Here is a 72,089-nt window from a genome sequence, read left to right as displayed (position 1 = left end):
CCACATCAAACCTAGGGGGTCAGCGAGGATCTACTATGCCCCCTTATGGTCATTTGCCCCTTCGCTTTGGCCTCCTCTTGTCTCTCGATCCTACCGAGAGACAAGATGGCGGCCGCTACGTACTGTTTGGAATGTTTACAGACACCGGAGAGCCAATCAGCTTCGCTTCGCAAAGCTCCGTAACGCGAAAAGTACGCGAAGCGGTGCGCTGTTACAGATATATATCTTTTTTTGAACGTTAATTTCTCAAAATCCACTGAAGCACATATATTGAGACCTAGCAAAGGCACATCGGGCTACCAGTCCCTACAATTTTGCCAAGTTTCGTGCAAATCCATTCAGCCGTTCGATTATTATTATTATTTTTTTTTTTTGCCCCGCGGGGCCCTTTTAAAACCTCCACATCAAACCTAGGGGGTCAGCGAGGATCTACTATGCCCCCTTATAGTTATTTCCCCCTTTGTTTTGACCTCCTCTTGTCTCTCGATCCTACCGAGAGACAAGATGGCGGCCGCTACGGACTGTTTGGAATGTTGACAGACGCCGGAGAACCAATCAGCTTCGCTTCACAAAGCTCCGTTGCGCGAAAAGTACGCGTCCTGGGACGCTGCCCGGTCCGCTGTTACAGATATATATCTTTTTTTAAACGTTAATTTCTCAAAATCCACTGGAGCACATATATTGAGACCTACAAAAGGCACATCGGGCTACCAGTCCCTACAATTTTGCCAAGTTTCGTGCAAATCCATTCAGCCGTTCGGGCTAAAAGTGAGGCCAACCGCCCTATGGAAAACTCAATGTTAAAAACACGTTTTGGGACCCCCCTTTTTTCTCGGCCCCCACTGGACGAACCCCCCCCAAATTTTCAAGGGCTGCTCAGAAACAAAATGTGCCATTTTCCTGAAAATTTCAGCCGATTCCGTCCACAAACGCCAAAGTTATTAGACATAGAATTTTCAAAAAACCCATAGAGAAAAAATCCTAACTATATATACCTACTGGCGACCGCCAGTAGGTAATATACATATATATGTGATTATGAGCACTATGCTGTAATATTGATCATATTATATGTATTATTGACAAAAATCTGAACTTGACACCAAGATTTAGGAGCACTAAGCTTTTATTTATTTATTTTCTTGACAAGTATTGAAAATAAGTATTGGTGAAATTAGAACCAACATAATGAGATCTGATAACCTCTATCGTAAGATTGCACTGTTTTCTTTAAACTAATTGGAGAGATCAAATCATGTACTTTGTATTCTCACTATATATGCATGTTGATAGGTCCGGCGTGTCATGTGATCAAGACTGCCGTGCGGCAGTAGAAACGCGTCAGGCTGGGCACTTGCTGCAATATGAAATCGCACTTTGCACTGTAAAACTGCACTAAATAAAGAAATGGAAAATCTTTGCGTTTGTGGTCCGTACCTGTGGGGATGATCGAGATAGTGATCGTTTCAGGATCGTGGATTGCATATATATATATGAGTGATCAAGGATACTAAGGTATTCGAAATGCGTCTGACTATGGCTGAATAAATCAAGACCTGCTAAAAACCACGACAATTGGTGTTCGTTTCCCGTTTCTCAGTGCATCACCGGCCGGAGTGGGTAAGATTGTTGGAGGAAAATACTGTTTGGATATATATATATATATTTTACGCTCCCAAAGTTCACCGTCAAGGCAATCCTCGCACTCTTGTGGACTGGTGCAGCTGGTATCGCGGTGACCCATACATAAATCAAAGCTCCAGTTTCAGAAAAGAAACTCCGCACTCACAGGACCGAATCCGAAGTGCTTTTAATAACAAGGAACGTGTTTTCGGCTTGCTGCCTTCATCAGCTTGTTGAAAATATAACTGCACATACTGATATGATGTGGATTTGAACAGGCAAATCTGTCGTGATTGGATGTAGCAGTTTCAACAGTGAAAGAGGACTGCATCCTCGAGAATGATATTCAATCCCCATGATGCCTTCTGGGATTTATAGTACAGTAAAGCGCTTGAGGGAACAGTATCCCGCCTGTATGGCCCAATATTTCAGTTTTTTGTCCTCTGTATGGGCATGTCCCTCCCATGCGCATTTTAGGAATATTGTAATTCCTGCAGCTCTTTCCGCGGACGCGGCGCTGCTTCCAGCTGTGCGCAGCCTCGCAGTTGAGCAAAACCGCTGATTATTTCCAAACTTCCCCCTCTCGGGAAACAAACAGGTCGCACTTCGTTGTGCGACCTGTTTGTTTCCTGAGAGGGAGAAGTTTGGATATATATATAACAATTGCTCAAAACAAAGTCTGTGACCCAGAGCTTGGTAAAAATACAATTCCCAGCATGCAACATGAACTCAAACGCCAATCCTTAACCAATGGAATGCGTGCATGTTAACAACAAATTAAATGAAGTCTCTGTAATCACATTCTGAGCCGCCTATGATTAAGGGGCGAGTGACCCCGAAACGCGTCAGGCAAGCATCATGACACACCTGTGAGCCAGTGGGGAGATAATCCAGTGAGGCCGGATGGCAGGCGGAACACGAGTGCGTCCTGAAAAGCTCTAGGGCGTTTGTGAAAAATTATGCAGCGCGGGGTCCTTACCGCGTCAGGATGCACCGTCTCGAGTCACCGCGCAGCGGGGAACGGACTGGAGGAGCTGGGGAACGGAACTCTGCCGCTCCATACAGCGTGTAAAGCCGGATTGAACGCAACTCTCCTTGGTATCACGGTTTTCCACTCAGGAATGAACAATTGCTCAAAACAAAGTCTGTGACCCAGAGCTTGGTAAAAATACAATTCCCAGCATGCAACATGAACTCAAACGCCAATCCTTAACCAATGGAATGTGTGCATGTTAACAACAAATTAAATGAAGTCTCTGTAATCACATTCTGAGCCGCCTATGATTAAGGGGCGAGTGACCCCGAAACGCGTCAGGCAAGCATCATGACACACCTGTGAGCCAGTGGGGAGATAATCCAGTGAGGCCGGATGGCAGGCGGAACACGAGTGCGTCCTGAAAAGCTCTAGGGCGTTTGTGAAAAATTATGCAGCGCGGGGTCCTTACCGCGTCAGGATGCACCGTCTCGAGTCACCGCGCAGCGGGGAACGGACTGGAGGAGCTGGGGAACGGAACTCTGCCGCTCCATACAGCGTGTAAAGCCGGATTGAACGCAACTCTCCTTGGTATCACGGTTTTCCACTCAGGAATGAACAATTGCTCAAAACAAAGTCTGTGACCCAGAGCTTGGTAAAAATACAATTCCCAGCATGCAACATGAACTCAAACGCCAATCCTTAACCAATGGAATGCGTGCATGTTAACAACAAATTAAATGAAGTCTCTGTAATCACATTCTGAGCCGCCTATGATTAAGGGGCGAGTGACCCCGAAACGCGTCAGGCAAGCATCATGACACACCTGTGAGCCAGTGGGGAGATAATCCAGTGAGGCCGGATGGCAGGCGGAACACGAGTGCGTCCTGAAAAGCTCTAGGGCGTTTGTGAAAAATTATGCAGCGCGGGGTCCTTACCGCGTCAGGATGCACCGTCTCGAGTCACCGCGCAGCGGGGAACGGACTGGAGGAGCTGGGGAACGGAACTCTGCCGCTCCATACAGCGTGTAAAGCCGGATTGAACGCAACTCTCCTTGGTATCACGGTTTTCCACTCAGGAATGAACAATTGCTCAAAACAAAGTCTGTGACCCAGAGCTTGGTAAAAATACAATTCCCAGCATGCAACATGAACTCAAACGCCAATCCTTAACCAATGGAATGCGTGCATGTTAACAACAAATTGAATGAAGTCTCTGTAATCACATTCTGAGCCGCCTATGATTAAGGGGCGAGTGACCCCGAAACACGTCAGGCAAGCATCATGACACACCTGTGAGCCAGTGGGGAGATAATCCAGTGAGGCCGGATGGCAGGCGGAACACGAGTGCGTCCTGAAAAGCTCTAGGGCGTTTGTGAAAAATTATGCAGCGCGGGGTCCTTACCGCGTCAGGATGCACCGTCTCGAGTCACCGCGCAGCGGGGAACGGACTGGAGGAGCTGGGGAACGGAACTCTGCCGCTCCATACAGCGTGTAAAGCCGGATTGAACGCAACTCTCCTTGGTATCACGGTTTTCCACTCAGGAATGAACAATTGCTCAAAACAAAGTCTGTGACCCAGAGCTTGGTAAAAATACAATTCCCAGCATGCAACATGAACTCAAACGCCAATCCTTAACCAATGGAATGCGTGCATGTTAACAACAAATTAAATGAAGTCTCTGTAATCACATTCTGAGCCGCCTATGATTAAGGGGCGAGTGACCCCGAAACGCGTCAGGCAAGCATCATGACACACCTGTGAGCCAGTGGGGAGATAATCCAGTGAGGCCGGATGGCAGGCGGAACACGAGTGCGTCCTGAAAAGCTCTAGGGCGTTTGTGAGAAAAAAAATATATATATATATCCAACTTTTTGTTCGGCGTGAAGCATCAGTGGCCGCTTGCAGCGGCGGGCCAGGACGGGAGCGCCACTCCCAACGAATTCCACCACACTCGTTCCCTTTTCGTAAAGAACGACGTCCAGGCCAGCAAATAAGTTAAAAAAACTGGTGTTTTTATTTCACAGCCCACTCATGTAAAGGTGGATGTCCTGGTGCCCACCTAGGGCACTCACCATCCACTCAATGGGGACTGTGGCGGGAAGGTTCAGGGACCCTGCGGCACCAACCGGCACCCCATATGCTGCGGGTGCTAGCATTGCCCCTGTTTGCATAGAGCAGCTATTTCTGATGCTCCCTCTGGAGGGGAGCAATCTCTTTATCTGTATCGCTGCTATCATCACTGTAGACGGGGAAACAGATCAAAACTTTGCTTCCAGTGGGCGGGAGCATTTTCAAACATCCCGCCCGCTGAGAGCATACTTTGTACTTGTTCCTGCATGGTGGGAGATTAAAAAAAGCTCCCGCCAGGAGGGAGCAAGCACAGATTTCACTGCCCATACGGCTGCGGGCAGGGAAACCATTGTCTCCAGGGGTCGACTCCCTGGGACATAGCTAGTTAACCAGCCCTGGGGAATAGGGTCCCTAGCCGTAGAAGGCTCTGGAGTTAATTGTGTAGCCCCTGCCCCTTAACCCCTTCGCTGCTAGGCCTTGTCCCCCTCCTGTGCTAAGGCTTTTTTTGGTGTTTTGGGGTAGTGCGCGCTTAGGCCCTTGTAACTTTTTGACCACATAAGGGATCCGCGCCAAATTTGCGTCCTTTTCTTCCAACATCATGGGGATTCTAAAGGCGCCCAGGGTTTGTGGATTCCCTTGGAGGGGTCCCAGAAATTAACCAAAATATAGTGATTTTTTTGTTTTTTTCAGAAAAATGGGAAAAACGGGCTGCAAATGAAAGCCTCTGGCTTTTTCCCTGAAAATGGTATCAAAAAAGGGTTTGTGGGGCTGAATTCTCCATTTTCTCAGCTTTTAGGGAATGACAGTGTTTTGTCAGAGAACCGAAATTTTTCACTCAGTTTTGGCATTTTTCTGGGACATAGTCTATTTTTGCTATTTTTAGAGCTTTCCACCTCCTTCCAGTTAATGGTAGAAATGAGTTTGAAAGCAATAATGGATCCTGGAAAGCTTTACATTTTCGACAAATAGACAGAATTCTGAATTCAGAAAGGGGTCATTTGTCTACATCCATGAAGGTTTCGTTATAGAAACTAACAGTTAGATATTGGAATATTTGAAAATTTGTTGAAAACAACAGCCTTTTGTCTCAACGTTTTCACCTATAACTTTCTCTAATTTTGACAGCTCTTAGAAAGCAATATACCGTTACATCCGTTAGACCTTCCTGGTTGTGGGGATATATGGGACTTGTAGTTTCACCAAGAACCCGACGAACCCAGATCCAAAAACTGAGCAGCAACTTGCAATGGTATTTTTTCATTTACTGGGTATAGTGCACTTTGTCTTGGAAAATGTACACATGGAATAATCTGTATGAAAGACACCTATGTATGTATGAATTGGGTACAAAATATAGAGTTCAGAAACAGTATATAATTGCACATTTTCAAAGTTGGGAATACTCATACTAGCATGAGAATTATTGGTCATTTTTCATAAAGTTTTTTTTTCTACACAATATCTTTCATTCAAAGGGAGAAATGCAAGAAAGCTCAATTGGTAATAACAGTTGATTTACAAATCTGAATTACCCCAAGTGTCCCGATAAAAACGGTACCTCACTTGTGTGGGTCGGCCTTGTGCCTGCGACAGGAAACGGCACAAAATGCAACGTGGTCACACCTAAATTTTGCAGTTACAAATTGACCCTTTTTTGGCAAAGTGCCTACCTGTAGTTTTTGCACCCTAGTTCTTCCGGCACCTAGGGAAACCTATCAAACCTATACATTTTTGAAAAGTAGACACCCAGGGGAATTCAGGATGGGATGACTCGACTGCCTACCACCAGGTTTTGTTACCCAGAATCCCTTGCAAAGCTAAGACTTTGACAAAAAAACACATTTTCCTCACATTTCTGTGGTGGAAAGTTCTGGAATCTGCGTGGATCAACAAATTTCCACCCACCCAGCATGCCCCCAGGTCTCCCGAAAAAAATGGTACCTCACTTGTGTGGGTCGGCCTTGTGCCTACGACGGGAAACGGCACAAAATGCAACGTGGTCGCACCTCAATTTCCCAGTGAAATCTTAAGCTCTTTGGACAAAGAGACTACCTTTTGTTTTTGAGCCGTAACTCAACCAGCACCTAGGGAAACCTAGCAAACCTATACATTTTTGAAAAATAGACACCCAGGGCAATTCAGGATGGGGTGACTCGTCTGCCTAGCCCCAGGTTTTGTTACCCAGAATCCCTTTCAAACATAAAAATTTGACCAAAAAAACACATTTTCCTCACATTTCTGTGGTGGAAAGTTCTGGAATCTGCGTGGATCAACAAACTTCAACCCACCCAGCGTGCCCCCAGGTCTCCCAAAAAAAATGGTACCTCACTTGCGTGGGTAGGCATAGTGGCTGCGACATGAAACAGCGCAAAACGCAGCATGGTCGCACCTCAATTTCCCAGTGAAATTTAGCACGATTCGGACAAAAAGACTACCTTTTGTTTTTGCGCCGTAGCTCTGCCAGCACCTAGGGAAACCTAGCAAACCTATACATTTTTTAAAACTAGACACCCAGGGCAATTCAGGATGGGGTGATTCGTCTGCCTACCCCCAGGTTTTGTTACCCAGAATCCCTTGCAAACATAAAAAGTTTACCAAAAAACACATTTTCCTCACATTTCTGTGGTGGAAAGTTCTGGAATCTGCGTGGATCAACAAACTTCCACCCACCCAGCGTGCCCCCAGGTCTCCCGAAAAAAATGGTACCTCACTTGCGTGGGTTGACATAGTGGCTGCGACATGAAACAGCGCAAAACGCAGCATGGTCGCACCTCAATTTCCCAGTGAAATTTTGCACGATTCGGACAAAAAGACTACCTTTTGTTTTTGCGCCGTAGCTCTGCCAGCACCTAGGGAAACCTAGCAAACCTATACATTTTTGAAAACTAGACACCCAGGGCAATTCAGGATGGGGTGACTCGTCTGCCTACCCCCAGGTTTTGTTACCCTGAATCCCTTTCAAACATAAAAATTTGACCAAAAAAACACATTTTCCTCACATTTCTGTGGTGGAAAGTTCTGGAATCTGCGTGGATCAACAAACTTCCACCCACCCAGCGTGCCCCCAGGTCTCCCGAAAAAAATGGTACCTCACTTGCGTGGGTAGGCATAGTGGCTGCGACATGAAACAGCGCAAAACGCAGCATGGTCGCACCTCAATTTCCCAGTGAAATTTAGCACGATTCGGACAAAAAGACTACCTTTTGTTTTTACGCCGTAGCTCAGCCAGCACCTAGGGAAACCTAGCAAACCTATAAATTTTTGAAAACAAGACACCCAAGGCAATTCAGGATGGGGTGACTCATCTGCCTACCCCCAGGTTTTGTTACCCAGAATCCCTTTCAAACAAAAGAATTTGACCAAAAAAACACATTTTCCTCACATTTCTGTGGTGGAAAGTTCTGGAATCTGCGTGGATCAACAAACTTCCACCCACCCAGCGTGCCCCCAGGTCTCTAAAAAAAAATGGTACCTCACTTGCGTGGGTAGGCATAGTGGCTGCGACATGAAACAGCGCAAAATGCAGCATGGTCGCACCTCAATTTCCCAGTGAAATTTTGCACGATTCGGACAAAAAGACTACCTTTTGTTTTTGCGCCGTAGCTCTGCCAGCACCTAGGGAAACCTAGCAACCCTATACATTTCTGAAAGCTAGACACCCAGGGCAATTCAGGATGGGGTGACTCGTCTGCCTACCCCCAGGTTTTGTTACCCAGAATCCCTTTCAAACAAAATAATTTGACCAAAAAAACACATTTTCCTCACATTTCTGTGGTGGAAAGTTCTAGAATCTGCGTGGATCAACAAATTTCCACCCACCCAGCGTGCCCCCAGGTCTCCCGAAAAAAATGGTACCTCACTTGCGTGGATAGACATAGTGGCTGCAACAGGAAACGGTTCAAATCGTACGGTGGTGAATTTACAATACCTTATTGCAAAACTACCTTGATTTTGGGGGGGGGGGGGCATCTGAGTTTGTGGCCCGGGGCTCGGTGGTATTCTTTGCAAAGTAGCAAACCCAAACAGTTCTGAAAACTAGACACCTGGGAGAGTCCAGGGAGGTATGGCATGTGTGGGTCCCCCAATGTTTTCCTACCCAGAACTCTTTGCAAACCTTAAAAATAGGTAGAAATAGCACTTTTTCAAACATTTTGGTGTGGGATCGCCGTGTTGGCAAAAAAAGTCCTACCACCCTGCGTTCCCCTTGTTCTCCCGAGTAAAAGGATACCTCACTTGTGTGGGTGCCCCAAAGCAGAACACGCCAAAAACGAATTTTGAAAAAAGTAGTTTTTAGTCATATGTAAGTTTTACAAATTAAGCACCCCAGCCTGAGTCACATGCCTTTGGCCCACCCACACAAGTGAGGTATCATTTTACTCGGGAGAACAAGGGAAACGCTGGGTGGTAGGACATTTGTTCCGGCAGCGAGATCCCACCCAAAAAAGTATGGAAAAGTGGGTTTTTGGACCAAAATTTCAGGTTTGCAGGGGTTTCTGGGTAGGAAAACATTGGGGGACCCACGCATGCCATACCTCCCTGGACTCCCCCGGGTGTCTAGTTCTCAGAACTGTTTGGGTTTGGTAGTTTCCAAAGATGCCTGCCAAGCCCCGGGCCAAAAGCTCAGGTGACCCCCTCAAAAAATAAGATTATTTGGCTAAAGGTAATGTTTTGGTCTCCACAGTATGAATTGGGCCTTTTCCTAAAGCAGCCGCTATGCCTACCCACGCAAGTGAGGTACCATTTTTATCGGGAGACCTTGGGGAACGCTGGGTGGGAGGTAATTTGTGTGAGCCCAGTGATGCCACGCTTTCCCACACTAAAACGTGTGAAAAAACTGATTTTTTCCAAGCAAAAAATGAGGTTTGCAAGGGATTCTGGGTAAAGGAACATTGGAGGATCCACGCAAGCCATACCTCCTTGGAAGCCCCCGGGTGTCTACTTTTCAGAAATGTGTGGGTTTGGTAGGTTTCCCTAGATGGCTGTCTCGCACGGGGCCAAAAACCCAGGTAACCCCTCTTGCAAAAGCTGGTGGACATGAATTCTCCAGCTTTTGCAAGAGGGGTTACCTGGGTTTCTGGCCCCGTGCGAGACAGCCATCTAGGGAAACCTACCAAACCCACACATTTCTGAAAAGTAGACACCCGGGGGAGTCCAGGGAGGTATGGCATGCGTGGGTCCCCCAATGTTTTCCTACCCAGAACTCCTTGCAAACCTTAAAATTAGGTAAAAATAGCACTTTTCCAAAAATGTTGGCGTGGGATCGCCGTGCCGGCAAAAATGTCCTACCACCCAGCGTTCCCCTTGTTCTCCTGAGTAAAAGGGTACCTCACCTTAACAGAGTTACTCAAAAGTCAAACATTCAAGCACGGCTATCTATTCCTCAAAGACACACACATACAGGTTGGATTTGGCACGAGGGCGAGTGATGGTTCAGTATATAACATTTTATTAACAAGATATTTCAAAAAAATGAAATGCTCTGTCAATAAATAAATGCATAAAAGCCGAACCAGTGACTCGCAACTCATGAGCTGTAAAGCCACGACAAGGCACCAACCGTTTTACAGGCCATTCACGCACCTTTCATACCTGATACAAACAAGACCACTGACACCATCTGGAATAAAAGCAACACATTACAACAATCACAATAAGGGACAAGGTACACCCTAATGCAGAAAGAGAAAAAAAACAATTATTACTGCACACCCATCTAATCCGCAAGCACACACACATACTGGTTGGATTTGGCACGAGGGTGAGTGATGATTCAGTACATACAATTGTATACGCAAGTAATTTCACAAAAATGAAATACACTGTGTATAATTGCAAGTATGATAAACTGAACCACTGACTCACAGCTCGTGAGCTGTAAAGCCACGTCAAGGCACCAACCTCTTTACAGGCCATTCATACACCTTTCGTACGTGTGACACATTCAAAACATTCACACCGCCAGCCGCGGACCCATCACATTTCAACACTCACACCAGCAAACAGCGCCATTCAAGGGCCCATCACTTTCACACGCCCACATTTCTGACACTGGAACTACACAAATTGATGGACTGCGTGGAGTGTCACTCAACAAGCAGTGTGTGCAGTGACCAACAGAAAGTAACTACTCACACACCGCCAGCCGAGCGCCAGTCCACCCACTCCACCAGCCAAGCACCAGACCATGCACACCGCCAGCCAAACACTCAGCGCACACCACCAGCCAAGCGCCTCTCCACGCACACCGCCAGCCAAGCACCACTCCGTGCACAGACAGCTAAACACCGCTCCACGCACACCCTCCAGCCAAGTACCACTCCGCACAAACCGCCAGCCAAACACCACTCCACACACACCAACAGCCAAACACCACTCCATGCACAGACAGCCAAGTACCACTCCACAAACACCACCAGCCAAGCGCCACTCCACACACACTGCCAGCCAAGCACCATTCCACACACACCGCCAGCCAAGCACCACTCCACACACACCGCCAGCCAAGCACCACTCCACACACACCGCCAGCCAAGCACCACTCCACACACACCGCCAGCCAAGCACCACTCCACACACACCGCCAGCCAAGCACCACTCCACACACACCGCCAGCCAAGCACCACTCCACACACAGCATCAGCCAAACACCACTCCATGCACAGACAGCCAAGTACCACTCCACGAACACCACCAGCCAAGCGCCACTCCACACACACCGCCAGCAAAGCACCACTCCGTGCACAGACAGCCAAGTACCACTCCACGCACACCACCAGCCAAGCGCAACTCCACACACACCGCCAGCCAAGCACCAGCCGGCACACACCACAAACACATTTAGAATTCTTTTTTTGAAAATAACACTAAACAAATGGAAATACCTACAAATCAGGTAACACAAATTCTTAAAATAAAAACTTTGCACTAATGCCAATCCTTGAAACAAACTAAAAATGTTTTACAGAATGCAGACCAGGCAATTCACTTTACAGCTCATTCAAACTCCCAATAGTTCTTTTGCGTGTGGTACGATTTAAAACAAGCTGACAGACACAATGCAGGCTTAGAAGGACAGTCAGGACAGTATATACGAGACTCCTTCCGCACGCCTCTTCGCCAACAGACTCTGCATCTTCTAGTCGGAAAGTCTCTAGCAGTAGTGGAAGGAACAGATTCAGGAAAGTGGCGATCTTGCAATCTAGCCACTTCCTCCACCACTCCAAATCTAGGAACACTTGCCTGCTGCAAAAGTACAAGGCTGCCTATTATAGACTCCTGAAACTTAAGAAAAGGCATCTTCGTCTCAGGACAAGACTTCTGGTACACAACGAAAGCATTAAATGATGCCAAGTGGAACAGATGGATAGCCAACTTCTTGTACTAAACGTAAGCCTTTCGAAGAGCAGCATAAGGTTCCAACCTCTGATCTACTCTGTCAACACCACCCATGAACTTATTGTAAGCTAGAATGCACACAGGTTTGCGCACTTCAGCACCCTGACCCCAAACAGGCACAGGTTCAGTACTTTCATCGTGGATAGTAGTCAGCATGTACACATCTCTCTTGTCTGAATACTTCACAGGTAAAAGCTCCCCACATCGCAATGCCGTAGACTGTCCCCGCACAAGTCTTTTGCAAACAAGTTCCTTTGGGAAACCTTTACGGTTACTCCGCATTGTGCCACAAGCAACAGTGCCCACTTTGGCCAACTCCTTGAACAACTGCACACCAGTGTAGAAGTTATCTACATATAAATGATGGCCTTTGTTAAATAATCCTCTACCTAGTTCCCACACAATTTTCTCAGTTACTCCAAAAGTAGAAGGACAACCAGGAGGGTTAATGCGGGACTCCTTACCAGTGTACACCCTGAAATTGTAGACATATCCAGTCTCACTGTCACACAGCATATACAGTTTGATTCCATAGCGTGACCTCTTACTAGAAATGTATTGCCTAAAAACCAAGCGGCCCTTGAACAACACCAAAGACTCATCCACTGCAATTTCTTTACCAGGGACAAAAATCTCAGAAAAACGATCAACAAAGTGATCAAGGACAGGCCGAATTTTAAACAAACGGTCACAATCAGGGTGATCGCGTGACAACGCTAAACTATTATCAGCAAAATGCATCATCCGAAGAAGAAGCGTATACCGATCACGACTTATGACTGCTGGAAATATAGCTGTTGCCATCAAGGGACTAGTGGACCAATATGAAGTAATTGATGACTTCCTTATCAAGCCCATCAAAAAAGTTAATCCCAGAAACTTCTTCATCTCTTCAACATTTGTGGGAGTCCACCGGATTGCTCTAGAATAGGGCTTAAGGCTGGCACTGTTGGCCCTCAAATATTGTTCTGCATACAAATTGGTTTGCTCAACAATCTCTTGCAAAAACACATCGTCAAAAAACAACTGAAAAAAATTAATTGGCAGAAAATTCTCTGTATTCACTCTACACCCAGGAACACCAGTGAACTCTGGCAATGCCGGCTGCACCAAGCCAGGGGGAACCCAGAGGCCATCCCTATCAACGGGGGGAGCAGCCACCCCATCCTGCAGCACCGAAACATCTTGCTGCTGTTCTCCAACGGGAAGCCTAACAGCCACAGATACTTCTGGCTGCACAACACCAACAGAAGACATAGCATCCCCAGAGGGCTCTTCCTGCACTACACCAACGGGAAGCCCAGCAGCCTGAGATGCTTCTTGCTGCACTACACCACCGGGAAACCCAGCAGGCCCAGATGCCTCTTGCCGCTCTACACCAATGGGAAGCCTAACAGCCCCAGATGCCTCTTGCTGCACTACACCAGCAGGAAGACGAAAAGCACCAGATGCCCCTTTGCGCACCACAGCAATGTGAAGCCTTTTGGGTGCAGGCTCCAGCACACATGCCTCTTGCCGACGTAAAAAGAAAGGAAACCTTGCGGCCCTAGGCAGCAGCACAGGTGCCTCTTGGCCCACTACCGGCAACACAATGTCCTCATGTACCATAGGCCCTTCATCAGCACTAGAAGAAGAGTCATCATCCGATGATGATGATTCCATGCGAAGAGAAAACTCACTGCCTGAATCTTCTGCCGCTTCCTGGGAGTCTGAATCGGACTCAGACTCTGAACCATGGTCCGAGGAAGACTCAAAAAGCAAACCAAGAACCTGCTGAGCAGTAATCCTGCGACTAGCCATTATCCTTACAAAGCAAGAAGACTGCACACACAAGTGAACAACAACCTACACTGTGCAAAGTAAGAAGTAAACAAGGTAAGGCTTTCACTAAAAGATAAATACAATCCAAAACAATTTCACTCTTACAAAATATAGCTACACTCACCAGCACCTACTCTGTTGAGACACAGCGAAAAGAAATGAAATCCCACAAGAAAGAAAAAAAGAAATGACAGATTAGAAAACAAAGTGCACATCAAACACTAATGCTGAAAAAAAAACACAGAGCCACACAAACTGCTAGAAGTACAACCTTTTTCAAAAAGACAAACATCAAGGGGAAGTAGTACAAAATACATTCACTTACCAAGCACAAGCAACTACACAAGCTGCAAACAGACACGCAACCTACAACAATCCAAACAGCAAAAGCCTGGAACAAGACAAAAATAGAGAAGAAAAAAAAATTACTACCACATTTCACAAACAATATAACAATTAAAAAAACAACACACAAATTTGCCCCCCAAATTAAAATTCGGCCAGATGGGCCATCAATTAGGGCTTAGACCAAATGAGATTAGATGAGGTTTAACATCAAGACACTGGGTAATTTTTTGAATTTTTTTAAAGTGCCTGACCACTTTGGTGCCAGTCACTCTTTTGCTACTACCACTACCCATATCACACAGGGGCAGTAAGGACATTCATACACCTTTTGTACGTGTGACACATACAAAACATTCACACCGCCAGCCGCCCATCACTTTCACACGCCCACATATCTGACACAGCAACTACAGAAAATGATGGACTGCGTAGAGTGTCACTCAACTAGCAGTGTGTGTAGTGACCAACAGAAAGTAACTACTCACACACCGCCAGCAGAGTTCCAGTCCACCCACACCACCATCCAAGCACCAGACCATGCACACTGCCAGCCAAACCCCACTCAGCGCACACCGACAGCCAAGTACCACTCCACGCACACCATCCAGCCAAGTACCACTCCCCACACACCGCCAGCCAAACACCACTCCCCACACACCGCCAGCCAAACACCACTCCACACACACCACCAGCCAAACACCACTCCGTGCACAGACAACCAAGCAGCACTCCAGGCACACCACCAGCCAAGCGCCACTCCACACACACCGCCAGCCAAGCAGCACTCCGTGCACAGACAGCAAAGTAGCACTCCACGCACACCACCAGCCAAGCGCCACTCCACACACACCGCCAGCCAAGCAGCACTCCGTGCACAGACAGCAAAGTAGCACTCCACGCACACCACCAGCCAAGCGCAACTCCACACACACCGCCAGCCAAGCAGCACTCCGTGCACAGACAGCAAAGTAGCACTCCACGCACACTAACAGCCAAGCGCCACTCCACACACACCGCCAGCCAAGCACCACTCCGTGCACAGACAGCAAAGTAGCACTCCACGCACACCACCTGCCAAGCGCCACTCCACAAGCACCACCAGCCAAGCACCACTCACCGCCAGCCAAGCACCATCCAGCCAAGCGCCACTCCACACACACCGCCAGCCAAGCGCCACTCCACACACACCGCCAGCCAAGCAGCACTCCGTGCACAGACAGCAAAGTAGCACTCCACGCACACCACCAGCCAAGCGCCACTCCACACACACCGCCAGCCAAGCAGCACTCCGTGCACAGACAGCAAAGTAGCACTCCACGCACACCACCAGCCAAGCGCCACTCCACACACACCGCCAGCCAAGCAGCACTCCGTGCACAGACAGCAAAGTAGCACTCCACGCACACCACCAGCCAAGCGCCACTCCACACACACCGCCAGCCAAGCAGTACTCTGTGCACAGACAGCAAACTAGCACTCCACGCACACCACCAGCCAAGCGCCACTCCACACACACCGCCAGCCAAGCAGCACTCTGTGCACAGACAGCAAAGTAGCACTCCACGCACACCACCAGCCAAGCGCCACTCCACACACACCGCCAGCCAAGCAGCACTCCGTGCACAGACAGCAAAGTAGCACTCCACGCACACTAACAGCCAAGCGCCACTCCACACACACCGCCAGCCAAGCACCACTCCGTGCACAGACAGCAAAGTAGCACTCCACACACACCACCTGCCAAGCGCCACTCCACAAGCACCACCAGCCAAGCACCACTCACCGCCAGCCAAGCACCATCCAGCCAAGTACCACTCCCCACACACCGCCAGCCAAACACCACTCCACACACACCGCCAGCCAAGCAGCACTCCGTGCACAGACAGCAAAGTAGCACTCCACGCACACCACCAGCCAAGCGCCACTCCACACACACCGCCAGCCAAGCAGCACTCCGTGCACAGACAGCAAAGTAGCACTCCACGCACACCACCAGCCAAGCGCCACTCCACACACACCGCCAGCCAAGCAGCACTCCGTGCACAGACAGCAAAGTAGCACTCCACGCACACCACCAGCCAAGCGCCACTCCACACACACCGCCAGCCAAGCAGCACTCCGTGCACAGACAGCAAAGTAGCACTCCACGCACACCACAAGCCAAGCGCCACTCCACACACACCGCCAGCCAAGCAGCACTCCGTGCACAGACAGCAAAGTAGCACTCCACACACACCACCAGCCAAGTGCCACTCCACACACACCACCAGCCAAGCAGCACTCCGTGCACAGACAGCAAAGTAGCACTCCACGCACACCACCAGCCAAGCGCCACTCCACACACACCGCCAGCCAAGCACCACTCCGTGCACAGACAGCCAAGTACCACTCTACACACACCACCAGCCAAGCGCCACTCCACACACACCGCCAGCCAAGCACCACTCCGTGCATAGATAGCCAAGTACCCCTCCACGCACACCGCCAGCCAAACACCACTCAGCGCACACCGACAGCCAAGTACCACTCCAGTGACTCCACACACACCGCCAGCCAAGCACCGCTCCACGCACACCATCCAGCCAAGTACCACTCCCCACACACACCACCAGCAAACATGCCTAAGGGGTCGCTTCCTAAAAACTTTGTGTTAGTGGGCATTTTCCGCCCCCCCTGGGGGCAAAACGGCAAAAAAAACAGGTCGATTTGCCCCCAGGGTGGACAGAAAAACAAAAACACAATCATGTCCACCTGGAAGCGACCCTTACCCAAGGGGTCGCTTCCCAAAACAAACACATTGCCCCAACAAAACTCCCTGGTTCTAGTGGGTAATTTCTGCCCCCCCCTGGGGGCAAAACGGCCGAAAAACGGGCCGATTTCCCCCCAGGGGGGGCAGAAAAACGAAAACATACTCAGACCCCGCCTGGAAGCGACCCTTGCCCAAGGGGTCGCTTCCTAAAAACTAAAATTACATCCCTGGTGTCTAGTGGGCATTTTCTGTCCCCCCTGGGGGCAAATGGCAAAAAAAAACGGGCCGATTTGCCCCGAGGGGGGACAGAAAAACGTAAACAAAAGCAATGGCCGCCATCTTGGCTATAATCAATATCCCTGGTGCTAGTGGGGAATTTCTGCCCCCCCTGGGGGCAAAACGGCCGAAAAAACGGGCCGATTTCCCCCCAGGGGGGGCAGAAAAACGAAAACATATTGCCAGCCCGCCTGGAAGCGACCCTTGCCCAAGGGGTCACTTCCTAAAAACTAAAATTATATCCCTGGTGTCTAGTGGGGGCATTTCCGCCGCACAATCGCGACGCTGTGCGCGATCGTGAGGCAGAAATGCCCTGCAAAGAGACATCAGGGGAAAGGAAAATCTCTTTCCTCTCCCCTGATGCCTCTTCGATGCCCCAAACCCCCGCCAGCCACGAGAAACTCACCTTATCCCTCGGCGCGCAGGAAGCAAATGGCTTCCCGAGCGCTGGGAATCCCTGATGATGTCAGCGCGCGCTGTGCGCGCTGACGTCATCAGGGATTACCATGGGGGGGGGGGGCGGGGGCGGCAGCGGAAGCTCTTCCGCTGCCGCCCCCATTAAAGAAATGAAGATCAGAGAGCCTCGGGGGGAGCGCCAGCGCTTCCCCCGAGGGTGGGGCTGATGACGAGCTGGCCTTGTCATCCGCGCAGGACAGGTAAGCGCGATGACGAGCCCAGCTCGTCATTAGCCCCGAAGGGGTTAAAATGTAAATAGAACCCCAGGCCCTTTTAAAGGCTTGGGAGGCAGGCCATGCGGGCCCCTCCCCTTTTTGGAGCATTTTGTCCCCTAGGGTGGCTTCCCTAGGGCTTATAATGTGTTGTGGTGGAGCCCCGTAGCCACTCTCCCCATATTCATGAAATCAGCCAGGGGAAGGTTGTTCCGGGGCCTCTGGAGGCTTAAGGAGGGCCGCTGTGTGGCCCCCTCCCATTTTATGCAAATTTCAGCCTTGGGCATGGGCTTCCTGGGGCCTTTAATGGATCAGGAAGGGGGGTCACGTGCCCATCTCTCCTAACTGAATGCGACACCAAGGGGGGGGGGGTCGCCAGGACCTGTAATAGCTCTGGGTGGATGGGCTGTGCATCCCCTTCCTCTCAAATATACAATGTGGCCTAGGGGGTGGGCTCCCTGGTGCCTTTAATTGAAGATTAAGCCCCTGGCCGGCATTTTTTTTTATCATGCTTCTAGAAGGATCATGGGAAAAATTGCAGATTTGTTTTTTAATTTTGGCCCCAGCAGGGGTCCCCCCCATGCAGCCTATGGGGACAAAGTTTCACTACCCTGCCCCCTTATAATATTTAATTCAGGACGGGGGAGTAAGTCCCCGAGCCCTGTAATGGCAGCCAGTAAAATGTGTCTGATGTTGTTGGCACCCAATCAGAGTGTTCGCTCCCGTAGGAGTCTGGCTCCCCCCGGGAGAGAGATGGCCCAAGGCGAAAAAGACTTTGTGGCCAATCAGAACTCTCTAAACTGGCACTCCTGCAAGAGTCTCTTGAACCTCTTGCGGACCCAACTGTCCAGATATCTATATTTTTTTTACTTTAATTTCTCCAAGCCTACTGAACAGATTCACAACAAATCAAAAAAAGAACAATCTGCAAACCAAAATCTAGCTTCCTGTCAAATTTGGTGTAATTCCGTTTAGCAGTTTTTAATGTAGCTATGTCTAAAGAAGTCTTTGAAAAATGTATTTGTATTTTGAATTTTAGGACTTTCTTATTCTACGGTCTCCTCTTGACGGATCACCCTGAAACTTTCCACACAAACTAGTCAGAAAGTAGCACCTTTGTGAAAGATTTGTGGAGATTTATTAAATGGCACCAAAGTTATTAGCAATGCAAAAAACATGTTTACTATGGAACAGCTGGTCTAACTATGTATATATATATAAATATATTACCTACTGGCGGTCGCCAGTAGGTAGTTATAGCTAGGATTGATTTCCATAGGGAAATCGCAACATTCTATTGGGAATAATTTTGGCGCCGGTTGAGGAATCTGCCTGAATTTTTCAGCAACTTTGCCTCGCGGCGCTCCGCTCCTTCTCTGAAAGTTTGGGGGGGATTCGTCAAGTGGGGGCCGAGATAAAAGGGCGGTCCCAAAACATGTTTTCCCCATGTTAATTTCCATAGGGCGGTCGGTCGCACTTTTAGCTCGAACGGCTGAATGGATTTTCACCAAACTTGGCAAAATTGTAGGGACTGGTAGCCCGATGTGCCTTTGCTATGTCTCAAGATATGTGCTCCAGAGGATTTTGAGTAATTTAGGTTAAAAAAAATGTATATATCTATGGCAGCGCCCCGGAACGCGCACCGGGGAGCGCTCCGGGCGCGCCACGCGACTTGCGCACGGAAGGCTGATTGGCTCTCGGGTGTCTGTAAACATTCGAAACAGTCCGCAGCGGCCGCCATCTTGTGTCTCGGTAGGATCGAGACACAAGAGGTGGCAAAAAACAAAGGGGGAAATGACCAAAAGGGGGCAGGGTACACCCCCCCTGCTCCCCTAGGTTTGATGTGGGGGCCATAAAAGGGTCCCGCGGGACAAAACATTTTTTAAATTTTTTTGCGATTTTCGCGGGGGGAGCGCCCGGTACGCGCACCGGGGAGCGTACTTTGGTGAAAAATAGTGAAAATAATAGTGTAAAATAATCATTTTGAGTTATTACAGGTAGGGTAGCTCTGAAAAGAGCTTTTGGTTCGGTGGCTGTTTTAGGTACCTACAAGTACGTCCCACACACACCCACACGCACACAACCCCACACCCCCACACCCACACACTCCCCACACACACCTCACACACGCACACGCACACCTCCACCCACACCTAAACACCCCACACCCCCACACCGACACCTTACACATCCACACCCACACCCACACATCCCACACACATACACTCACACACACACCTCACCCCCCAACACACACACACACGCACACACAGATACCTCACAGACACACCTCACACATCCCACACACACACCTCCCCCCACACACACACCTCACAGACACACCCACACATCCCACACATACACACACATCCTATACACAGACCCCCCACACCCACCCACACCCCACACACACCTCACACACCCACACCCCCACCTACACCCAAACACCCCACACACCCACACCCACACCTTACACACCCACATCCCCACCCACACCCACATACCCCACACACCTACACATACCTATACACCTTACCCCCCCTCAGACACACACACACACCTCACAGACACACCCCACACATCCCCCACACACACTTCCCCGCCCCACACATGGGGAAAACTCAGTGAAACACTAAAATAATAATTTAAAGTGCTTAGAGGTAGGGTAGCTCTGAATAGAGTTGTTGTGTTGTTTGGGTGTTTTAAGTACCAACATGTAGGTACCAATGCTGAGTCTTAAATATAATGTACACCGTTTCCTCTGTAGATATCTTGCATGTTGTAGTTTATGTATTACATATAAAAATGAATAATGTCTGAAACAAGTTTAGAATTATTAAATATAAATTTATTTTTCAGATTCTTTTTCCAAATTTAACATAACTTTATTTATCTTACTCCTACACACACACCTCATCCCCCTCTCAACACATACACACACCTCTAACATACACCCCACACACACACCACGCACACACCTCATACACACAAAAAATCCCCCCACACACACTCTTCACATACACACACACATTCCATACACACACATACATCACACACATATACACCCCACACCCATACAGTCCTCACACATACTTCACACACCCTCAACTCCACCCACACCAAAACACCCCACAGAGCCACACCCACAGACACACCTTACACACCCACACCGGTAAACAAACGGTCACAATCAGGGTGATCGCGTGACAACGCTAAACTATTATCAGCAAAATGCATCATCCGAAGAAGAAGCGTATACCGATCACGACTTATGACTGCTGGAAATATAGCTGTTGCCATCAAGGGACTAGTGGACCAATATGAAGTAATTGATGACTTCCTTATCAAGCCCATCAAAAAAGTTAATCCCAGAAACTTCTTCATCTCTTCAACATTTGTGGGAGTCCACCGGATTGCTCTAGAATAGGGCTTAAGGCTGGCACTGTTGGCCCTCAAATATTGTTCTGCATACAAATTGGTTTGCTCAACAATCTCTTGCAAAAACACATCGTCAAAAAACAACTGAAAAAAATTAATTGGCAGAAAATTCTCTGTATTCACTCTACACCCAGGAACACCAGTGAACTCTGGCAATGCCGGCTGCACCAAGCCAGGGGGAACCCAGAGGCCATCCCTATCAACGGGGGGAGCAGCCACCCCATCCTGCAGCACCGAAACATCTTGCTGCTGTTCTCCAACGGGAAGCCTAACAGCCACAGATACTTCTGGCTGCACAACACCAACAGAAGACATAGCATCCCCAGAGGGCTCTTCCTGCACTACACCAACGGGAAGCCCAGCAGCCTGAGATGCTTCTTGCTGCACTACACCACCGGGAAACCCAGCAGGCCCAGATGCCTCTTGCCGCTCTACACCAATGGGAAGCCTAACAGCCCCAGATGCCTCTTGCTGCACTACACCAGCAGGAAGACGAAAAGCACCAGATGCCCCTTTGCGCACCACAGCAATGTGAAGCCTTTTGGGTGCAGGCTCCAGCACACATGCCTCTTGCCGACGTAAAAAGAAAGGAAACCTTGCGGCCCTAGGCAGCAGCACAGGTGCCTCTTGGCCCACTACCGGCAACACAATGTCCTCATGTACCATAGGCCCTTCATCAGCACTAGAAGAAGAGTCATCATCCGATGATGATGATTCCATGCGAAGAGAAAACTCACTGCCTGAATCTTCTGCCGCTTCCTGGGAGTCCGAATCGGACTCAGACTCTGAACCATGGTCCGAGGAAGACTCAAAAAGCAAACCAAGAACCTGCTGAGCAGTAATCCTGCGACTAGCCATTATCCTTACAAAGCAAGAAGACTGCACACACAAGTGAACAACAACCTACACTGTGCAAAGTAAGAAGTAAACAAGGTAAGGCTTTCACTAAAAGATAAATACAATCCAAAACAATTTCACTCTTACAAAATATAGCTACACTCACCAGCACCTACTCTGTTGAGACACAGCGAAAAGAAATGAAATCCCACTAGAAAGAAAAAAAGAAATGACAGATTAGAAAACAAAGTGCACATCAAACACTAATGCTGAAAAAAAAACACAGAGCCACACAAACTGCTAGAAGTACAACCTTTTTCAAAAAGACAAACATCAAGGGGAAGTAGTACAAAATACATTCACTTACCAAGCACAAGCAACTACACAAGCTGCAAACAGACACGCAACCTACAACAATCCAAACAGCAAAAGCCTGGAACAAGACAAAAATAGAGAAGAAAAAAAAATTACTACCACATTTCACAAACAATATAACAATTAAAAAAACAACACACAAATTTGCCCCCCAAATTAAAATTCGGCCAGATGGGCCATCAATTAGGGCTTAGACCAAATGAGATTAGATGAGGTTTAACATCAAGACACTGGGTAATTTTTTGAATTTTTTTAAAGTGCCTGACCACTTTGGTGCCAGTCAGTCTTTTGCTACTACCAGTACCCATATCACACAGGGGCAGTAAGGACATACACCTTTTGTAAGTGTGACACATACAAAACATTCACACCGCCAGCCGCCCATCACTTTCACACGCCCACATATCTGACACAGCAACTACAGAAAATGATGGACTGCGTAGAGTGTCACTCAACTAGCAGTGTGTGTAGTGACCAACAGAAAGTAACTACTCACACACCGCCAGCAGAGTTCCAGTCCACCCACACCACCATCCAAGCACCAGACCATGCACACTGCCAGCCAAACCCCACTCAGCGCACACCGACAGCCAAGTACCACTCCACGCACACCATCCAGCCAAGTACCACTCCCCACACACCGCCAGCCAAACACCACTCCCCACACACCGCCAGCCAAACACCACTCCACACACACCACCAGCCAAACACCACTCCGTGCACAGACAACCAAGCAGCACTCCAGGCACACCACCAGCCAAGCGCCACTCCACACACACCGCCAGCCAAGCAGCACTCCGTGCACAGACAGCAAAGTAGCACTCCACGCACACCACCAGCCAAGCGCCACTCCACACACACCGCCAGCCAAGCAGCACTCCGTGCACAGACAGCAAAGTAGCACTCCACGCACACCACCAGCCAAGCGCAACTCCACACACACCGCCAGCCAAGCAGCACTCCGTGCACAGACAGCAAAGTAGCACTCCACGCACACTAACAGCCAAGCGCCACTCCACACACACCGCCAGCCAAGCACCACTCCGTGCACAGACAGCAAAGTAGCACTCCACGCACACCACCTGCCAAGCGCCACTCCACAAGCACCACCAGCCAAGCACCACTCACCGCCAGCCAAGCACCATCCAGCCAAGCGCCACTCCACACACACCGCCAGCCAAGCGCCACTCCACACACACCGCCAGCCAAGCAGCACTCTGTGCACAGACAGCAAAGTAGCACTCCACGCACACCACCAGCCAAGCGCCACTCCACACACACCGCCAGCCAAGCAGCACTCCGTGCACAGACAGCAAAGTAGCACTCCACGCACACCACCAGCCAAGCGCCACTCCACACACACCGCCAGCCAAGCAGCACTCCGTGCACAGACAGCAAAGTAGCACTCCACGCACACCACCAGCCAAGCGCCACTCCACACACACCGCCAGCCAAGCAGTACTCTGTGCACAGACAGCAAACTAGCACTCCACGCACACCACCAGCCAAGCGCCACTCCACACACACCGCCAGCCAAGCAGCACTCCGTGCACAGACAGCAAAGTAGCACTCCACGCACACCACCAGCCAAGCGCCACTCCACACACACCGCCAGCCAAGCAGCACTCCGTGCACAGACAGCAAAGTAGCACTCCACGCACACTAACAGCCAAGCGCCACTCCACACACACCGCCAGCCAAGCACCACTCCGTGCACAGACAGCAAAGTAGCACTCCACACACACCACCTGCCAAGCGCCACTCCACAAGCACCACCAGCCAAGCACCACTCACCGCCAGCCAAGCACCATCCAGCCAAGTACCACTCCCCACACACCGCCAGCCAAACACCACTCCACACACACCGCCAGCCAAGCAGCACTCCGTGCACAGACAGCAAAGTAGCACTCCACGCACACCACCAGCCAAGCGCCACTCCACACACACCGCCAGCCAAGCAGCACTCCGTGCACAGACAGCAAAGTAGCACTCCACGCACACCACCAGCCAAGCGCCACTCCACACACACCGCCAGCCAAGCAGCACTCCGTGCACAGACAGCAAAGTAGCACTCCACGCACACCACCAGCCAAGCGCCACTCCACACACACCGCCAGCCAAGCAGCACTCCGTGCACAGACAGCAAAGTAGCACTCCACGCACACCACCAGCCAAGCGCCACTCCACACACACCGCCAGCCAAGCAGCACTCCGTGCACAGACAGCAAAGTAGCACTCCACGCACACCACAAGCCAAGCGCCACTCCACACACACCGCCAGCCAAGCAGCACTCCGTGCACAGACAGCAAAGTAGCACTCCACACACACCACCAGCCAAGTGCCACTCCACACACACCACCAGCCAAGCAGCACTCCGAGCACAGACAGCAAAGTAGCACTCCACGCACACCACCAGCCAAGCGCCACTCCACACACACCGCCAGCCAAGCACCACTCCGTGCACAGACAGCCAAGTACCACTCTACACACACCACCAGCCAAGCGCCACTCCACACACACCGCCAGCCAAGCACCACTCCGTGCATAGATAGCCAAGTACCCCTCCACGCACACCGCCAGCCAAACACCACTCAGCGCACACCGACAGCCAAGTACCACTCCAGTGACTCCACACACACCGCCAGCCAAGCACCGCTCCACGCACACCATCCAGCCAAGTACCACTCCCCACACACACCACCAGCAAACATGCCTAAGGGGTCGCTTCCTAAAAACTTTGTGTTAGTGGGCATTTTCCGCCCCCCCTGGGGGCAAAACGGCAAAAAAAACAGGTCGATTTGCCCCCAGGGTGGACAGAAAAACAAAAACACAATCATGTCCACCTGGAAGCGACCCTTACCCAAGGGGTCGCTTCCCAAAACAAACACATTGCCCCAACAAAACTCCCTGGTTCTAGTGGGTAATTTCTGCCCCCCCCTGGGGGCAAAACGGCCGAAAAACGGGCCGATTTCCCCCCAGGGGGGGCAGAAAAACGAAAACATACTCAGACCCCGCCTGGAAGCGACCCTTGCCCAAGGGGTCGCTTCCTAAAAACTAAAATTACATCCCTGGTGTCTAGTGGGCATTTTCTGTCCCCCCTGGGGGCAAATGGCAAAAAAAAACGGGCCGATTTGCCCCGAGGGGGGACAGAAAAACGTAAACAAAAGCAATGGCCGCCATCTTGGCTATGATCAATATCCCTGGTGCTAGTGGGGAATTTCTGCCCCCCCTGGGGGCAAAACGGCCGAAAAAACGGGCCAATTTCCCCCCAGGGGGGGCAGAAAAACGAAAACATATTGCCAGCCCGCCTTGAAGCGACCCTTGCCCAAGGGGTCACTTCCTAAAAACTAAAATTATATCCCTGGTGTCTAGTGGGGGCATTTCCGCCGCACAATCGCGACGCTGTGCGCGATCGTGAGGCAGAAATGCCCTGCAAAGAGACATCAGGGGAAAGGAAAATCTCTTTCCTCTCCCCTGATGCCTCTTCGCTGCCCCAAACCCCCGCCAGCCACGAGAAACTCACCTTATCCCTCGGCGCGCAGGAAGCAAATGGCTTCCCGAGCGCTGGGAATCCCTGATGATGTCAGCGCGCGCTGTGCGCGCTGACGTCATCAGGGATTACCATGGGGGGGGGGGGGGGCGGGGGCGGCAGCGGAAGCTCTTCCGCTGCCGCCCCCATTAAAGAAATGAAGATCAGAGAGCCTCGGGGGGAGCGCCAGCGCTTCCCCCGAGGGTGGGGCTGATGACGAGCTGGCCTTGTCATCCGCGCAGGACAGGTAAGCGCGATGACGAGCCCAGCTCGTCATTAGCCCCGAAGGGGTTAAAATGTAAATAGAACCCCAGGCCCTTTTAAAGGCTTGGGAGGCAGGCCATGCGGGCCCCTCCCCTTTTTGGAGCATTTTGTCCCCTAGGGTGGCTTCCCTAGGGCTTATAATGTGTTGTGGTGGAGCCCCGTAGCCACTCTCCCCATATTCATGAAATCAGCCAGGGGAAGGTTGTTCCGGGGCCTCTGGAGGCTTAAGGAGGGCCGCTGTGTGGCCCCCTCCCATTTTATGCAAATTTCAGCCTTGGGCATGGGCTTCCTGGGGCCTTTAATGGATCAGGAAGGGGGGTCACGTGCCCATCTCTCCTAACTGAATGCGACACCAAGGGGGGGGGTCGCCAGGACCTGTAATAGCTCTGGGTGGATGGGCTGTGCATCCCCTTCCTCTCAAATATACAATGTGGCCTAGGGGGTGGGCTCCCTGGTGCCTTTAATTGAAGATTAAGCCCCTGGCCGGCATTTTTTTTTATCATGCTTCTAGAAGGATCATGGGAAAAATTGCAGATTTGTTTTTTAATTTTGGCCCCAGCAGGGGTCCCCCCCATGCAGCCTATGGGGACAAAGTTTCACTACCCTGCCCCCTTATAATATTTAATTCAGGACGGGGGAGTAAGTCCCCGAGCCCTGTAATGGCAGCCAGTAAAATGTGTCTGATGTTGTTGGCACCCAATCAGAGTGTTCGCTCCCGTAGGAGTCTGGCTCCCCCCGGGAGAGAGATGGCCCAAGGCGAAAAAGACTTTGTGGCCAATCAGAACTCTCTAAACTGGCACTCCTGCAAGAGTCTCTTGAACCTCTTGCGGACCCAACTGTCCAGATATCTATATTTTTTTTTACTTTAATTTCTCCAAGCCTACTGAACAGATTCACAACAAATCAAAAAAAGAACAATCTGCAAACCAAAATCTAGCTTCCTGTCAAATTTGGTGTAATTCCGTTTAGCAGTTTTTAATGTAGCTATGTCTAAAGAAGTCTTTGAAAAATGTATTTGTATTTTGAATTTTAGGACTTTCTTATTCTACGGTCTCCTCTTGACGGATCACCCTGAAACTTTCCACACAAACTAGTCAGAAAGTAGCACCTTTGTGAAAGATTTGTGGAGATTTATTAAATGGCACCAAAGTTATTAGCAATGCAAAAAACATGTTTACTATGGAACAGCTGGTCTAACTATGTATATATATATAAATATATTACCTACTGGCGGTCGCCAGTAGGTAGTTATAGCTAGGATTGATTTCCATAGGGAAATCGCAACATTCTATTGGGAATAATTTTGGCGCCGGTTGAGGAATCTGCCTGAATTTTTCAGCAACTTTGCCTCGCGGCGCTCCGCTCCTTCTCTGAAAGTTTGGGGGGGATTCGTCAAGTGGGGGCCGAGATAAAAGGGCGGTCCCAAAACGTGTTTTCCCCATGTTAATTTCCATAGGGCGGTCGGTCGCACTTTTAGCTCGAACGGCTGAATGGATTTTCACCAAACTTGGCAAAATTGTAGGGACTGGTAGCCCGATGTGCCTTTGCTATGTCTCAAGATATGTGCTCCAGAGGATTTTGAGTAATTTAGGTTAAAAAAAATGTATATATCTATGGCAGCGCCCCGGAACGCGCACCGGGGAGCGCTCCGGGCGCGCCACGCGACTTGCGCACGAAGGCTGATTGGCTCTCGGGTGTCTGTAAACATTCGAAACAGTCCGCAGCGGCCGCCATCTTGTGTCTCGGTAGGATCGAGACACAAGAGGTGGCAAAAAACAAAGGGGGAAATGACCAAAAGGGGGCAGGGTACACCCCCCCTGCTCCCCTAGGTTTGATGTGGGGGCCATAAAAGGGTCCCGCGGGACAAAACATTTTTTAAATTTTTTTGCGATTTTCGCGGGGGGAGCGCCCGGTACGCGCACCGGGGAGCGTACTTTGGTGAAAAATAGTGAAAATAATAGTGTAAAATAATCATTTTGAGTTATTACAGGTAGGGTAGCTCTGAAAAGAGCTTTTGGTTCGGTGGCTGTTTTAGGTACCTACAAGTACGTCCCACACACACCCACACGCACACAACCCCACACCCCCACACCCACACACTCCCCACACACACCTCACACACGCACACCTCCACCCACACCTAAACACCCCACACCCCCACACCGACACCTTACACATCCACACCCACACCCACACATCCCACACACATACACTCACACACACACCTCACCCCCCAACACACACACACACGCACACACAGATACCTCACAGACACACCTCACACATCCCACACACACACCTCCCCCCACACACACACCTCACAGACACACCCACACATCCCACACATACACACACATCCTATACACAGACCCCCCACACCCACCCACACCCCACACACACCTCACACACCCACACCCCCACCTACACCCAAACACCCCACACACCCACACCCACACCCACACCTTACACACCCACATCCCCACCCACACCCACATACCCCACACACCTACACATACCTATACACCTCACCCCCCCTCAGACACACACACACACCTCACAGACACACCCCACACATCCCCCACACACACTTCCCCGCCCCACACATGGGGAAAACTCAGTGAAACACTAAAATAATAATTTAAAGTGCTTAGAGGTAGGGTAGCTCTGAATAGAGTTGTTGTGTTGTTTGGGTGTTTTAAGTACCAACATGTAGGTACCAATGCTGAGTCTTAAATATAATGTACACCGTTTCCTCTGTAGATATCTTGCATGTTGTAGTTTATGTATTACATATAAAAATGAATAATGTCTGAAACAAGTTTAGAATTATTAAATATAAATTTATTTTTCAGATTCTTTTTCCAAATTTAACATAACTTTATTTATCTTACTCCTACACACACACCTCATCCCCCTCTCAACACATACACACACCTCTAACATACACCCCACACACACACCACGCACACACCTCATACACACAAAAAATCCCCCCACACACACTCTTCACATACACACACACATTCCATACACACACATACATCACACACATATACACCCCACACCCATACAGTCCTCACACATACTTCACACACCCTCAACTCCACCCACACCAAAACACCCCACAGAGCCACACCCACAGACACACCTTACACACCCACACCCCGACCTACACCCACTGACTCCCTATAAGTCACACACACTGCATTACTTATCTTTCTTTGCTGTTTCACTCAAGCCCATTCAGGTACTGTTTCCTTTACTCTTTTTGTCCTTTCTCTTTCTCATTTCCCATGTCTTATCCTAATTCAATTTTTCCCCCTCTTTCGCCCCTCTTTACTTATACTACCTGGTCTTTTCTCACTTTCCCTCATCGTTCTTCATTTGTCCCGGTTCCGCCACTACCCTTCATTCTCAAATTTTTACTGTCCTTTCTTTTTCTTTCAACACCCACTCACCCACTCCCACTATCTCTACTTTAGTCTTCTTCCTCTCTCTTCCCTTCTTTCGCTCCTTTAGTCATTTTACTTTTCTCACTTTCACCCTATTACACCTTCTCTTTTTTTTACTATGTAATAAACAATCCCTCTGTGTTCATCCTGTAGCTCTCTTTCTCATAACATTACTCTCTTTGTGTTCTTCCCTCATGCTAACTCCTTCATGAAATTTTTTTTTCTATTTTTTTGGGGGGCGCGTCCCGGTACGCGTACCCTTAGAAAAAAAAATAGACAGAGATTCATTAAAAATATAGGTTTATTTTTTATAAATGAAAGGTAGTTCTAAAAAGAACTGTTTTTTTTTTCGTCTTTTTGTTGTTTTATATTTTTTTTAATGTTTTTTTGAACATTTTATACTTTTTTTGGCCTTTCAAAACAGTTTTATATTTTTTTTGTATTTTTTATGGGGAGAAACAAAAAACAGGGAATTGTAAATGGCTCAACAGGAGCAAAAAACAAAAAACTGAAAAAATTACTGTTTTTTGGGGCATTTGTGATTGTCACCAGCAAGGACGACGAGCTTCATGCTCTTTTCACCATAGGCGATGAGCTTGCCACATGCAATACAGGTGATTCTAAAATCACCAAATCGTTCCTGGATACAAGGCATCACCTCTGATGTTTCTGGTCCCGATTGAGTGGGTTGCTTTCTTTTGGAGCTGGTCCTTGAACACTGGGGGAGGTGACTGGCCAGTTCCCTGATCTCTGCACGAGAATAGTTAGCAGGATGCTTCCGGGTCATATGCCGAATCATGGTATTATTACCAAATGAATATTTTTATCTGGATTGCCCCTTGAGAGTTCTGCACCACAGATTTGACATGTTACCTTGGCCGCATTAACTTTTTTCTTGCCCTCTGGAAGTGAAAAAAACTCCTATACAATGTGTTCTTTTGGCTTGCATGGGGTATTTTGTTCAGGCAGCCATCTGCTCCCCTCCTCCTCTTCCTCTTCCTCCTCCTCCTCTTCTTCACCACCAATGTATTGTTGTGGTGGTCCTTTTGGTGGTTGTGGTGGTGGTGCAGATGCTCCAGCTGTTGCTGCTACAGTAGCCATTTCAAAGTACAAAAGAATTGTCTCTGTAGATGAAACAGGTCTTCCACAGTCAAAGGACAAAGTCAGAGTAAGGAAGAAAGGTGGGGTTTTTTATCATTTGGAAAAAAAAACTGTGCTGAACCAATCAGAAGTGTTATTTTCAGGTCACAAGACCAAGGCTTTACTCATTTGGAAACCAAAACTGTTCTGTACCAATAGAAAGTGTTATTTTCAGGTCACAAGACCCAGGCTGGTCACAAGACCCAGGCATTACTCATTTAGAAACCAAAACTGTTCTGCACCAATAGAAAGTGTTATTTTCAAGTCACATGACCCGACGCGCTTACGCTACGTGCCCCGGGGCGCGCCCGTAGTCGCACTCCGGGGCGCGCCCGCGGGTGCGTAGTGTAAGCACGTCAGGACGTTTCGCGATCGTATGCGATCGCGTGCTTTCGGTTGCGATTACGCTGGGCGTCATATGACGCATCACGCGTGTACGCGATACGTCACAATGTTGTTTTCGTTCGCGGCAATAGCGCTCCCGGGACGCTCCCCGGTCTGCACCCCGGGGTGCGCCGTAATATTGCGCTTACCCTTGCGTTCACCGGTACGCGCCCCGGGAGCGCCCCCGGGTTAAAAATATTTTTTTTTTACATATTTATACAATATAAAATTTGTTTTAAAATTTTTCACTTTCTATACCTATAAAGATTTGCTATTAAAAAACCATTGAAATTCACTGAAAAAACCATAGGTTTCACACCAGTTATAGTTAGGAATTAGCATTTAAAAAACCTATTAAATTCACTGAAAAAACCATAGGTTTTACACCAGTTATAGTTAGCTGGAAATTTTACTCGCATAAAACCATTGAAATTCCCACGTTATAGTTAGTTGGACTCACTATAACTTGCGCGTGCAATGCACTGCTGATGACGTCACATATTACATCACTCATGACATGGCTGTGTCCGGTCGCGAAAGGATCCCGCTGCCTGAAAGGCAGACCAGCTCTGCTCCAAGCTGGAAGTAGCGCGAAATGGATGCAAATATTCCTGGTCTTCGTCGGAAAGCAAAGTAAAGTGCTGAGTTGTGTGACCCCTTCCACCCACTTGGGAAAAAATTGTGAATTACCTGCTTATGTTCTTTTCACTCACGAGGAGGTTAATATTATCAAGCACTACAAGTCCCAAGATGCCAGGAGCCACGCCCAGAACGGCAGGACTTTTAAAAGTGCAATTGAAGCAAGAAACGAACACTAGCAGTCAGCACGGAACCATTGATAAAGAGAACAGGAGTTCTTGAAACGCGTCTGGAGTTGTGCAGAAAGACTTTTTGAAGTGGGAATCACGCTGTAATTTACAAGCAGGCGGAGTCCATTAAAAAGGAAGCAAGAAAATGTGCGTTGTGGATTCTTTCACAGGGGCAACCTTTTTGAATTTATATTTAGCGGCTGTGTCCGGTCGCGAAAGGATCCCGCTGCCTGAAAGGCAGACCAGCGCTGCTCCAAGCTGGAAGTAGCGCGAAATGGATGCAAATATTCCTGGTCTTCGTCGGAAAGCAAAGTAAAGTGCTGTTACATGCTGTTATCTCTTGTATTAATGTTTTCTATGTTTATTATTCTGGTATGGATCTGATGCCTGGAATGTATGATGCGTGCCTGCATCTTACATCCAGGGTTCCAGATTCCATACTTGACGGTTATGTTTTAGACCTGTTTGGATATCTGATGTGCTGTGCTTCGATTTTTTATCTCAACAATAAATCTACGGATTATCTTCAACAAACCATGCTTCCTGCATTTAATAAGTGCTGAGTTGTGTGACCCCTTCCACCCACTTGGGAAATAATTGTGAATTACCTGCTTATGTTCTTTTCACTCACGAGGAGGTTAATATTATCAAGCACTACAAGTCCCAAGATGCCAGGAGCCACGCCCAGAAGGGCAGGACTTTTAGAAGTGCAATTGAAGCAAGAAACGAACACTAGCAGTCAGCACGGAACCATTGATAAAGAGAACAGGAGTTCTTGAAACGCGTCTGGAGTTGTGCAGAAAGACTTTTTGAAGTGGGAATCACGCTGTAATTTACAAGCAGGCAGAGTCCATTAAAAAGGAAGCAAGAAAATTTGCGTTGTGGATTCTTTCACAGGGGCAACCTTTTTGAATTTATATTTAGCGGCTGTGTCCGGTCGCGAAAGGATCCCGCTGCCTGAAAGGCAGACCAGCACTGCTCCAAGCTGGAAGTAGCGCGAAATGGATGCAAATATTCCTGGTCTTCGTCGGAAAGTAAAGTGCTGAGTTGTGTGACCCCTTCCACCCACTTGGGAAATAATTGTGAATTACCTGCTTATGTTCTTTTCACTCACGAGGAGGTTAATATTATCAAACACTACAAGTCCCAAGATGCCAGGAGCCACGCCCAGAAGGGCAGGACTTTTAAAAGTGCAATTGAAGCAAGAAACGAACACTAGCAGTCAGCACGGAACCATTGATAAAGAGAACAGGAGTTCTTGAAACGCGTCTGGAGTTGTGCAGAAAGACTTTTTGAAGTGGGAATTACACTGTAATTTACAAGCAGGCGGAGTCCATTAAAAAGGAAGCAAGAAAATTTGCGTTGTGGATTCTTTCACAGGGGCAACCTTTTTGAATTTATATTTAGCGGCTGTGTCCGGTCGCGAAAGGATCCCGCTGCCTGAAAGGCAGACCAGCGCTGCTCCAAGCTGGAAGTAGCGCGAAATGGATGCAAATATTCCTGGTCTTCGTCGGAAAGCAAAGTAAAGTGCTGAGTTGTGTGACCCCTTCCACCCACTTGGGAAATAATTGTGAATTACCTGCTTATGTTCTTTTCACTCACGAGGAGGTTAATATTATAAAACACTACAAGTCCCAAGATGCCAGGAGCCACGCCCAGAAGGGCAGGACTTTTAAAAGTGCAATTGAAGCAAGAAACGAACACTAGCAGTCAGCACGGACCCATTGATAAAGAGAACAGGAGTTCTTGAAACGCGTCTGGAGTTGTGCAGAAAGACTTTTTGAAGTGGGAATCACGCTGTAATTTACAAGCAGGCGGAGTCCATTAAAAAGGAAGCAAGAAAATTTGCGTTGTGGATTCTTTCACAGGGGCAACCTTTTTGAATTTATATTTAGCGGCTGTGTCCGGTCGCGAAAGGATCCCGCTGCCTGAAAGGCAGACCAGCGCTGCTCCAAGCTGGAAGTAGCGCGAAATGGATGCAAATATTCCTGGTCTTCGTCGGAAAGCAAAGTAAAGTGCTGAGTTCTGTGACCCCTTCCACCCACTTGGGAAATAATTGTGAATTACCTGCTTATGTTCTTTTCACTCACGAGGAGGTTAATATTATCAAGCACTACAAGTCCCAAGATGCCAGGAGCCACGCCCAGAAGGGCAGGACTTTTAAAAGTGCAATTGAAGCAAGAAACGAACACTAGCAGTCAGCACGGAACCATTGTTAAAGAGAACAGGAGTTCTTGAAACGCGTCTGAAGTTGTGCAGAAAGACTTTTTGAAGTGGGAATCACGCTGTAATTTACAAGCAGGCGGAGTCCATTAAAAAGGAAGCAAGAAAATTTGCGTTGTGGATTCTTTCACAGGGGCAACCTTTTTGAATTTATATTTAGCGGCTGTGTCCGGTCGCGAAAGGATCCCGCTGCCTGAAAGGCAGACCAGCGCTGCTCCAAGCTGGAAGTAGCGCGAAATGGATGCAAATATTCCTGGTCTTCGTCGGAAAGCAAAGTAAAGTGCTGAGTTGTGTGACCCCTTCCACCCACTTGGGAAATAATTGTGAATTACCTGCTTATGTTCTTTTCACTCACGAGGAGGTTAATATTATCAAGCACTACAAGTCCCAAGATGCCAGGAGCCACGCCCAGAAGGGCAGGACTTTTAAAAGTGCAATTGAAGCAAGAAACAAACACTAGCAGTCAGCACGGAACCATTGATAAAGAGAACAGGAGTTCTTGAAACGCGTCTGGAGTTGTGCAGAAAGACTTTTTGAAGTGGGAATCACGCTGTAATTTACAAGCAGGCGGAGTCCATTAAAAAGGAAGCAAGAAAATTTGCGTTGTGGATTCTTTCACAGGGGCAACCTTTTTGAATTTATATATATATATATACATATATATATATATATATATATATATATATATATATATATATATATATATATATATATGTCTAGCTCCAAACACCAGCTAGCTGCACGCATGAGCGGGTGCACGCCAAAACGGGGGTGTACCCGTTATGTAAATCAAGGCTCCAAGCATCCACAAACGATGAGTCTGTATAGAAAGCAGCACACGCAGGGGGTGATTCCTCAAAAGATTTTAATGGGGAACCTCACAGCATACGACGCGTTTCGCCAGAGGGCTTCGTCAAGTAATGCAAAGAGCCAAGGCGCTCAACTCATTTTTAAATAAACAGGCTTGCATCCACATAGTCATGAAAAGCATAGAAGGACTACAATCGTGGCAACAAATGGGTCGGCCATCTTAAGATGGTAAACTCAAGCATGTGCGCATTTATGAACACATAAAGAAAGCAATCGTTTCTAAATATATATACATTATTTACATGGAACCCAACATAAATATGCTTGGAATAACATGAGATATCTAGCCCATAGATGGGCATGAACATTAGTCCCATAAGCCTTCAATGCTTCTTCTTTTCAGGTGGAATATCAAGTCATGCGCAACAATTTGCTGGAAGGCAGCAGGGGCAAACCCCCGGACAATCAAGGACCAAGAGGAAGACGAGGAGGGGCGGCTGCGGGAAGAAATCCACCAGGTTCACCACCAGTAACACGCAGCAAGAAGATTTATGCAAAGAAAAAGAATTAAGTTGGGACCCTGAAGATTCTAATATATCTGACAAACTAACCATCATCAATTTAACAAATAAAGTACTCACCACTGAAGAACATTCCATCCTTCAACTGGGTTTATCCTTTTGTCCCCAAAGAAATTTCGAATTCGCTCAGACTCGGATAGACCTTTTTAAGTTCACGCGAAAGCTAAAATTATATAAATTTTTCAAATTGAAGCCGCACATAGAGAGCACAGTGCGTAGTAGTGAAAACACTGGTGATAGTCTTGGATGTCGAGAGTTGAGGGGTCTGCAGGCCATGGAGAGCCTTGATCGAGAGATTAACTTGGATCAGGGAGTGGAAATTACAAACACCCAGATACTGGCGGCCTCTAATATTCGACAAGAAGGTGGATGCAGTGGTTTTAAACCTCCATCTACCTTTATGCCGATCATGAGCACCGATGCTATTGATATATTCTCAGATGCTGTTTTGAGAGACCTCACCAGACTACGTAAGGTGAAACAACACGCTTTGTCCAACGACAATTTCACCAACAAACAGAAGATTGCTCTAAATAATTTGTGCTCAGACTCAGGCTTGGTCTGTAAACCCTCAGACAAGGGGGGTAACATTGTGCTTTTGACCGCCGAACAATATGAGAAGGAGGCCAAACGACTTCTTGGTGACATTGATACCTACATCAAGGTGGGTGAGACTGATTACAACAGAAGTGTGGGTGAGTACCATGACATGATAACTAAATGGTACAACAACAATATGCTCAGCACAGATGAATATTTGTTTCTGCGTTGTCTTAGCCCTGTCATCCCCACCTTTTACTACCTTCCCAAGGTACACAAAGACTTATGTAATCCACCGGGAAGGCCCATAGTCGCCTCCAACGGCAGTCTTACTGAAAACCTCTCCATTTTTGTGGACACGTTCCTCTCCCCCTTGGTCATGTCATTGCCTTCGTATCTTAGAGATACCAAACATTTTTTGACTCTCATCAATACTATTGTTTGGAAAGAGACTTACTGCATGATGGTACTGGACATCGCCAGTTTATACACATGTATATCACATGAGGATGGCTTAAGATCTATGGCGAGCTTTCTAGATAAACGTCCTATTCGTTATTATGAACACAATAAGATGTTGCTTGATTTTATGAGTTTCAGCTTGAAAAATAACATCTTTCTTTTTAGCAACCAGCTCTACAGGCAGATCTCAGGAGTCGCCATGGGAGCTTGCTCGGCTCCCAGCTTTGCCAACCTGTTTGTAGGTAGATGGGAAGAACAGGCCACCTGGAAAGTAATCAATCCGGAGTGGGAAAACAGAATCATAGGATGGCATCGTTACATTGACGACTTATTTATTGTTCTTGATAGTCCTGTGGAATCTGCTAATATGTTCATAGACGTGTTAAACAATAATGATATGAATTTAAAATTCACAGGGCATATCAGTAGGAGCTCAGTCAATTATCTAGATCTGACAGTGTATATTGATGACAAGGGTATGGTGCAAACCAAATTATTCAGAAAAGAGACGGCAGGCAATTCCACTCTTTTTGCCACCAGTAGCCATCCACGCCAATTGGTCGAAAGTATACCGTATGGGGAACTTTTGAGGCTTAGGCGCAATAATTCAAATCCTGATGATTTTAAGAAGGCAGCGGCCGCTAGTCTTCAGAGATTCAGGGTAAGGGGTTACAGTGAAAAAGTGCTTACTAGTGCTTTTGACCGAGCCAACAAGATGCAGAGGAAATCACTGTTGGAGTCGAAAAAAACTGTCAAAACCAAAAATGGGGCATTTCGTCTCATTACCACTTTTTCCAGTAATGCTGGGCAAATTAAAAAGATACTTAAAAAGAATTGGAATATTCTTATGTCAGACAATACCATCAAAGCTGAGTTACCCAGTAATCCTCTTGTAACGTTCAGGAAGGCGAGATCTCTCAGAGACCAGCTGGTCTCAAGTCACTACATTGCTCCTGAGAAGAAATCGAAACTCCCTGTCCTGAATGGCTTCTATCCATGTGGCCGGTGCAAGGCCTGCAAATATAGCAAGCGGACGCTTGCTTATAATGTTCCAGGCCTTTCTACACCTAAAAAGATAACGAAGTTCCTGACGTGCTCCACTGCATATGTAATTTATTGTCTCACATGCCCTTGCGGCTTAAACTACATTGGGAGTACCACCAATGCTGTGAAACTAAGGATACTAGAGCACATGCGTGCAATAGCAAAAAAAGATGTCACATACCCCGTAGCGAGGCACTTCGAGAAAAAACATAAGAGTAACAGGGACCTGTTAACCTACATCTGTCTCGATAGTGTAGCAGCCAGTATCAGGGGTGGTGATCGTCTACAAAAACTTCGGAGATTGGAGTCCAGATATATTATTGATCTGCAGAGCAAGCACCCGAATGGCCTTAATATGCATGAAGAACTTTCAGTTCATTTGGGTTAATTTTGTTTGTTCTGCTTGTGATCCATTTGCATCTGGACATTTCTTCATATGTAAATAGTATTCTTATTAGGTCTCTTTTCATGTCAGTAATTCTGGTTTTCTCGACAATTGTAAAAAGATAATATTTGATTCGGTATTTGTGGGTGCATCCACTTGTCATTTCTTTCCATAGGAGCAGCAGTTGATACAAAGCCCATCATGGGCATCAATATTCACAAATTTGCCGGATGGCATGTTATTGCAGAATGAATGGATATCCATGGTTAGCTTCATAATTATTTTAATGTTGCAAGCATAAAATTGGGGTTATATCTATATCAGCAGAAGTGAATGTTGCCCCTTTATATTTTTAGGCACTCTGATCAATGGTACCCTTATCACTGCTTTCCTGTGTTTTTTAGGTATGCCCATTCAGGGCGTTATTGTGCATTGAAGGCTTATGGGACTAATGTTCATGCCCATCTATGGGCTAGATATCTCATGTTATTCCAAGCATATTTATGTTGGGTTCCATGTAAATAATGTATATATATTTAGAAACGATTGCTTTCTTTATGTGTTCATAAATGCGCACATGCTTGAGTTTACCATCTTAAGATGGCCGACCCATTTGTTGCCACGATTGTAGTCCTTCTATGCTTTTCATGACTATGTGGATGCAAGCCTGTTTATTTAAAAATGAGTTGAGCGCCTTGGCTCTTTGCATTACTTGACGAAGCCCTCTGGCGAAACGCGTCGTATGCTGTGAGGTTCCCCATTAAAATCTTTTGAGGAATCACCCCCTGCGTGTGCTGCTTTCTATACAGACTCATCGTTTGTGGATGCTTGGAGCCTTGATATATATATATATATATATATATATATATATATATATATATATATATATATATATATATATATATATATATATATATATATATATATATATAAATATCTGTGAGGAAGGGCAATTTTCCTGAAACGCATCAGACTGCAGTTCAGTAAATAAAATCTTACCAGTGCCTGATTTTGGGATTCATGATGTCTCTGTTCGCCTGCTGGTGCGAGGAAGTGCGGAGACGACGTGTCTTTGTTTTTATATATGTGTGACCAAGAGCACAAGTTGCTCGAAACGCGTAATCTGAGAGGTTTTCATTAAAATCTCCCTTACTGCAGCCTACGTGGTCCGTGTCTTCATTTACGGCGGGAGTGTGCTGTTTGAAGAATCTGTTTGTATATATATATATATATATATATAACTCAACCTCCGTTCCCTACGCGCTGCAATGGCACTGGCAGATGCGATCAGAAAGCAAAGCACGGACCAAAGATTCGGTTCTCCTTAGGTATTTATTTTGCTTGTCGCTTTCACTATATATATATATATATATATATATATATATATATATCTATACTACTATTATAAAGGAAGAACTTTCAGGCTTTGAGGTGGGTAAACTCGGGAACCACAGCGCCAATCCACACACCCGTTACATCGTTGGAATCCTCAGGGTGTGCAGATGGACATAAATTTTAAAAGAATACGTTATTAAAAAATATAAGTTAAAAAAAAAAGTAGTCCCTTGAAAGTAGCGCCGGCCGCGACGTGCGTGCTGATGTCAGGAGCGACGTACATACGAGGAGCAGGGTACAGGAGCGGCGGAGTTCAGCGCGGGGAGGAGCACTGACGAGGAGCAGAGATCAGCGCGGGGCAGTGACGAGGAGCCGCGGACATCAGCGCGGGGAGCAGCAGACATGACCGGCGGAAAGGCGGTGAGGATCGGCGGCTAGACAGTGAGGAGCTGCGGCGGGGAGGAGCGGTCGTCAGCAAAGCAAACGTGAGGGAGGAGCGGCGGCAGGGAGGAGCGGTGAGCGAACCACAGGTACCGGAGGAAAACGGGGCATTACAGGAGGAAAAAGTTACGTGGGCAGGTTAACAGGAGCAAAAAGAAACGTGTGCAGGTACAAAGTTGAGCGGGAGCAAAAATGTGTGCAGGTGACAAAACGGGGCATTATAGGAGGAAAAAGTGACGTGGGCAGGTTAACAGGAGCTAAAAGAAACGTGTGCAGGTGACAAAAGCGTACAAAATTGAGCGGGGAGCAAAAAACGTGTGCAGGTGACAAAACGGGGCATTACAGGAGGAAAAAGTGACATGGGCAGGTTAACAGGAGCAACAAGAAACGTGTGCAGGTGACAAAAGCGTACAAAGTTGAGCAGGTACCAAACGGGGCATTCCAGCAGGAAAAAGTGACGTGAGCAGTGACGTGGGCAGGTTACACAACGCCAGGGCGGGCGGGGGCCCTGAGCCATGATTGCTCCCGGACAAGGTGGGGACGGGCTGCTAGTATATATATATATATATATATATATATATATATATATATATATATATATGATCAAGGCCCTCCTAGGGCTGAAACGCGTCATGTTCGGTGTGGTGTTTGGGCTCCAATAAAATTATACCGCACTATTCAAGGGTTCGCCTCGTCTTTTTCCACGGATGCCAAGACGTTGTATGCCTGATATATATATATATATATATATATATATATATATATATATATATATATATATATGGTTACACAATTCTTTATGACATTTTCTAACCTGATTTGCCATTTTCAACTGTTGTTTGGAAATTTCAGGGTGATCCGTCAAGGAGGAACCACGAAAAAGGGGGAATCCCAAAAAGCATTATCCCCATGCATTTACCCAAATGAATTTTAGGCACGACTACAGCCCGAGACGCTGGATGGAAAGACACCAAATTTGGCAGAAAGCTAACTCTTGGTTCAGAAAGAGCCTTTTTTTGTAATTTGGTGTAAATCCGTGTACTAGTTTTGAAGTTGTTACAGAAAAAAGATTTATGTATATCTAGAGACGTGGAGGGTCCATGAATCCGACAGATCTCAAAATTAGATCTGAGAGGCTGCCACCACTTCAAACAGGAAGTGGTGGCAGCCATCTTAGGGCTCGGACTCAGCTGAGTCCTAAGAAAAAACATTTACAAAAAGACAAGGTGGCAGGGTAGAAATGCCGTGATCCCCTAGGTCTGGTGGCTGGTGGGGTCTCACAGTGACACTGCCAGGGGCCAAAAACATTTTATTTTTTATGTTTCCAAGAATTCGCAGAGGATCCATGTGAAAACGTTTTTTACTAGTCACCCTCCCGGGGAGGACCATGTCCGGGGGCATTAAATATTATATAATAGGGAGGGGGCACATGTGCACGCCCTCCTCTGCTGCTTTTGGCCCCGGGGACCCCACTCCCTGGAGCCTGGCTGTCAAAAACAAAGGGTAAGGGGGGCTACGTTCAGCCCTGGGGTCCCCATCCCCTTGTACCCAGCTGTATTCTAAATGGTGAGGGGGCCACGTGGCCTCCTCCTGGAGCTGTTAATGGCCCTGGGGACCCCATCCCCAAGGCAGGCTCCTGTGATGTCCCACGGAGCCCACCCCGGGACATAGCGGCTTCCCTGCCGGTACTGATGCGGGCAGGGGCACCTGTGTTTGCTCTCACTTGGCGAGAGCAATTTCAAGTGAGAGCAAACACTAAGGCCCAGATTCTGAAAGGTGTCAGGCAAGATAGCGCAGCACCCAAAGATGCTGGGCTGGATGGCATAATAGGGAGAGAGCAGGAGAGCAACAGGGGAGAGGAGTTGGCCTAACGGCTAGGGCGGTCAACTTCGAATCTGGGGAACTGGGATCGAGTCTTGGCAATGGCGCTGAACATCCTGTGATTCTGGGCAAATCACTTAATCTCCCCGTGCCTAAAAAAAATAAAATGATTGTGTCCTCATGTAATACAACTGGTGTTAGGTAAAGCGCTCTGATACCCGATAGGGGTCAAGTTCGCGCTATATAAAACTCTGTAAAATAAAAATAAAAAAATATATTAACAAAGATGTGGCACTCTCTTCCCTCTCCCTAGCGCCAATGCTAATTTCAGCTGCCATGCGCAGGCACACACCTTAGCACCATACTGTCAGGGTGTGTGCCTGAGTCTAAACCAAAGTAAAAAATGTGACAGAAAGAGTTAGGCACTTATGACAGTATGAATTGTCACACTGAACAATGGTTTATGTGTGTTTTGTCCTTGTTTTTAACACTGAGTATAAGGAATAGAGTTTCCGCCCTTTAACCCCTCGCTTACCTGGACTCCACTCGTGTCTCAGGGATGGTCCCAATTTTTGCAAATAGACTTTTAATGCCACTCTGACAGATATCCTACAATGAGTCAGTGCTATATGTATAATGGATCCCCTCATGAAACATTACTATGCTCCCTTTGAGTCTTTCTGTCACGTTTTTTTCTATGTTGTTCTTTTGTTGCTTTCTCTTTCAGGTCGAACAATGCAAGGTAAATTTGTACCCTGCATTAACCCGCTAGGCTGTTAACTAGAGCTTTTCTTCACACTTAAAGCATCAGCCCAGCAGTAGTGTAAGAGTTCGGATATTTTACTAATTAACTGGTCCTGAATAATTGCCGAGAGACCCCCTAGGGGCTAACAATGGCAAGAAACATGTCGACCTTCTCTCATAGTACACCCACCCTATAGGACCATTGTCTCCAGATAGAGCCATACTGTTTTTAGTTAGGTTAGTAAGTCCCATGAATTAAAATGTATCCAATAGGGCTTTCCTAAACCTATTTTAGCACACTGTCCTTCAATGCACTACACTACTGACTTCATTCCACACACCCTCATGCACCTAACGGCTTCATCAAAAAGATCTCCGCTAAAGAGCCGCTTTGTGGGTGGCCTACGGGCATTGCAGCGCCGGACCGACAAGGTGCACGCCGAAATGATGAAGCATGATACCCTCCGGTGTGTGTGAGGGTACTTCCTCCAAAAGGAGGTTATTCCACAGACCTAAACATTTTCACTTCTTCTCAGGAACTGCACACCATTGTTGTAAAAACAATTGCAGTTAGAGAGTACGTGTGCTGGAACTACTTCAAAAAGTTCCCGGGGGGCGTGGCTTGACCAGCGATGTGGTAGGACGTGCGGCGGAGGAGCTCCCGTCACCTGCCGCCTGTTTGAGCTATTAAAGCGGAGCTGAGGAGCCCCCCTTTTGCCCTGCTGGGGGTGGATGCTGATTGCCCTTACTCGGGCTGTGTGCGGTGCTACTAAAATCCCCCCTGCTGTGCCTGGGAGAGCGGACGGCCGGAGCCGAGCGGAGAGCCCGCGACTGGAGCCGCCATCTTGTGACCCTCGCGGCGGGACCCGCTCTGCTGCCCCGCAGTGTGCTGTCCCGCGAGAAGCTGCCGGCGACCCCTGGCGAGGTGAGGGGCTCCGGTGGTGGCGGTGGGGGCTGCGACGCAGAGGCTGGTAGGGGGGGTGAAATCACCGGCGTTGAGGCACTAGCGGCGCTGGCATGGCCTGTGAGGAAGAGGGAGACCCCTGTCGCCATCTTGCGTCTCCCGCGCTGGGTCTCGCACGTCTCTCCCTGCGGTGGGCCCGAGAGTGCCAGAGCGAGCGCCCTGCTGGGGCCGGATGCTGATTAAAGTACTCGGAAGAGGGCAGCTGGGAAGGTGCGTGCAGCCTGGTTTCGTCCCCATACTGGGGTGAGTGCACGACGGAGCAGGAGCAGTGCAGCATGGGGTCCTGCTTGTACCCTGTGCCTGGGGGGCCTAATACTATCTTGCAGAGAAGCGGTGGGCCTGGTCTGGCCTTGTGTGGTGACCGGCGGGGCCCTTACTGTGAGGCGGGCCTTCTCCCCGGCAGCTGGGACTGATACGGGCCCCTGAGGTGAGCGCTGTGCCTTGCTGTGCGCTTCCCCGCCATTTTGGCTCCTGGTGCTGGGCGGTTGGGGAGTGCTGATTCCCGAGTGTCCATGGCCCATTGAGGTATTTCTTGGGCTTAGGACCCCCTCTCCTCTGTGTGCTGTAGCCTGGGGGGCTTGAGGTGGCCTTCTGCTGAGGAGAGCCGGCCGAACTGCGGGGGAGGTGAGGAGCGACCTACGGCTGCGTGAGGTGCGGCCTGTGGACCTTGAGCGAGCGCCGCCAACACCCTACTTTTGCGCCTCTGCTCTGGGGGTCTGAGGCCATCACCTTTGGGGTTACTGTGCAGCGGGTGGGCAAGGATCTCCACCTAGTGCTGTGCTTTGGACCTGGGGCCTTGGACCCCCATACCTTGACTGGTCATTGTGCTGCGGTGCGTGAGGTGGGGCTCATCAGGTTCATAAGCTGGATGTGAGGTGGTGGTGGGCTGTGACCACCCATGGGTCCTTGCAAAGCTGGTGACGACGCCATCTCGGGGGGAGGGCAAGGCTGGTCTGGCTGCAGCCCCCAGTGACAATACTGTTATGGCAATGTGGGGGAAAGTGAGCGCATCATCTACCACCGAGGGCTCGTCCCAGGCTGTCGGGGACTCCCCGCCGGTCACTCAAGCATTCATGTCCTCCTTCATGGCGGAGCTCAAGATGGAGATTGGCTCTCTACGGTCTGAGGTCCATACATGCCTCAAGGAGCTTCGGAGGAAGGTGACAGACTTGGGGGATCGAGTGGATGGCCTGGAAAGGATGATGGATACCCGCACCGAAGATCAAGAGCAGCTGTGGCAGCGCCTGGCAGTCCTGGAGGAACAAAATATAGAGCTCCAAGTGAAGCAGGAAGACCTGGAAAACAGAAGCCGATGGAACAACTTACGTATCAGGGGAGTTCCCATTGGAGAAGAAGGGAAGGACATTATGGCGTATGTGGCGCAGCTTCTGCACGAGGTATGGGGCGATGATAGTGCTTCCCCAAGCTCACCGTGTCTCCGGGCCAGCGGGGAGGCCGGGCCTTCTCCCAGACATCCTAACACGGGTTCACTTTTTCACAGAGAAGGAGGCCATATGGAAAGCGGCACGTGACAAACCAGACCTTTGCTACAAGGGACACAGGATACAAATATTCCAGGACCTGGCCCCTAACACTCTAAAGAGGCAGCGAGCCTTCAAGCCTGTAACAGAAAAGTTACGATCTCTAGCTATACCCTACCAATGGTTAGCCCTAATCTTCCAGTGGGAGTCTAAACGGAGAGTGCTGCATTCCTAAACTGAGACGGCACAGCTCCTCCACCTACCGGCGTCGCCGCCAGCGAGTGCGTCCCACCCGCGAAGGCAAGAGAGGGTACCAGCCAAGCCTTCATGGACCACAGTAAAGCGCCGCAGCCGCACACCTTCCCTTGATGAGCGGTCGACCTCCCAGGCCAGGCAGGACATCATTGAGCACATCAGATCTCTGGAGGGGGAACGGGAGGAGCCAGTCTTGCGCCCCTTGACCCATGAACTGGAGGGGGGCCATTGATTAGTCTGCGAACTGTGCGCCCTCTGCGTGCTTGCACTACACCCTTGGCGGGAGGTACTTCACACCGTACTACTGATTCCTCCCTGGTTCCGGATTGGAGGGTGGGAGGTGGCGGGAGCCCCCGACAATTAGACCTTTGAGATCTTGCCGAAACGCCCTGACTGTCCCTACGCGTGGGACATCCCAGAGAGCGTCCAAACCCTCGGGTGTAGGATGCCCTGTTCTAGGGACAGTGATTCATGGCACTGTTGGCCGACGTTGTTGTTTAGAGATGTGTTGCCTGTCTGGCCGCTTTTTCCCTCTTTTCTACTCTTCTCGCTCTATTCTCTCTTTTCTAGTTTCCTACTGGTCTATTGCTCTTTCTTCCTCCCTCTCCCTAGGGGCTTTTCCTTCTTTTTCCTTTCCTCCTCGGCATGCGGTGGAGTAGGGACTGGGCGGTGGCGTCCCCCTGGTTGGAGGGTTGCGGGGAGCTTCTCTTGCTTATCCCATCTTATGGAGGTGGGAGGGGGAACACAAGCGGGGCCTATACATTATGACACATGGCTGTATGTGCGCCTAGGCCCCTGAAGATTCTTACCCTCAATGTCAAGGGCTTAAATTCCCCCAATAAACAGAGGCAAACGTGGCGCTACCTTCTCCAGCGAGACCTGGACATAATATTCCTTCAGGAAACCCACTTGCTGCACGCGGACATGAAGCGCATGGCACACCCTAAATACCCTCTCCAGTTCTGGGCTACAGCTGACTCCAAAACAGCGGGGGTGGCAATACTGTGCAGGAATGGCTTCAGGCGGGGGGACTCTGGGCCTGTCAGGGGTGGCGATGGACGCTTCCTTAAGGTTACGGTTAACATGGGACGGCGTCAGTTTATGCTATGCAATATCTACGCGCCCAATCAGATGCAGGATAGATACCTCCAAACACTTCTGCGGGCGCAGATCGTGTGCGATACCTCATCCCTGATATTAGGAGGGGACTTCTACCTCGTCTGGGACCCGGGCCTGGACCATAGCGAAACCTTGTTTAGTGACGCCGGGGCCATGTCCGCTGCTCTGTGTACTCAGATAGCAGATTTGGGGCTAACTGATGCATGGTGTTATCAGAATCAGGAACTGAGGGATTACTCGTTTTACTCACATGCCCACAGATCATACTCTTGCAAAGATCTGCTGTTTATTTCGCATGACTTGCTGTGGGATGTGCTAGGAGCCTCCATGTCGGACATCTCAGTGTTGGATCATGCCCATGTCGAACTGCTGTTACAGGACCCGAATGCTTCCCCTGCTCGGGAGACACGCTGGCGCCTACCGCCGATTGTCCTCCGGGACTCGGCTGATGTGGAAAGCATCCGTGAAGCTATCGACTCTTACTTTCTTAATAATGACTTCCCGGAAACGCCATTCCCTGTAGTGTGGGACGCCTTTAAGGCCACGATCCGGAAGATAATCTTCTGAAGGAGATAAAACAGGTTGAACAACGGGACCAACTGCGCTCTTCGTTTGAAACTAGGAGGCGACTCGCCAATCTACGTGGACAACTTAGACTACTACGTAACAACAAGGCGGAACATTCTCTTCTGGCGTTAAAACAAAAGTATTTTGAGGGAGGGGACAAGGTCGGTCGCTTATTGGCGGGAAGGCTAAAGGTTCGGGCGGCCAAGGCCCATATAGCCAATGTCCGGCTTCCTGGCGGAAATAGGGCTGTCTCAGAGAGAGACAAACGTGAGGCATTCCAAAGATACTTTGAAGCCCCCCGAGCGGACGAGGTTGAGGCCGTCTTGAATGGATATGAAGGGACACCGCTGCCTCCAGTGTGTGCGAAGGATCTAGAGGGCCCTATCCTCGCAGAGGAAATAACGGCAGCAATTAAGGACCTTCCTTTAGGGAAGACACCAGGACCAGACGGTCTGCCCCTGTCCTTCTATCGCATGTTTCACTCTCAACTCCGACCCCACCTCCTGCGGGATGTACAACTCCTTTACGGATGATGTGGGGCCATTCCCTGATATGGGTATGGCGGAGATCGCATTGATACCGAAGCCTGGGAAGGACCCCGCGCTGTGCGCATCCTATCGTCCTATAGCTCTACTGAATACGGACCTTAAAATATACACCAAACTCCTCGCGAAGCGCCTCGAACCGTATATGCCGAGCCTTGTGGACCCGGACCAGGCTGGCTTCATCCGCGACCGGCAGGGAGCAGACATTGTACGCAGGCTTGCACACCTAGTGGGGAAGGTGCACCATTGGAAGATCCCGGCCTGCCTTCTGTCGCTGGATGCGGAGAAGGCCTTTGACCGGGTGGACTGGATCTTTCTGCGGGCCACTTTGCAGAACTTCGGTCTGGGTCCTCAGATGGTCACGAGGATCATGGCCCCATATGTGCGGCCACAGGCCAGGATTCGGGTCAACGGCACGCTGACAGCGCCGTTCAACATATGCAGGGGTACAAGGCAGGGGTGCCCGCTGTTTGCCCTCGCGGTGGAACCCCTCGCAGAAATGATCCAGCGAGCGCCGGACATACATGGCATCACCCATGGAGGTCGGAGCAACAAGGTGGCGTTGTTTGCAGATGGCCTTATCCTTACACTGACGCATCCACTGGAATCCCTTCCGACCTTGCACAGGGTGCTCAGCCTCTATGAGGGCGCCTCTGGCCTCAAGATCAATCATGATAAGTCGTGGGCCCTTAATCTTTCCATCCCGAATGAGGACCTGCCTGCTATTAAAGACGCGTCGCCCTATCAGTGGGCTGGGCGCCATATCCGCTACCTAGGCCTTTTACTGACCCCCACCCTGGGTGAGTGGACGTCGGTGAATTGGCGGGAATGTAGGATGGCAATTCTCGAGGACATGCGGAGATGGAGACCTCTGATGCTGTCCTGGCTGGGTAGACTGAACGCTATTAAGATGTCGATTCTCCCCAAAATCCTGTACCTCTTCCAATGCCTGCCCACTCTGATCCCACTCCATTGCATACAAAGCCTACAACGGGAACTTACATCCTTTATATGGGGTGGGAGGAAGCCCCGCTTCTCGCAACAGCTCCTCATGTCTCTGCAGGACAGGGGGGGCCTGGCCTGCCCTAACCTGGTGCATTACTACTGGGCCTCGCACCTCCGCTTTGTGGTGGAGTGGGGAGTAAGGGAAAGTGAGAAAGGATGGCTCCACATGGACCGAGCTGTGACGGGGCGAACCATCTGGGACCTACCATGGCTGCATCGCGCAGCCCGTTCCAGGAGTGCATATATGATGATAGCCACAAAGACAGTATTGGATATATGGGACAGGGTGGCTGTATCCAGGGGCCTCACCACGTTCCCATCCCCGCACACCCCCATAGTCGGGAACCCGCACTTTCTGCCAGCCCACAAATCCCGCGCCTTCGACAAATGGCCACATGGCGACTGTAGGGTAATATGTGACCTGTATGACAGGGGCACACTTAAAACATTGGAGCATTGCCAGGAAGAATTTCATATACCACGGGAGGCAAGGTTGCAGTATGCCCAGCTTAGGCACTGGGTTTCGGCAGAGGGTATGTCACAGGCAGCCATGTGAGAATTTACCCCCTTCAAAAAATTGGCACGCTCCCTTGGAGGGTTGAGGGGACTGATCTCCAAGATTTACCACATTCTGCAACACCCGACGAGCATGCCATCTTATACATACCAACATCAATGGCAGCTGGCGATTGGCGCTGACATTGAACCCCCACAGTGGGAAAGGCTCTGGCGCGACATCCCCAAGATATACCGGTGCATCCCGCAGAGGGAAAACGCTTACAAGCTCTTGACCCAGTGGTACTACACCCCTCAGCGTCTTCACAAGATGTTTCCCGTGGTCTACCCCTTGTGCTGGAGGTGTCGAACTGCATCAGGGGACTTTGTACACATATGGTACCGAGGACCGAAGCCCCCCATAGCATCCTGGTTTGTAAAACTCTGGCATGTTATAACAATGGAATTTCTCACAGCGCGACAGCAAGCGCACGACACACGCTTTGGGGCTGTCTGGAAGCCCCTGGTTAGCTACCTCTGCAGTATAGAGCACGCGTGACACATGCCCACTAGGCTTAGGACCCTGCGCCTCTTTGACGATGCGGTGGCCCCGCCCAATCCTGCTAGATTGCTGCTTTAGACGACTCTGATAGCATTGGCATCGTGCTGCGACCATCTACCCGTAGACTCCCCTCCCTGGTGCACGCCTCACTCTCCTCTACTATACTCTCTGTTCCCTTCCTCTCTAGTACATCTCCTTCTTCTCCTCTCGCTTTCTTCTTAGACACTCAACTTCGTATATGACCTAGGACCCCGTTGGGCTACCCTTTACCTGTTGGACTAGTTACTGGGTTATTTGTTATGAATGAACCTGTCAAATGGGCTATCTACAATATCTGATGGTTGCCACTACTTACAGCATTATACGCGGCCGGCCCCAAGGGGGTTGTAGGCAAAACGCTGTGTTAACTATGTCTTCTTGTGCGGGCATTTAGGCCCTATTACTGGACTACATCTACGCGGCCGGCCCTGTTTAGGGTTGTAGGCTTAACGCTGTGTCCCAAATGCATTTATTACGAACCCTGCCGTTTGAAAACAAAAACAGACTTGAAGTAAAAAATAAAAAAGTTCCCGGTTCCTCTCATTTTGCGAAATATATGTATATAGACACAAGCAAGCATTTTTCGACTTGCCTACATTTTTGGCGACATTAGACACATTTTCCCGACATTTTCCAAATTTCCTTGTTGCGCATGGAACGTTTCGGGGTGAAAAAGTTGGCTCAAAATGTTTGCGATTTCCCATGTTAATTCCCGTAGGACTTTTCAACACGCCTACAGCCCGAAACGCTGGACGGAATTGCACCAAATTTGGCAAAAAAATTAGATTTGTAACACAAGTTCTGCTTTCTGTTATTTGGTGTACATCCGTTCAGTGGTTGTTGAGACATTTAAGAAAATACAGTTAGTGATATCTGTGCCCACGGGGACTTTGTGAATAATAACAAGCTTGTGCAGGGAAATGCAGAGCTTTGATTGGCTGCCAACACATTAACCTGGAAGTGTTGGCAGCAATCTTGGAACTTGGATTGAGCTAAATCCCCAAAGAAAAGTTAAAAAAAGCCCACTTGGGGGCAGATTAGGAATACCCTGATCCCATTGAGTTGGTCATGGGGTCCCAGAAGGTCCATGACAGGCCAAAAAAGCATTAAAAAAAGAAATACTGCAAAATCATGATATTCGAGAAGTTTCTGTAAAAAAAAAGCATCGGCATTAACTTCCGGGTGGGCTTTGTCTTGGGGTAATGCCAGTGAAATAGGAATTGGGGGCATGGGCCCCCCCTCCTAAAGCTTAGGAAAGCTCCAGGGACTGCCACCTCCCCTGGGCATTGCTTTGTATGTATATGGGGGTGCTCATGTGCCACCCCGTGCACCGGGGACTGCCACCCCGAGGCAAATGTTTATTAAGTAATGGTGGCCCGCGTGGCCCCCCCGTAGCCCCAGGGACTGCTGCCTCCCCAGGGCAATTTACAATATGTCCCCAGGGAACGTCACCTTCCCAAGGCTAACCATCAAATTAATGTGGGAAGCCTGTAGGGCACTCCTGCAGCCCCGGGGACCACCATCTCCCCAGGAAAATTTGGTCACATTTAGGGGGGCATGTGGTATGGCCAGGACATAGCTGTTTGCTGTGGTTTGGCAAGGGCTTTAACTGCTCCTGCCAAGCCACAGCAAACACTCCTCTTTCAGCAAGTGAGAGCAGTAAAAATGCTCTCTGTTGTTGAAAGTGAAGCATTTGTCTGTTGGCCTGCTCGCCATCAAGCAAGCAGGAAAACAGACAAATTGCTTTCACACACAGTGAGCTGCATGTGAAGCAGAAACTGGCCTGGGGAAGGGGGGACGTGCAGCCCCCTTCTCATAGCAAAAAGGCTGGGCCCCTGGGATTGGGTCCCATGGCTGAAATCTCACAGGGGAGGGGGCCTTGTGGCCCTCCGCCCCATAGTATAATGGCGGGCCCCTGGGGATGGGGTCACTGCGGCTGAAATTGGACTGGGGAGGGCCAGCGTGGCCCCCTCCCCTAATACAACTTTACAAAAATTCAAGGCTGGGCCCCGGGGGATGGGGGTCCCTGGGAAAAATCAGCCCGGGGAGGGGAGCCGTGTGGCACCCCTCCCATTTTGCTCATCTAATTTTAAAGGCCAGGCCCTGGGGGATGGGGTCCCTGTGGCTGAATTCAGCCTGGGTAGGGGGCTGCGTAGCCCCCTTCCCCATTGGAAAAAGGCAGGTCCCTAGGGGATGGGGTCCACAGGACCAAAATTTGCCCTCCCCGGGCTGATTTTGGCCCTGGGAACCCCATCCCTGGGGCCCAGCCTCTTGCTCCTGTTTGCTCAGGAGCCCACCCTGGGTGCCCAGTGGGGACTGTGAGGGGAAGTCCAATACCCCCAGGGGACATGGGGACCTGCAGGTTCCCTGCTCCCAGTGGGAGCCAAAATTATTCCTGCATGTACGAAGCAGGCAAAACTGCTGCTCCTTGCATGCAGTAGCAATCCTTTCATCTGTGTTCCTGCCCACTTGACAGTTTTCCTGCTGGGAGTCGACTTACTGTGTATCCGCCCACTCTCCAATACAGCCAATCACACAGTCACTAAGTCACTCACACAGCTACTCGTACACCCACTTATTCACCCATACAGCCACTTATACACAGATACAGTCACGTCACATAGCAACCCACATAAACAATGTTAAAAAAAAAGAATCACGGGGCGGGCCGGACAAGGTGGCTGAACAGACGTAGACTGTTTCGGCTCCCGGTCCACGCGCTGCTCCTGGGGCGATTTTGTGCTGCTTTGGCGACTTTGGGGCTCTGCAAACGGAGTGCAGCTTTTCGGAGGATGGCCCGAACAGGAGGGAGTGTATCTTGCAGCTTCACATCGCGGGGAACAGCCGGTAGGGTTCCACGGCCCCCGCGGAGTGCGCTGATAGCCGGAGCTAAAATGGCGGTGTGAGTCACGGCATTGCGGGACTCCATTCAGCATCGTTCCTACCTGTCTGGGAGTGTGTGCTGCCTACATCCTGAGAACCCGACCGGAAGGTGAGGCGCGATGGGGGAGCCGCTGGTCCCGTTGGCCGCATAGCCACTGCCGGACTGAGCTTTGAGCTTCACGCACTCCTGACCCTAAAATGGTGGCCGCGGCGCGCTAGAAGGAGACACTGGCGCCCACTCGCGATCGAGCCTGCGAGTCTACTCTTCTCCCCACCTTCACGGCCAGAAATGTCGCTGCCTCGAGGGATCAGTCTAAGTGCCACTCTGGAGTGAGGCAGCCCATTGCTTCACGACTTGATCACATGTGCCGCTAACTGCCTTCGGCCCCTAACACCGCAGGGAGCTCGTCCCCCACAACCAGTGCCTATCTATTCACCTGACTGGAGGCTTCCAGGCCTACTTCTGCCAAGAGAGTCATTGCATGGGACACAGCACCCTACTACCCTTCACCTTTTCTGGAGTTACATCTCCCCGGCCTCCACTTAAATCCTGAAGAACGGAATTTCACGTCTATGCTTCTCCACCTGCTGGCCCGAATCCTGGGAAGCGACAGTGCTGGGTCCCAGTTGCCTGCCCTTTGACTCGTTTCCTCCCGGGAGCGGGCCGTCTTGGCCTGTGCATGGGGAGGACCAGCAGTCCAGTTCTTACCGCTGACATGTAGGCGACACCGGAGGGCCCAATGAACTGGCGCCAAGGTTCTGCCACAGCACTCGGCTTCCCTAGTTCCCTGTGACAGAGATGCAATCTTAAGGCCCCGGGGCTTAACGAGCTACGCTACTAGAGGTGGGTCCCCAGCGGACTGTTTGAAGCGACTCTCCCGTGAAAGAGGCTGACTCATTGGCCGCCACCGCAAACTGTTACTTCCTTGATCGTGTGTTTCTCGACTTCCGGGGGGCGACACCATATGCCGCTGAAATAAATGACGGCCATGACTCCCGTTAAGGTCTCGGATTTCTTTTTGACCATTGATAAGCGAGCGTCACTAAGGGGTGACGCAGGTGCTGCGACAATGGTCCTCACAAAATCCGAACTGCTATCCATGTTCAAAGATTTCAAAAACGACCTCCGCAAGGACATTGGCCAGGACATCAAGTCCTCCATTGATCAGCTGTGTTCTGATCTGACGGATCGTCTATCCTCCTTACAACAAGATGTGGACTCTGTGGGAACTAGAGTCCTCGACCTCGAAGCGCACCACCAGGAACATGAGCATTTTCTACCGAACTCCGGGAGGATGTTCGGTCGCTTAAAGAGCAACTTCTTCAGTCGCAACTTAAGGCAGAGGATCTCGGAGGGAGAATCTACGTATCCGGGATCTGGAGGAAGGTGCCGAAGGGCCAGATCTGGAGGCCATTGTTATATCTTGTGTTTCCCTGCTGCTCAGCTGATATGCATGTCATATGGAATGTTGGATGATTGGAATGTGAGTAGTTTATGAATGTCAGTTGAGTGAGGGCTGAGCAGCAGGACAGCTGCTCCTGATGGGGTTTTGTATCTTATAACTTATAATCTTATCATCTTAATTAATAAAGTAACTGAAGAATCAATCCTGGAGTTTCCATCATCCTATTGATTACAACATTTTGGCGACGTTTTGGAGACTGTTCTGTAAAGAATCTACGTGTGCAACTTAACGGAAGGAGATTACATTACACTGCAACCAAGGACACATAAAAAAAAAAAAAAGAATCAGAGAGGTGCAGTTAATGAGGAGTAAGGAGAACTCGAGGTAAAACACTTTGAATTTGAATAAGAGTGTGTGTTTAACGCTGTCTGGCAAACAAACCCCATCAGTGACCCGGACATTGGTCGCCCTGAAGCCCAGGTTTGCCAGACTCATGAGAGTAATTCGAGCCAAGTGGAAATGTTTATGTTGACTCCGCGTGAACTTTCAGTGATAATCAAAGTGATTAATGCCAGCAGCACTGTTTGAGTGAAAAGTTTCAGTCACGGAGAATTATTCGGGGACATAAAATCGAGCCTCGGTGGAGTGCGATGGGTTTTGACAGCTGATGTATGATTCCCGAATATTTGAAGAATAGAAAAGAAAGCGGAGTTCGGGGGCATGAAATCGAGCCTCTGTGGGCCTGTGAAGTCGAGTCACGGTGTCGAATAGATGTTGATTGCCAGCTGCAGTGTCGTGCCATTGTAGGATCAAGACTTGGGGAGTGAAGTGCTACTCAATGGGAAGTGCAAATATCAGCGCATGAGGTGGCTACAGCTTGGGTGTCACGCGATGGGAAATGCGTGTTTGGAGGTAGTAAATGTGCTAATTGAAATGCACAACAAATAAAAAATTTTAATTGCCATTTTAAACGCAGCAGACGAACTGCGCAATGCGTAACTGTCACTTTCAAAGGAGAAGGGCTCGAGGAACGCGAGCAACCTACCTCTCCTTGTGACGTGATCCCTCCTTAGTCTGCGCTTGCACGTTTAAAAGCAGTGACGTGCCGAGAGCCGTCCAGCCCTACGCAATATGCGTGCCTCCATTTCAGAACTGTCTTTGTTTGGGAGCGTTACCACGGCTACGTCTCTTGAGTTCGTGAGGAAATTTTAATGGCTATATGCCCGGAAGGAAACTGATTTGAGTCTGGGTTGCTATGGAAGCTTTTCAGACATGTTCTCTACTTTCGGAGCCAAGCCGTAACCAAAAGCTATTCGGAGGTTGCTGATCGACTTACATTGAAGCAGAAAGACGCTCAGTGGTTATTGGCACAGTCTTCAGGATCGATATAAGCCTTGTTGAAAAATAAAAAGGAAAACTATTTGGTATCCCTGAGCTGCGATCGGTGTAAGAGAAGTGCAGTGAAAAATGTTAATTTGCAGTAACAAGACTATGTTTGGATGCATCCTTGGAATCCTGATGTTAAAGTGCCTGCATGAAGATCATATCGGACAGTGTTATCTGTTTTCTCAAGTTTGTGTGAGAGCAGCGTGGAGGATGCAGTAAAAGGAAAGACAACTTATCAAAACAATGTTGTTGCTGAAATCCGTGGCTGAAACAGGCAAATGTCCTAGTGATGGAAGAGGATCTACGCTGCGGACATTTTGATGAGACAATTGTCGCTGAACTTGACAACAGTGGTGGTGTCAAGATACTAAACCACTATATTTGTGGGTTTGTAGTGGCTATGTTGTATGTGGTCACATGGTTATTAGAGGGCTATGCTGTATATGGTCGCTCATTAGTTATCGTGTTTTGGTGTTAGTGATTGTTTCACCAGGAGTTGTTCCACAACTAGTGTTGTGTGTGGGTGTGTCTAGATGTTAGGACACCCATTAGCTCATGTTTGTGGGGGCTATGTGGTGTATGGTTACCCCTTGGTTGTATTGTTAGTCACATGTTTTTTAGAGGGCTATACTGTATATGGTCGCTCATTGGTTATCGCACCAAGAACTGTTTCACAATAAGTCTTGTGTGCGAGGTGGTGTCAAGATACTAAACCACTATATTTGTGGGTTTGTAGTGGCTATGTTGTATGTGGTCACATGGTTATTAGAGAGCTATGCTGTATATGGTCGCTCATTGGTTATCGTCTTTTGGAGTTGGTGATTGTTTCACCAGGAGTTGTTCCACAACTAGTGTTGTGTGTGGGTGTGTCTAGATGTTAGGCGACTCATTAGCTCATGTTTGTGGGGGCTATGTGGTATATGGTCACCCCTTGGTTGTGTTGTTTGGGTACTGATGCTAATTTAACAAGAGTTGTACCACAACTAGTGTTGTGTGTGAGTCTGTCTAGATGTTAGGCGACTCATTAACTCATGTTTATGGGGGCTATGTGGTATATGGTTACCCCTTGGTTGTGTTGTTTCGGTGTTGATATTTATTTCAACAAGCTTTGTTCCCAATGGGTGTTGTGTGTGAGTTGGCGTCAGGTTATTGAGCCACTTATTAGCTTGTCTACAAGTTGTTTGCCGCATATGTCCAGTTAAGTATGTTATGTGCACGTGGTTTCCCGGCTACGTATGTGCTTGTCGTATGCACGTGTGGTGCTGAGATGTGCTTGACATGTGTGTGTGTTTTCCCGTAGTATGGATGAGTTTTGCGAGTACTTATTCTTAGTCTATGGTGTGCGCGTTGTTTCCTGATATTTGTTGCGTTAAGTTTATTCCTTTGTGTCGTGCTTATTATACTAGTCTGGCCAACTTGTATAATTAGTGGCATAAGGATGTAGGATGAAGATAGTTGTTCATTTCAGGAAATAATGCGGTGCGGGATGTGTTAAAAGATTTTGTTTGTGTTGTCTATTTGTACTTTGATGCACTGTTTTAATATCCTTGACTTTGTGTACTAAAGTGCATCTTATTGACAACTATTTTATTACTTTATGCAATAGTACCCATAACGAAGGGAGATATGTTATATCTTGTGTTTCCCTGCTGCTCAGCTGGTATGCATGTCATATGGAATGTTGGATGATTGGAATGTGAGTAGTTTATGAATGTCAGTTGAGTGAGGGCTGAGCAGCAGGACAGCTGCTCCTGATGGGGTTTTGTATCTTATAACTTATGATCTTAACATCTTAATTAATAAAATAACTGAAGAATCAATCCTGGAGTTTCCATCATCCTATTGATTACAACAGCCATCATGATAGGTCTCTTCTCCGAGATTCTGTCGCCACAATCTGTCAAGATAAAACTGGACAGGGTCCACCGAGTGGGGTCCTTGCAGCAGGGAGAGAAGAAACAGCCGCGAGATGTCCTGGCTAAATTCCATTCCTACAAGACCAAGGAAGCAGTCTTACAGGCAGCACGGGCCAGGGACTCCATCACTTTTCAAAATTACTCCTGTAGCATCTACCAGGATGTCACGCCCTCAATGCTGGCCCGGAGGCAGTCTCTCAGGCCCATCACCACTAAACTCCGAGATGAAAAAATCAGGTACAGGTGGACCTATCCTTTTGGGCTGAGCTTTGATTTCCAGAATAAACGGCGCCATGTCACCGGCCTTCAGGAGGGACTGGATCTACTAGGCATCTCCTCATCCGAAGAGGCTCCGGTGCCAGGCAAAAATGGAGGAGCTTTCGCGGGAGCTTCTTTATCCTCTGCTTGGTCGCGGAGGGCGAGACGATGATGGCTTCCAGCTAACTATCCAGGTGGTTCTCCTACCTCAATGCTGACCCGTGATGTTGATTGTGGTTTTTGGTTCCGCCTGATGTTCTGCGGTGGGGGCCTGCATCTACCGGGTGAGCCGCGTCTGTCACTTCCCTGAGCCCCGCTGCGGCCCCTGCCTTTGCGACTGTGAAAACTCCTTGTCGGGGGAGAAGACTCTATCCCCAACGGACCTTATATGTAAGACTGAGGCTGCTTTCTTTTGATTATGACTTTGCAGGGCTGCCTCCTGAAAACCCACCTGCATGGGTCACGAAATATGATCTGTAATTTAGATAATTATTCTGTTTGCTGTTGTGCTCGATTTCCAGCTGTTCCTTCTTGGAGGTGGTCCGGGCCTAGCCTTTGGCTCCCCTTTGTTCACTGTGGTCTTAATCACCGCCATACACTGCTACTAGTTCGACTGCCCGATGGAGCGGGTGCGGACCGGGTCCTCGGACACGAAGTCCCTCATGCTCTCCGAGGGGCCTTTCCGACACCATGAAGAGACCGAGAATTGTGTTTGCTTTTGTTATTTGTATTTCTTTGTTCTTGTCTTATTAGGGGTTTTTGGGTGGGTTAGGGTGGGTGGTGGTGGCGGCTTTACAACAACTGCATATGCGGGATATGTGCTGATGAGGGAGGACACTGTTATTAGACTAGGTCCGTATGTCATTATAATGGTGTGGCTTGGGGAGGAGCTGCAATGGGTCACATCAGGCTTGAAGGGGGCTGTTTACTCATCAGTGTTATAATGCCGATCATGATTGCGACATGGAATGTCAAAGGCCTTAACTCCCCGCAGAAACGTCTCAAAGTGTGGAAACTCATTGTAGATCACCACTTAGATGTTGTAGCTTTACAGGAGACACATATAGCTAGAGCCGACGATTCGCGCCTTAAGCATAAACAATTCCCGCTAATCTATAGATCTTCGGCTCCTACGAAACACCGGGGGATGGCTATAATGTTTCGCACTCCTATCCAATTTCAACCCATGGGGGTCCAAACTGATAAGGACGGTCGATGACTCATGATTAAGGGTCGTTTAAGGGGGAAGATTTGCACTTCTGCTGCTCTGTATGCCCCCAATGCTGAAAAATGTATTTCCTACATACACTTATGGGGAAATTGACGCACTTTGCAGAAGGTCCAATGATTCTTATGGGTGACTTTAATTTAATCTGGCAGAAGGACTTAGACAGTACACATTTACAATGAGCAGATACGGGCGCCTTTTCTGGAGAGCCACAACAACTCATTCGGGACCTGGGCCTCTTAGACCCCTGGCGCATGCTTTATCCACAGGCACGTGATTACACATTCTATTCCCATGTCCATCGTACATACTCCCGGCTGGATTATATTTTTATCAGTCAGTCAATGCAGGGCGAGTTACAGGACGCTAAAATCTTGCCCCTTTCAATCTCCGACCATAGTTTTTATTCTATTTGCATTGGCTGGTGGGGTAAGGCCCAGGCTACTACTTCCCACCCTCCCTCACTCGTGACAAAGATTCATGTTCCAAACTGAGAACTGCTATCACTGACTTCTTTAAGGTTAACCATCCGGAAGACACCTCTGAGTACACTACCTGGGGCACTTTGAAGGCTGTTCTTCGGGGGGAATGCATCGCTCTCAATGCTGCCCTGAACAAACAGCGTGCTCGTGAGCGAGATTTACTGGAGTCGGAAGTGTTCGCCACTGAGCACACCCATAAAGCTAACCCTACCAGGCACACGCTGCGCCAACTCACAGCCATCAGAGGCAAACTAAGGGTAATCTACACCAACAGGGCAGAGTTCACCCTCCTTAAGTTGCGACACCTGTCTTACGCTCAGGGTAACCAAATTGGTAAACACTTAGCCCAACAAGTGATGGACAAGTGTGAGAGGGAGTACATAGTCGGTATTGTGGACTCTTCAGGGGAGGTAACACACAAGGACAATGATAAAGCTGCACTCTTTGGGACTTTTTATAGGGACTTCTATGCCGGGGAATCCTTAGATGGGGAAGCCCAGAAGAACTACCTCCAGTCACTATCTGTGCCCCAGGTATCTGCTGAGTGGATTGACCTCCTCACTGCCCCTATTACCATAGAGGATGTTACCCTAGCTATCAAAACCCTGATTCCTAACAAAGCCCCTGGGCCCGATGGCTTCACGGCTCTTTTCCACAAGACCTTTGCTCCTGACCTCTCTCCCTATCTTGTAAATCTTTTTAATAAGATGGCGGAAGACGGAACATTCTCCGGTACTATGGCGGAAGCCGTGATCTCAGTGATTCCCAAACCAGGGAAGGATCCCCAGCACTGTGCCTCCTATAGGCCAATAGCCCTTTTGAACCTGGATGCTAAGCTTTACTCCTCAATTATTGCAAAGCGCTTAAATGACCTCATGCCCGTCCTTATCCACCCCGACCAGTCTGGCTTCATTAAGGGTCGCCAAACTCACGATAACACTTGCAGAATCATACACCTCAGAGAGAAGGCGAATAGGCGCTAAATTCCAGCGGTCCTAGTGGGTCTGGACACCGAGAAGGCCTTTGACAGGGTCGACTGGGCCTTTCTATTTCGTACACTTACCGCGTTTGGCTTTGCGCCCAAATTTCTTAACATGATAGGAACTAAGTACAGCCTCCCTAGCTCCAGGGTTGTGGTCAATGGGGTGCATTCACCTACCTTTCCCCACTCGAGGGGCACTCGGCTGGGGTGTCCCCTTTCCCCTTGCTTTTTGCCCTCAGTATTGAACCGGGGTAGCCCTGACATCCAAGGATTACCGTTTTTCCGGGGAATCCCATTAAATATCCTTATTTGCAGATGATGTTCTTCTATCATTATCAGAACCTGAAACTTCCTTACCGAGCCTACAGTAGGAGCTCGAACGATATGAACTAGTGTCAGGTTTTAAAATTAATTTAGGTAAATCATATATACTTAATCTTACCCTCTCGCCTGGGGCAGCCCAAAGACTCAGATCCCTCACACCGTTGGCTTGTGCTTCCTCGGCCATTCAGTATCTGGGGGTCCAACTGACTCCAAGAATCCATGGGCTCTACACGGCCAACTTTCCTCCCATACTCGGGCGCATCCAGGCAGAACTTACAAAGTCGAAACCACTCTCCCTACCTTGGTTGGGTCGCATACATGCCGTGAAGATGACTCTCCTGCCTAAGCTTCTTTATCTATTTCAAGCCCTGACTATTGAGATAGAGCGTGATTTTTTTCAGAAAGTTAAAGCCATGATCCTGCGCTTTACCTGGCAGGGTGGGCGGGTGCGCTTTTCTTACTCTCTGCTTCGTCGCTCCCGCTCCGACGGGGGAGTTGGCCTACCAGACATCCACCTTTACTATAAGGTGGCCCAGTTGAGAGTTTTGGTTGAATGGTCTCAGCAGGAATCTGAGAAACACTGGTTACATATGGACCGTAGCGTGACAGGTCAGACCATATAGGACCTAGCGTGGCGCCCCCGCAGGGACAGCCCTCCGAACACATACATTAGTACCCCTACACGCACCACACTTAAGGTCTGGGACACGGATTTGGGCAACAATAGGTGGACTTCATTCCCATCCCCTTTTACTCCAATTCACCATAATTCTGCTTTTCCCCCGGCCCTTCATGAGGGACCTTTTGAGGCATGGAAGAAAGGAGGCTGCTTAGCTCTAACACATTTTTTCCACAACTTTGACCCCCTCACCTTCGATCACTGTAAAAGAGACTTTGAATTGGAGAACACGTAGCGTTACCACTACACACAATTGATGCACTGGGCCCTCTCCCCCCAAATCCGTGAGGCGGCTACTCGGCCCCTTACAAAATTTGAAGCTTTTCTTACCAAAACCTCCACTATGAAAGGTGTGATATCGTTCATCTACAGCTTTTTGCTTAAAACTGTTCTCTCCCCACGCCCTAGATATATGTCCATGTGGCAGGATATGATTCAATGCCCGATCTCTGATGAGGAATGGGCTCACCTCTGGTCCAACACTGCTTGTTTTAATCACTCCACGGACCTCAGGGAAGCCCATCTCAAGACCATGATAGACTGGTATTTACATCCTTCCAAACTGCGACAGATCTTCCCCTCTTCTTCGGATAGGTGCTGGAGGGGGTGTAGGCTCCTGGGTGACTTTAGCCACATATGGTGGGATTACCCGACTATTCGCCCATTTTGGGAGGAAATTCTGGCTCACATAAAAGAGATGTTGGGATATCCCATCCCCACCACCGTGGTGGGGGTCCTCTTGGGACTCCGTTACCCCTCCCTTGAGCACCAGACCCGAGCTGACAAGATGATCATGTGGCTTTGCATTTGGGCGGCTAAAGTAACTCTGGCGGCCGCGTGGAAGAAGAGGGAGGCTCCGGCTATTTCCCTTTGGCACTCTCGTCTTTGGAGACTTTGGAGCGTATGGCCGATATCTTTAGAGATAATTACAAGAATTTTGATTTCAAATGGGGCCCCTTGGTTACCTTTCTCTCTCGTGGCCTCCCATCTGCAGTTTTCCCCGCTACCATCAGAGCCCTCCATCTCTTTCAATTCTGATTGTTGTGCCAGTGTCACCCAATATCCTGGTTATGTGTAGGTTGCCGCCACCATGGGAGGGGGGGTTGGGCAAGGGGAGGGTGGTTTTTTGTTTCTTTCTTTGTCACATAGACACATGTTCCATGTTGGGACTAGTTTCGCTATGTTATGTCTATTCTTCCTGCAGTATCCCAGAGGCACCTATTGGTAAAGAAGATGTCACGAAAGTTTGCTGAGTCTCATAATGTCCTCTTTAACTGCTCAGCAATGTTACATGCTTTTACTGTCTTTCTATGTTAGATAAGAAGGAAACGCTTAGGGACGTTAAGCAGCTGTATCCCCTATTTGGCTTACTTAATGTGAGAGGAGCTGATTTATTTAGATTACTCTACTTAGTATATTTGTCTAATTCCTGCTAAGGTTTTTTTGTCCCCTGCGTGAGATCATGTGACAATACATTTTTTGCCTTTTGGGATGTGTACACAAAAATTTATACTAAACAGATCTTTGACAAAAAAAAGGAATCACTCATTAGTAGTACACTAAGAATACTAATTTAAGTTTTGTGCTACCTTAGTATGTGTTTCACACACAAAAACCTTTAGAAAACACTTGCAATCACTGGGTGATGTCATCAGTTATGCCATTAGAGATGTCATCATTGATGTCACTGACCATGTCACGAGTGATGTAATATCTAATGTCATAAGCAGTGCATTGCAGGGGTGTAAGTTATAGTTAGCTGAGGTAACTATAACTACTGAATTTCACTGGTTTTGTCCAAGTTAAATCTGAACCTAACTATAATGTCCCTTTAAGCGTTTGTTTTTTTCAATGAAATTCAAAAGGTTTTTTTAATTCTTTTTCCTAACTATAACGTCCCAATAACCTTTGTTTTGTTTCAGTTAATTTCTATGTTTTTTAAAATTCTATTTCCTAGCTAGTATGTCCCTGTAACCTTTGGTTTTTTCAGTGAATTTCTAAGTTTAAAAAAAAGTTTATTTCCTAACTATAACAACTAACCTTTGACACTGAGTGCGTGAGTGTGTGCCTTAATGTCTCAGTGGGTGTATGGAGTGTCTGAGTAGCTTTGTAAGTGGGTGTGATAGAGTATGAGTGTGGCTGTAAGTGGGTATATGAGTGTCTGAGTAGGTGTGTGACTCTCTGACTGGGTCTGTGAGTCAGTGTATGAGTCTATGAATATATCTGTGTGTGGGTGAGAGAGAATATGAGTGATTCTGTAAATGGTTGTATGAGTGTCTGACTGTGTCTATGAGTGGGTGTATGTGTGTCTGAGGTCATCTGTGAGTGGGTGTGTGAGTGAATTGGTCTGTGAGTGGACGTGAGAGTGGCTGACCTGCTCTGTGATTGGGTACATGAGTGACTGAGTGGGTCTGCTTGTTTTTTGCAAATTTTCTGTAGGCCTGGGTGGAACTCGTTGAGTATGACTCTGTGGAATTCCACAGAGTTACCAAAAAGCTCTGCCAAATTCTGCAGAGTTCCATGAGCGGGCAGAGTATTCCTCGGCCACCCCTAATAAAGTCCCCTTGGCTGCTGAGGGTCATAGTGAGCTAAGAACCCCTATTGCTGCCACTAGTAAGTCCCCCACTGTGGAATTGCTGAGACCTCGTCAGAGGCCCCGCTCCTTTCTCAAACACTCTGCAAATGTGCATCCTAGCACACTACTGGTTGGGGGATGAAGTTCACATGGCTGTGGAGGGTCGTTGGCCACAAACTCCTATTGTTGCCACAAGTTAGTCCCACACAGCGGGATTGCTGGGACCTCATCAAAGGCCCTTCCCCCTTGCTCAACCACTCAGCAAATGCGCCTACTGGTGCACTGATGATTGGGGGAGGAACTCCCCTTGGCTGCTGAGGGTTATTGGGGACAAGAACCCCTATTGTTTCCACAAGTTAGCCCCCATAGTGATATTGCTGTGACCTAGTCAGAGGCCTGCCCCCTTTCTCAACCACACTGTAAAGGGGCCTCCTGGTGCACTACTGGTTGGGGGATGAAGTCCTTTTGGCTGCTGAGAGTCGGTGGGGACCAAGAACCTCTTTTGTTGCCACAAGTAAGTCCCCCACAGTGGGATTGCTGAGACCTTGTTGGAGGCCCGTCCCCTTTCTCAACCACCCTGCATATGTGCCTCCCTGTGCACTACTGGTTGGGGGAGGAAGTCTAGGGGTGAGCGTGCCGGCAGAGTGCGCACGGTGGTGAGCAGTGACCTCTGACCCTCTGAGCCGGTCACCCCACGCACCGCGCACACTCCCCGTGAGTGAGCCCCCGTTCCCGCCGAGTGCCGCCGCTGGCCGCAGCTGTGCTCCTGGTCCTTGATCACTGTTGCTGTATTTGCCTCTGTCTGCGCTGCATTGTATTTTCCCTCTGTTAATTTTGTTTTCTGTTAATTTTGTTTTCTGTTAATTTTGTTATTGCTGTTGTATTTCTTCCTCTGTTTGCCCTCTTGTTGTGCCCAGCCCCTGCCGCGTTTCCCGCCACCTCCCCGCCGCTGCCCCCCTATGGCCCCGCCCCCTTCCCTCTGTCGCCCTTCCCATTCGCCGCCCCGCTCCCGCCTCCCAGCTGCACCTCCCTCGCTCCGCCCCCCCCCCCACTCTCCACTTATGGCAGAGTGGCAAACGCGCAGCGTTGACGCGCAGCGGGCTCGCCGATGGTGCGCCGAAGGCGCGCCAAAGGCAAGCCCGTCTGCGCCCGTCCGTGCCTGGACCGCGCCCAGTGCCAGGACCCCTGGTTCCCACCGATGCAAGTCGCCCCGACAGACCTACGACGCCGCCGCCCTCAACGCACTCAATGCCGGCCGGAACCCCACCTGCTGCCGAGCCACCCCGAGACGCATTCACGGACCCTTCACCTGCACAACCTGCAAGTTCTCCTGCCTCCGAACCTGCACTACGCCCGCCAAGCCAAACTCCAGCAGCGACCTCAAGTGCATCCTGCTCAACACCCGCTCCGTCCACAGACACGCCGTGGAACTCTGGAACCTCCTCGACACAACATCACCAGACATCGCCTTCCTCACTGAAACATGGATGAACGCCTCCTCAGCCTCCGACATCGCCATCGCCATCCCGGATGGATACAAGATCATCAGGAGGGACCGCGTCAACCAGACCGGAGGAGGCATCGCCATCATCCACAAGAACACCATCCGCATCACGACTAACGCCGACGACACCCTCTCCACCGCCGAACATCTCCACTTCCAGATTCACACCGACCCGAAGACGACCCTCAGAGGCACCCTCATCTACCGACCCCCGGGACCGCGCACGCAATTCAGCGAAGACATCACAGACTTCATCAGCCCACACACCCTCCCCTCCGCCGACTACATCCTCCTAGGGGACCTCAACTTCAACCTGGAGAACAACAAGGACCGCAACACCGCCACCCTGCTGGACAACCTCGCCAACCTCGGACTCAAGCAACTGGTCAACACCCCCACCCACTACGCCGGCCACACGCTTGATCCCGTCTTCTCATCCAGCAAGCACATCACCTTCAGCCACTCCACCGGACTTCACTGGACCGACCACAGCTGCGTCCACTTCAGCTTCAGAAAAACCACAACCCACCACCACCCGCAACAGGTACCTCACAGGAGCTGGAGCAAGATCACCGCCGACCACCTCACCATCTCCCTCAGCCAGAACCCACCTGCCAGCACATCGAACGCCAACGAAGCAGCCCGCAACTTCACGCAGTGGCTGACCGCCTGCGCCGATGACCTCGCACCGTTGAAGAACCCTCCCAGCAGACCCAGAAGCAAGAAGGCCCCCTGGTTCACCGACGAACTCAAGGACTCCAAGAAGACCTGCCGCACCCTCGAGAAAGCCTGGCTCCTCGACCAAACCGCTGACAACATGGCCACCCTCAAACACGCCACCCGCAAGCACCACCAGCTCATCCGCACCACCAAGAAGAAATCACTGAAGGAACGACTGGACAACAACGCCCACGACAGCAAGGAACTCTTCAGCATTGTCAAGGAGTTCTCCAACCCAAGCACCGGCAACAACGACATCACCCCCTCACAAGATCTCTGCGACTCCCTCGCCTCGTTCTTCCACCACAAGATCGCCGACATCCACAACAGTTTCGGCGCACCATCCACGCACCCAACCACCGAACCAACGAACCCCACTGCCACCCTCCGCACCTGGACCACGGTGACCACCGAAGACACAGCCCGCACGATGAACACCATCCACTCCGGCTCTCCAACCGACCCCTGCCCCCACCACGTCTTCAACAGGGCCGACTCCACCATCGCACCCCAACTCCGGGACGTCATCAACACCTCCGTCAACACTGCCACCTTCCCGGAGAGCTGGAAGCATGCTGAGCTCAGCGCCCTACTGAAGAAACCAACAGCGGATCCCACCGACCTAAAAAACTTCCGCCCCATCTCGCTCCTCCCTTTTCCTGCCAAAGTCATCGAGAAGATCGTCAACAAACAGCTTGCCGCCTTCCTCGAGACGAACGGATCCCTCGACCCCTCTCAGTCCGGTTTCAGAGCCAACCACAGCACCGAGACCGCCCTCATCGCAGCCACCGACGACATCCGAGCCCTGCTCGACAAAGGGGAAACAGCGGCACTCATCCTCCTGGACCTCTCCGCAGCATTCAACACTGTCTGCCACCGCACCCTAGTCCAACGCCTCGGCAACACCGGCATCCAAGAGAAGGCACTGAAGTGGATCATCTCATTCCTCGCCGGAAGAACACAGAGAGTCCGCCTCCCCCCGTTTCGATCCAAGGCCACCGAAGTCATCTGTGGCGTCCCGCAAGGATCATCACTCAGCCCCACCCTCTTCAACGTCTACATGAGACCTCTTGCTGCCATCGCACGCCAACACAACCTCAACATCATCTCCTACGCCGACGACACTCAGCTGATCCTCTCCCTCACCAGAGACCCCGACACCGCCAGAACCAGCCTACACGAAGGGATGAAAGACGTCGCCGAGTGGATGAAGAACAGCCGCCTGAAACTGAACTCAGACAAGACGGAAGTCCTCATCCTGGGACCATCACCCTCCGCCTGGGACGACTCCTGGTGGCCCCCTGCCCTGGGCACCGCCCCCAAGCCAACAGACCACGCACGCAACCTGGGCTTCATCCTGGACTCCTCCCTCTCGATGACCAGACAAGTCAACGCCGTATCCTCATCATGCTTTCACACCCTTCGCATGCTTCGCAAGATCTTCCGATGGTTGCCGACCGAAACCAGGAAGATGGTCACCCAGGCCCTCGTCACCAGCCGACTGGACTACGGAAACACCCTCTACGCCGGAACCACAGCCAAGCTACAGAAAAGACTCCAACGCACCCAGAACGCCTCCGCCCGACTCATTCTGGACATCCCCCGACGCAGTCACATCTCTGGCCACCTGAGGGACCTGCACTGGCTCCCTGTCGACAAGAGGATCACGTTCAGGCTCCTCACCCACGCACACAAGTCTCTCCACAACCTGGGCCCCAAATACCTCAATGACCGCCTGACCTTCTACACGCCCACCCGCCAGCTACGGTCTACCAGCCTCGCCCTTGCCACCGTACCACGCATCCGAAGAGCCACCACCGGAGGCAGATCGTTCTCCTACCTGGCGGCCAAGACTTGAAACTCCCTCCCCATCCACCTTCGGCTGACCCAGGATCACCTCGCCTTCAGGAGACAACTCAAGACCTGGCTGTTCGAGCAGTAGCGGACCCCTTCCCCCCAAGCGCCTTGAGACCCTTCAGGGTGAGTAGCGCGCTATACAAATGCTGTGATTGATTGATTGATTGATTGCCGGTAAACTCCGCTCTGGCTGGCGGTTGGCAGAGTTTTTGTCAAACTCTGTGTTACAACCTGAGTGGCAAAACTCCGCAAACTCAGTTCACCGCCCACTCCGTGTTTTCTGCCTTTTTTCCGCTCCCTTCTGACCTTTATTTTGCCTCTTTCTGCTCGTTGCTGACCTTTATTTTTCCTCTTTCTGCTCATTTCAGATCTTTATTTTGGTAGCAATGTTCCTGGGATTGAGGTCAGCACTGAAGGGACCAACAACCAGCACAGGAGCTGCACCACCAGCGGCACTGTGGTGGCCGGGTGTAGGGTGCCAAAAAGACGTCGGGACCCTGTGCTTTTCAAAGGAGACGTCAGTTATGTGAAGTTGCTGCAGGCTCGGGCCAGAAAACTTCAAGTGGGTGACCACTAGCTGGAGAGGTAAGTTGGGATCTTGGGAGATGCCTGGACACCATTGGTTGGGCCGCCCAAGGCCGTGGGGCGTTGGGTGCAGGGGTGTCTTCTGGCATTGGGTTTTATTACCAGCTCCAGTCGCGGTCGGGGCGACTCTTTAGGTTGAGGCTGCAGGTGTCGTCTTGAAGCTTGAGGGAGGTTGGGGATCCCCAGATCCCAGGTCAGGATCACTTGGGAGACCTTCTTGTGGTGTTGGGCCACTCGAACTTGTGCTGTGGGCATTGGCTGCAGAGTGATGCAGAATCGCGAAGTCGCCTGAATCCGGATTCTGGTCTTGTAGTCTTTCTTGACCAAGTCCGGTGCTCATAGGAGAGTCTGTAAGGTGAGTGCAGGGCAGGTCCTCTGGGCTCTGTGGGGCTGCTGGACATGGCCGTTTCTATGCTGTAGGCAGGTTTGAGTTGGGACAGGCCGGTAGGGCTGTGGCTAAAGCAGCAGATGTCCTCTTATTCCTTTGGTCCTTCTTCATTCTTCCTCGAATCTGAGGAGGCAAGGTTCAGGATTGCCCCTAAATACTAGATTTAGGGGTGTTCAAAGGGGTGTGCAGGTTGGGACCAATGGGTCCTTTCTTTGGGGTGGGTACACCTTCTATTATGCCACCTTCCAGTGGGAGGGGTACATGAGCCTCTCCCTATTGGGCGGAGTCCCTTCATATTCAAAATGGAGGAGACTGAGATGTGTGATTTGCCTCGCCTCCCACCTGAGGGTTGGGGTTGGCAAAGGTGGACACACCTCTCTTCTTAGCTTGGTTTTCCCGCCTGATTCTCCCACCCAAAGTGGGGAGCAGAACCGGTAGGAGCCAGTTGCTGAGGACAGCAAAAGGCAGGGACAGCTTCCAGAGGCAGCAGGCCTTTGAAGCTTCCCCTTTGTGGACCCAGCCCATCCTGGGGGAGGAGGTATGACACCTCTTCCCAGGATGGGCTTTGTTTCTGGACCCAGAAAGCAGAGGCTCTCTTCCCAGGGATCCAAAAACCTGTATGGTGGTGGCAAATGGCAGGCAGTCATTCAGGAACCACACTAGGGCTAGTCGTTTTTCAGGAGACATCTCCAAGATGCCCTCTAAGTGAATTTTACATTAAACCCCACACTGACATCAGTGCTGGGAAGTTTGCTACCAAACTTCCAAGGTTTTAGTAAAGCCATTATGGAGCTGTGGAGTTCATAGTGACCAACTTCCAGACCATATATTCTTTATGGCTTTACCACACTTACAATGTCTAAGAATTGACTTAGACACTGTAGGAGCACAGGGTTCCTTCTACTGTACCCTCAACTCAGGGCTAGTGCACACTGCTAGAGGGTTGGCTTACCTAGGATTCAGGCGGTGGGATGTAGGCATGGCACACATGTATGTGTGCCATGTCAACTCTTCACTTTTATCTGCACCTAAACACGCAGCCTGCAAGGGCAGTGTGTAGGTATTAAGGTACAGGGCCTCTAAGGGTGGCATAATAGGTGCTACAGCCCCTTAGAGGTCTTTGCTAGTCACAGTGCCCTTGGTGCCCATGGTACATTTAACAAGGAGCATACCTGTGGCCAGAGATGTGCCAATTGTGGATACAAAGGTACAGTTTTTGGAATGAACGTAGACCCTGGGAAACTGATTGGCAGGGACCCACGTCTGGTTGCATCAGAAGGAAGGCAAAAAGTTGGGGGTAACCATGCAAAAAAGGGGCACTTGTCTACATTTTCACACGATAGGAATAACGATGTCCTTATTGCGATTCGTGGTAGTCCTAATGTTTGAAGATCTGGCCCCAAATTTCTTCTTTCTGTAGAAACCAAATTTTAACTACACAAACATTAGAAATTCTAAAGTTTTAGTTATACCTTAAATGTACAATTTACACACCACCTTTAAATTACTGGTACTTTATTATAACTCACACACCTCCATATTCAGTCTAGTGAACTCGGTAGCCACACTACATTAACTATAACTTGCCACTCTACCATGCACTGTGCTCTGACAGATTATCTGAATTTTGATGTTATAAATTTTGCCACGATTGCTATAATTTCAGGTTATATAACTGATGTAATATTAAAGGGTATAAACAGTGCATGGAAAAGGCTTGAGTTATAGTTAACGTTGTATGGCTACTGAGTTCACTACACTATTTAAATAGGTGCACGATTAGTAATATTTTGAAGGTTGTCCGCAAATTAATAATATCAAGGCATTAATACAACTTTAGAAATTCTAATGTTTGTGTAGTTTAAGTTTCACTTATATGGAGATAAGATATAAAGTTATAGCAATATAAAGGTGGTGAGTAAATTATGAATTTAAGGTATAACTATAACGTTCTAATAATTGGGTACTTTAAGTTTGCTTTGTATAGAAATAATATTTAAAGATTTCCTAACCATAACAAAGGTTTAACCTTTGGTATTTTCATTGAATTTCAATGGTTTTTATTTTGTACAAAAAAGTGGTTCAAATCATAAAATGTACTGACATTGAATGGAGTGTTTCTAAATGGTGTGTTATAGAGTACATCGGACTACAGTGTCGTACAGTGTAGAATTGTACAGTGGAGTAGTGGAGTGGAATATAGTGAAGTGGAGTAGATTGGAAAAGCGTAGAGTGGAGTGCCGTAGAGCGGCATAGAGTGAAGTGGCGTAGATTGGAGTGGTCTAGAGAGGAGCAGCATACAGTATAGTGGCATAGAGTAGAATGGCGTAGAGTGGCATAGAGTGGAGTGGTGTAGAGTGGAGTTGCATAGAGTGGAGTGGCGTATGGTATAGAGTGGCTTAATCTGGAGTGACGTAGATTAGAATAGCATAGAGTGAATTGGCATAGAGTCAATTAGGGTAGAGTGGAATAGCGCAGGGTGGAGTGACATACGGTAGAATATTGTACAGTGGAGTGGCATACAGTGGAATGGCATAGAGTGGAATAGTGTACAGTGGATTGGCATAGTGTGGAGTGGCATAAAGTTTAGTGGTGTAGAGTGGAGCAGCGTAGAATGGAGTGGCATGTAATGGAATGGTGCAGAGTGAAGTGGTGTACACTGGAGTGGCATATATTGATATATTATACAGTGGGTGGAGTACAGTGGCCTAGACTTGAGAGGCTTAAAAGGGAATAGCATGGAGTAGAGTTGGTTACAATGGAGCTGGGTAGAGTGGAGTTGCATAGAGTAGAGTGGTGTACAGTGTATTAGGGTAGAGTGGAGTTGCGTAGAATATTGTGAAGTGGCATAGATTAGAGTGGTGTCGAGTTGAAGTGGCGTAAACTGAAACAGCATTGACTGGAGTGATGTAGAGTGGAGTGGCACAGAGTGGAATAATGTAGATTTATGTGGCTTAGAGTGGAGTGGCGTAGAGTAGAGTGGCATACAGTAGAGTGGGATAGAGTATGGTGGCATCAAGTGGAATAGAGTAGACAGGGGTGGCATAGAGTGGAGTGGCATAGAGAGGAATAACTTAGAGTGAATTGGCTTAGAGTGGAGTGGTGTAGAATAGCATAGAGTGGAATGGCATAGAGGCGAAATAACGTAGAGTGGACTGGTAAAGAGTGGTATACAGTTGAGTGGTGTGGACTGGAATAGTGTAGAGTGGAGTGGCGTAGAGTGAAGTGGGATAGGGTGGTGTGGTGTAGAGTGAAATAGCATAGAGTGGAGAGCATAGAGTGGTGTAGAGTGAAGTGGTGAAGAATGGAATAGCATAGAGTGAATGGCATAGAACAGAGCTGC

Source organism: Lissotriton helveticus, chromosome 3_1, assembly GCF_964261635.1.
Source record: "Lissotriton helveticus chromosome 3_1, aLisHel1.1, whole genome shotgun sequence".
Classification (NCBI taxonomy): domain Eukaryota; kingdom Metazoa; phylum Chordata; class Amphibia; order Caudata; family Salamandridae; genus Lissotriton; species Lissotriton helveticus.
The sequence above is the reverse complement of the archived record's forward strand: the minus strand, read 5'-3'. Positions refer to the sequence as shown.